This window comes from Pipistrellus kuhlii, unplaced genomic scaffold, assembly GCF_014108245.1.
Source record: "Pipistrellus kuhlii isolate mPipKuh1 unplaced genomic scaffold, mPipKuh1.p scaffold_m20_p_2, whole genome shotgun sequence".
Classification (NCBI taxonomy): Eukaryota; Metazoa; Chordata; class Mammalia; order Chiroptera; family Vespertilionidae; genus Pipistrellus; species Pipistrellus kuhlii.
Window position 1 is genome coordinate 68,208,242 of NW_023425515.1, and position 72,089 is coordinate 68,280,330.

A 72,089-nucleotide genomic window follows, 5' to 3' on the forward strand; every position below is an offset into this window, starting at 1 on the left:
CAATAAGTATGACAGTTAATTCTCCTTGTGTTATGTGTAAAAACCCATCCCTTTCATTCTTCATTTTAATTTTCTCATCTAATTCATACTAACAGTATAAAAGAACATAGGGTTACTGGAAAATGCTCAAAATTTCCCACACAACAGTTACTTAAATATTCTATAAAGTGGTTTCATTAATGAGTATGTTATTTGGAATTATTAGGTATTCTCTTCCAAGCAATATGATGGATTCAAGGCTTGTTTACACAACTCCTATGTTTTTTAGAATCACCTATTTCCCCTAAACATTCTTGTTTTGTTACTGTAGATAGGATATCATATATGTAAGTAAAAAAAGAACATTTTCAAAAGAACATGAGCAGAATTGAGAAAGCCAGCATTTTTGTCAGTGTTATGCTATTAGACGTAAAGAACATCTCATGATATAAGGTCCAGAAGCCTCTCTGACACAGAGTAAGCCAAATGCCCAAACATTGCATCAAGAAATAGCAAAGCTATTAGCAGTCTTCCTGTCATGCTAGGAAGCAAATCACAACTAGTATTCCAGACTTCAGAAAGGAGTATCTCTGAAAGCCTCCTGAATTTTATTAAATTGGAAATCTGATGGAGAAAATTGGAAAATAATTCTATCAATAATAAATGCAGAAGTTTCCTTAGGCCAAGTAGTGAGGGGTGAGATTGTGGGATCAGATGTCAAAGATATACATATAACATTGATGTGAGAGTGAAACTGCCTCCTACACATCTCCTATTGGGGATGGAGCCTGCAACCTGGCTGATATGCCCTGAGTGGAAGTCAAACTGGCAATCTTTCTGTGTGCAGGACAATGCTCAACCAACGGAGTCACACTGTTCAGGAACAAAGGCAATATTTTAAAAGGGTGCTAATCCAGTCTTCTTTCAGATTGTGTTACTGTGTTAGACTTTCAATTAACTGTTTGTAGTGTATGCACCATGATATCTCTTTGAAATTATACATTATATTTTAAAAGAAAGGGTGTGCACTCTTCCATTTCCTTATCTGAACAGAATCACATTTTACAAGCTAATATAACACTTTTTATTCTATCGTAATTGATATTCAATCTACAATGAACAGTAAGAAATCTAATGTTTAGTGCCTTTCCACCTTAGCCAAGATTATTTGGTCTCATTACTCAATATTTTACTTCCTAACTTTGTCCCTTTGGTAAATACACTGTTTTCAGTAGACTTTACTTCTGAAAATTAGTCTGCTGATATATTAAGTGTTGTATCCTTTCACTATTTATTTTGAAAAATATTGTACTTAATACCTTTCTTTGTCCTTGTGTATTTATATTTGCTTACTAAAGAAGTTATTTCTGTGTTAGCTATTTAATAGTCAGATAAATTTTTATAAGATATTCTTAAGGGTAAACTTAAATTAAATGAAACCATTTATTTGACCAAATAAAAAAATATTTAAACTCTTAAAGTTTATAGTTAGTTAATAAATCTATATGGTTTTTAAAGGTGAAGTGGAGATTAGTATTAGAATTTGTTATGTTTTAAATGCCTTTTGTCTCTCAGTTACTGCTATTTGCCCCTCGAAATTTTGCATTATTTATTCATTTCATGTATAAGTACATGACTTTGCAAGACCATTGCTTTTCAGTATCACTTTACTCATTTTTATTCCTTCATTGTGATTGTAAAAGTTACAACACAGTTATTTTTTTTTACTTTATACTTTAATAAGTGTCATAAAGTTTGATTTTCTCTCTTCTATCTATACACATTTTATAATATTTTTATCTGTATTCATCTATATAATCCTAAACCTGAGTGGAGGTTTGATGACTAAGGCAGCTGTATAACTCTTATGATAATCAATAAAAGACTCAGATGTCAAATCAGAATCATGGAGTTTCTGTACTGTAAATACCTCTGCCTCTAGACTAGTCATCTGCTCATTTTAAACATAAATTATACTTGAATGTATAATCTGTAAATATTTAATAATATTGTGACCCTAATAAATACTAAAATGCTAAAAATCTAGTCATTATATATTTTTTCCATATTGGTAAAATATTTTAAAGCTATGTTTAAATGGATTGAAGAATATACATTCAAAAATAAGTAAACAAAGTAATCCTCTTGAAGCAAAATCTTTGTAACTATTGAAATATTTTAGGCAAGTATTCAGACTCAGTGGTAACTTTCTCACATTTATTTATTATTCCAAAGAAAAGAATCCTGACATAGTGTTAATCACTAATAATAATAAAAATATTTGAATAATGTAATGCTATGTTATCCTCAAATGCTTAATTCACTTGAAAACTAAGATAATTCAACTAATTTCTTTACATCAGGTTTGGCATGATGGTGACATTTTTATTAGTGTTTCCTCAACTATAGCAATCATCCATACAGCAGCTCTTACCTACAATACAAAACTCCCTCCTGTAAGAGTTAAGGCAATTCTAAATTATAAAGTTGCTCTATCAGATGAATCTCAATAGTTAAATATGTGACTCTGTGTGACAGATAGTGACCCATATTTCTAATATAATTAGAATTCCCTCTATTTCTGCTTCTGATTTACCTATACTTATATGTTTCTATAATAGTAAAGTAATATGCATATATTGGAAAGCAAGTGTGGTTCATGGATACATTCACAATCATATGGGACAGGAATAGTTTCAGAACTATCAATATATGCAATAGTGTTTTGTAGTGGTGGATTTTCACCCAAGTGAAAAATAAAGAGGATGAAACTCTTTGTAGTTGAAAAATGGTTTCTATGTAGCAATTCAGAAAAGGATGCAGTGGAGACTGAAGCTGATATCTTCACCTAGATATCACTTCAGTTTTAAGATAACCAGGCAGGTGCAGAGCTTTTCTAAGACTGTCTCTTATTTCAACTAATTCCCTACTTGTTCTGTTTCTTGTCTATTCTTCATACTAATTCATTATGATAATCTTATCCTTTTCATAAGTCTCTAAGCTACTGTGTTTAACCTTTTTGTTGGGATGTTGGGATTATCTAAAATGGATTCATGCTGCCCTAACCAGTTTGGCTCAGAGGATAGAGTGTCAGCCTGCAGACTCAAGGGTCCCAGTTTAGATTCTGGTCAAGGGCATGTACCTTGGCTGCAGGTACATACATCCCCAGTAGGGGGTGTGCAGGAGGCAGCTGATCTATGTTTCTTTCTCATTGATGCTTCTAACTCTCTATCCCTCTCCTTTCCTCTCTGTAAAAAAAATCAATAAGATAGCCGAAACCAGTTTGGCTCAGTGGTACAGCGTTGGTCTGCGGACTGAAAGGTCCCAGGTTCGATTCCAGTCAAGGGCATGTACATTGGTTGCGGGCACATCCCCGGTAGGGGGTGTGCAAGAGGCAGCTGGTAGGTGTTTCTCTCTCATTGACATTTTTAGCTTTCTATCTCTCTCCCTTCCTTTCTGTAAAAAATCAATAAAAATATTTTTTAAAAAATCAATAAAATATATAAAAATAAAATGGATTCATGTTTTTCGAAAAGAAGTGTGTATGTGTGTGTGTGTGTGTGTGTGTGTGTGTGTGTGAGAGAGAGAGAGAGAGAGAGAGAGAGAGAGAGAGAGAGAGAGAGAGAGAGAGAGAGAGATGGAGCTATCTGGAATGAATATTTTCACAAATCTGTGAGTCTTAAGGCATAACAAGTTAGACTTTGAATCTTATTAAATGTTAGTCATAATTCTACAGACATGCCTATTCCATGATTCACAAAATCCAGAACTTATTTAATTTTATTTAATTGGATCTAATTTGGTGCTGATAGCAAGAAACCTTTGTTTGTCTCCCTGAATTCCAGCAGAATCTTGTCTAACTTTCTATGAAACAAAACCTCAGGGGGATGCAAAATTTTTCCTTTGTTAAACCTAGGTAGTCTCCTTTCAGTTTTTCTGAAAATCAAAAATCTTTAAAATCTTAGGGAAACTAAAAATATTTTTTATAGAAAATGAACTACCTGCCTATGAAATAGTTAAAGTTTAATGCAATTTAATTATATCCAGTATATACAAAACATGTTCTATAAGCAACACATTATATTAAGAATTATTGGGAATGGTATATTAAGGAAAATTTAATAGGGGAAATAAATCCAGTAGTGAAGACTGGTTAGTCTCAGCAACTCAATCTTTATAATGACAAAAAGGACTTTATTGTCAGAGAAAAGCAAAAGGAAAAATTAACTCTTATTTTTTTTATACTAGGTACATTTATTTGTTAAGTCAGTTTACTTAAGGTTATGTCAATTGAGCTTCAGAACAATTATTTGAAGTGTCGGGAAAAAAATTGAGTGTGCATGCATGAGAGAGAGAGAGAGAGAGAGAGTTGTAGGGAAAGTGTTTAGGGTCCAGAGGCTTAACAAAATTAAAGACAGGGATAAATGTATGTTTGGAAACAAGAGAACACAATGCAAATACCCTGAAATTGGAATTTATTGATAAGTATAATTAAAATACTAAGCCTAATTAAAATGGTATGTCATGTTCCTTATTGACATTAGTGTCTGTGTATTTATTATTTTATCACATCTGTCCATAATGCCAGGATGCAGCTCCCCCACCACCACACACACACACACACACCTAAAACTGTACTTCTGTGGAGGGTGCAACTTTGCGAAGGCTCTTTCTTTCTTCTTTACTGCTTTGAACAAATATTGAACCACATTCCACTCTGCTGTACTATGCATCTACTAATAATATGATCATTTGTTTTAAACAGAAGAGTTAATATAAAATATGATGTGGTTAGTAGAATATGATTTGGTTAGTAGTTCAAAATAGAAATCAAAAGTATAATAAAGTTTTGAGATGTATCCTGTAAAAATGGAAGAAAAAGTTGATAAAAATAGGAATATGTAGAGGATTTCTCAAAATAAGTATTGTAAGTGAAAAGAGATAAGAGGAATCTAACACCTGATATCTGACATTAAATAAATAAGTTAATTGTTAATAATGTTTTGAAAGCAAGATAAAATATTTTAGGCAAATTGCCTAAGGACATGCGGCTAGTATTTGATACAGAGCTAATTAAGTTTGGTTCTGATGAATTAATGTATGCTTCTGATATTTCCTTAATCCTTCTTATTTCTTTTCTGTTTTTCTATACATTTTAGTCATATATATATATATATATATATATATATATATATATATATATATATATTTACCTTCCTGTACATACTGGGCATTGTGCTAAACAATTATAGCCAGTTATTCTGGATCACTGCATCTATTTATTCCTGTTCTAATGGAACTTAGATTACTAAATTCCACCAAGGAGCACAGTGGGCTCAATAGACATTAAACTATAACACAAACTACAGATATTCTTTCTTTGATGTGTTAAATGCCTTGAAGAAAGCTAATTGCACTTAAGAGAGTGTACATTAAAAATTACATTTAGTTTGAAAGATCATAGAATACCTTCATAACAAAAAGACATTTACACTAACTATAAGAGGAAACCAAGGGCCTTCTCAGCTATTACTTTTTTATAAAAATAATATTTTTAACAAAATATCATATATCTTACACTGGATTAGTGCTTTTAAGAAAATATTACATACCTTAAACTGTAATAGTATAATGGTAAAAGCAATAAAATGAAACACTAAACCACAAACAAAATTTCTATACTCAGGTTTCTTATCTTCTAGTGGGGGCAAGGGAAATTAATGGACAAACCATATAAATAAATGTCACATTATAACTGGTTATATATATATATATATATATATATATATATATATATATATATACTGAGTGGCCAGATTATTATGACCACCTGACGTTTGTAGGCAAATTAGCCATACACTGCACCATATGGGATATGGAAGCTGAGGGCCTGTTTGAACACCTTTGCTGTCTGCAGTTACCAAGATAAAACATCTCCAGTTTATACAGGAACACAAGGATCGGACAGTAGAACATTGGAATAAAATCATGTGTTCTGATGAATCACGTTTCCAGTTGCATCATGCAGATGGCAGAGTGAGAATTTTGTGGAAACAGCAGGAAAGCATGCACCCCACGTGCATGAGTACAACCCTTCAAGCTGGTGAGGGCAGTGTTATGGTTTGGAGCATGTTTTTCTGGCATGATTTGGGCCCTTTAATTTGTGTGGAACAATGTCTGAATAGCACCCCATATCTAAGTATTGTTTCTGATCAAGTTCATCCTATCATGTTGATGGCATATTCCAATGAAGATGGCTTTTTCCAAGACAATGTGCCATTCCATGGTATTGTGCAGGAGTGGTTTCAAGAACATGAGGGAGACTTTACCTTGCTTAGGTGGCCCCCACAATCACCAGATCTCAATCCAATTGAACATTTGTGGGCAAAGTTAAAAGAGCCATTAGGCAGCTGGTTCCACAACCATCATATCTCACAGAACTGGACAATGTTATTCATCAGGCATGGTGTCAGATTCCTTGCATCACCTTTCAACATCTCATGGAGTCTATGCAAAGAAGAATTGCTGCAGTATTGCTGCTACCTAACAGAAGATTTAAATAACCAAAAAGGTGGATATTGAAAAATATTTAACATGTGGGGCAAAGGACCTGCCTACAGTACTCAGGAATATGTACCTTTACAAGAACTAAATGAGGCCCCATATGAATGGCCTGCAAAGATAGAGGTTTGGTAGAATGACTTATGAGATATTATGTAATCTAACAATGAGGTGTGTGTGTGTGTGTGTGTGTGTGTGTGTGTGTGTGTGAAAGTTAAAAAGTGATGAATGATGTTCATAATGATATTTGAATTGTATAAAAGCATCTCTGGCCAAAATACTAATAATAATATCCTACACACAGATCTTACTACTGTCACACACAAAAATAATTTAAAATGGGTCACAAGCCTAAATAAAAATGTAAAATTATAAAACTCCTAAAAGATAGTAGAATCTAGGTGACATTTCATTTGGCAATGATGTTTTAGAAACAATATCAGAAGAACAGTCTTTGAAAGAAAAATTGGTAAGTTTGATTTCATTAAAACTAAAACATTCTGCTCTTTGAAAAGCACTATTGAGAGAGAGAAAAGATAAGCTACAGAATTTGAGAAAATATTTGCAAAATACATTTCATAAAAGACTGCTAACCAAAATATACAAATATATCTTAAAACTCAATAATTAGAAAACAAATTACATCATTAAAAATTGGGCACATATTTGAACAGTCATCTTTCCAGAGAAGATATACAGTTGGCAGATGGGTATTTGAAAATATTACCAATGTCATGTTATCAGGAAATTGCAAATTAGATTTTAAGAAAGCAAAGTTTGTGATGTTTTATGGTGGACTCTTCCTATTCTCTTCCCCTATAGTTTTGTGGAAGGTTGAAAATCAACTACCTTGAAACCACTATCTATAAAATCCAGCAGGCCTACAGCAATGGGAGGAGCAAAATGAGTTAAGTTCCTCCAAAGTCCCATCCACAAAGCATTTTCACAAATTGACATATCTGGCAGCAACCTAAACATACCAGAATCACCAGGCTGGTCTTTCTGTGGCTGCCTTAGGATCTAGAAAAAACAAGCATATATAATCTCTAGAGGCCTGGTGCATGCAATTCATACACAGGGGTGTGTGTACCTCAGCTCAGCATGCACCCTCTCCAATCTGGAACCCCTTAAGAGATCAGGCCTAAACAGGCAGACATCCTGCTCACAATCCAGGACTGCTGACTTCCAACTGCTCGCTTGTTGACTGCCTGATTGCCCCTAAGCACTTCTTCCTACCAGCCTGATCACCTCCTAACCATTCCCCTGACAGCTTGATTGATACCTAACTGCTCCACTACCAGCCAATTACCCCAAACTGCCCTCCCCTGCTGTCCCGATTGCCACCAACTGCCTTCCCCTGCTGGCCTGTTTTCCCACAACTGCCCTCCCCTGATAGCCTGGTTTCTCCTAACTGCCCTCCCTGCTGCACTGATCACCCACAACTGCCCTCCCCTGCTGGCCATCTTGTGATGGCCATCTTGTAGTGTCCTTCTTGTGATGATGTGGTGGTGGCCATATTGTGACTACATGGAGGCAGCCATCTTGTGGTGGCTATCTTGTGATGATGTGTGACCTTCATCTTGGGATGATGTGGGGGTAGCCATTTTGTGATGACATGAGGGCACAAGGGCCATCCCTATACCTAATGTCTTTATTCTATTGCATGAAATGTAATTAATTGTAATGCAATCATTTTAATGTAAAATATAAAAAGTTATTTTTAAAGAAAACTTAAAAAGCTTTTCCAAGAAGACATCAACCAGGACACTAAAGTTGACACCATGTATTAAGCTTTCTTTGGTAGTTTCTATCTTAAAATAATCACTGATGTAATTCTTGCCTTAATACAAGTTTCTTTAGTTGCTATTCATGTACCTTTTCCTTCAACAACAAAAACAAAAAGTTATTACCCTTTTACAACTCACATTCTAACAGAGGAAGTGGCAGTTAAAGTCTATCATCAAGTAGAAGTTTCATAAAAAGAAATACAATTTTATTAGATAAAAGATAGAACTCTTACTTTATCATAAATTGACTAGTGTGATAAGAAGTGGGTTTAGAGCCAGAGCTGTAAGACCTTCCAGTCTATCCCTGATCATTGTAGAAGTTCTAAAGTGACTTTGTGGAGTTAGAATGACCTAGATTTGAATCTCAATACCATGGTAACTGGTGTATTACCTTGAAACACCCTTGATTAACCTCTGAGAACCTTAATTTCTTTTCCTATGAAGTATGATTGTCAGAAAATTACTTGTAGCATTGGGCTGATGCTTCAACAAAGCAAATCATATCAATTAGACTGACTACCAGACTGTCTTCCTTATATCAGAGACTTCAAAAGCATTTGCCCTTCTATAAATTATATTGGTGCTCAAAATCAGGTACATGTGAAGAAAATATAGATTTTTCTTCTGTAATGATGTGAAGTCTCTTTGAGTAAATTATAATTGGTGATGGGTACACATTTCATAAAATTTATTTTGGTCTTTTGTATATTAAATTCATCAATTCCTACTATTTCTGTCAGTCTTTTTAATACTCTTCTCAAAAATTCTCTGTGATAGATGAATAGCCAATATTTCTGACCTAGTAAAAGCAATAACTTTAGAGCTATTACATTTGGTGTTCATTCTAGGTCTGCCACTTACTTGCTGTGTGATTTGAATGGGGAAAAATCATTCAATATCTCTGTGCCTACATTTCCAAAACAGAAAAGGGAAACGGAGATGAAAATAGCACCTACATTATTAAGCTTTTGTAAATGTTAAACAATTCAATATATTTTAATATACTTAAAACAGTACCTGAAATATTAGAAGTTCAGAATCTCATGTGCAAGTTATTATTATTATGTAAAATTAAGTTTTGGAAAACAAGGACTAAAGACAAACTATGACAGTTCTTACATACATTTGCTTATAGAGAATAGAAAACTACAATGCATGTTAAATTAAGATATTATAAATGGCATTTTAATGGTTATAAAAGATTTTCATTCAAATTACTATATCATAATCACTCTCTCAGTTTTAAAAAGATTTTATAAAATATTTTGTTTTAACTTTGATAACATACATTGTAAATTACGTTATTCCCTAGTCTTACATTACATCACACATTCAATGCCTACATAAGAATTTAGAATGGACATGTACTTAAAAAACTATAGTGACGTGCATTCATATATTGTCTAACTTATAAAACCAAGAGAGAATTTTACAGTGTTTATTTTGTCTCTCCATTCTATTCTGGATTTTCTAATTAGTGATGCATGCCAGAGACTTTAAATAGTGGGCAGTGTGGGTAATGCTATAGGAACAGATATGAGAAATAGCATGCAACAATTATATAATGTCTATTACTTCTCAGTCAAGTCTTCATACCTCCTCTGCTCTAAGTGAAACTGACCAAATAGGAAAAAGAGATCAATTAAGAGTTCTTGTGCATTTACAAAGCAAAGACAGCAGCAGATAAAACAGGAACTCAAAACAAATAAAGTAAACCAATTTGCTTTAATTCCAAGGACACTAGGACGGACAACTTAAGTGATTTTTATAAAAATATATTCTGGCTCAACTATTTACTATATATTTTAATCCTCCCCCCATTATATATTTGACTCTTTTATGGACACAAAAATAGTAATATTTATACTCTATGACACTTAAGAATATACTATATTTATTCATTTATAGTGTTCAAATGAAGCATATGGGAAGGATTTCTCACAGCTCTATCAGTCCAGCTGCTTGGGTGGCAACTACATTAAGCTCTGGTTTTGACTCCCAAAGTTAGAAGACCCAGGCTGCTACACTTCAGAGAGCACAACTTATAGCTTCCAGGTAGCATCCAAGGACTTCTCAGTCCATTCAGACTCTATGACAAAACTCCGCTGGCTGCCGGCCAAGTGTTATGAGCAACAACTTATTTCTCACAGCTAAGCATTCTGGAAGTTGGAGATTAAGGTGCCAACATAGTTTTTTCTGGTGAGACATCTCTTCTAGGTTGTGGAATCCTTATGCTCTCGCATGGTGGAAGGGCCTAGAGAACTCTCTGGAGCCTCCTTACTGGGCGTTAATCCCATTTATGAAAGTTCCACAATCATAACTGAAGCACTTCCTAAAAATTCACTTCCTAATACTATCATTTTGGGGGATGGGATTCAACATGTGAATTTGGGAAGAACACAAATATTCAGACCATACATAATGCGGCTCTTCCTTGTATTAACTACAAGGAATAGGAAATAGCAAGAAGACCTCAATTATTTGGAGAAATGAAAACTTATACAGGTTGTTGGGTTTTTTTCATGGATATGCAAACAAAAGTATCTCATTCACATTTGAAGTCACATATATAAACAAATTAAATAGGAATTGAAAGAAGAAAAATAGTAAAAAAAAAAAACTGACAAAAATTAGAAAATTAAAAGGTGCTATATACTGACTTGGATGATTGTAGCTTGTGATAAATATATCTGAATGCTTTGGGTCTAGTAAATCTTCCAAATTCCTTTGGCTGTGGAAACACAGCTTAAAAGCATTTATTGAGCATTAGTTATGATAGAAAGCATTGAAAGCATTGGAAAGAGGTAGCCCTGAGTAAATATAAAAAAATAATCATTTATGTACATGTATAACTTCCATTAACGCTAATCAGAGCTTTGCATATAAATCTGAGCACATCAGAAAGATGGGAATATATATGAATATATACCCTTGAGCTTTCCCTGAGATTCATTTTAAGATGACGGTAAACAGGGCCTCTCTTGGGTCATTTATAATCTAAATACATTAATATTTTAGGACCTGTAGCACTTGAAAACTTTTCGGTAACTAATGCTTTAAATATCTGTGTTGAATAATTTGCAATCTGCTATAACTACAGATTTTTTTTATTTTTTTTTCTGCAGATAAAACTATGAGGATGAAACTTAAATGTTTGATAGAGGAATCTAATTCTCACTTTATCAGCAATTAGATTTACCCAAGCCCATGAGAAAGCAGGAGAAGGAGATGGGTGAGAAGCAGGAGAGAGATGTGGGGAATGAGAAAAAGAAAGAGGAGAAAGGAGAAAAGAAATGTGCAATAACAACCACTTAACATCAACCTAAGTAGATGTGAGATCCTTGAGAATGGGTACTTTTGTTTCCTTTTTTGAATCTCTATTACCTTGAGCAAAGCCAGGTACAATGCTGTGAAGAATGCATGCTTGTTAAACTAACTTGCTAAACCAATAAAGGATATGTTTTGAAATTTATTAGAGTTGAAAATTACCTTGAAATTATTTCAAGTAAAGGTGCTATTGTCTATGGAATAAAAGAAAAATTAATTATAATAATACTGAGAAAGATTTAGTTGACTTGGAGATTATAGATTTAGGATTGTCATGCTAGTAAATTTATAATTCCTTAAATGTTATGCAGACATTAATGTTTATATGTATATGTCATATTTCTGAGGCAAAATCACATGCAAGAATGACATCATTGGCTATCAGTAGTTGAACCTCAACCTATAAACCAGTGTCAGGGTTCAATACTAGTTCAGGGCACATGCCTTGGGTTTTGAGCTCAGTCCCCATTGGGGGAGCATGCAGAAGGCAACCAATCAATGATTCTCTTTCATCAGTGGTGGTTCTATCTCTCTTTCCCTCTCCCTTCTTCTATGAAATCAATGTATATAAATAATGACATAGTTGGTAAATTTAAATTTCTGTCGTTTGTGAATGTCAAGATAAGAAAAGTTCCCCTCTCTCTGCTTTACTCTCCCCCCTTCCACCCTCCTTCTGCCCTTCTTTCTTTCCTTGAAATGCACAATTAATGATGGGCTATGTGCCAGAAAGTGTGCTGTGCCTGGCCCTGGAATCTCTATTACAACACTGGCTATAATTATCTGATTATTTATCATCTCCTTCACTCCTTTAGAAAGAAACTTGCATCTATCTGATTTAAAAAAACAACAACATTTAACTAAATTTAATAAGTAATTATGAGGTTCTGCACCAAGAAGAAGGTATATTTTATAAGATTTAATGTGAAAAGATAAGCAAAGGTGAAAAGACAACATGGTCTCTGACCTCATGTAGCTTATCTTTTTGAAAAATGAGAGAGTCATTTTAATCAAAATATGCATAAAGAAGTTACAAATTGTGCTTGTTGTAATATAGTGAAACAATTCTACCCTGAATAATAGCAAATATATTAATTGATAAGACTTAAAGGAAAATTAAATAACTAATTTCTTTGTCATTTTTCATATAAATATCAATAGTTGGAAATTTTTTAAAAAAGAAAAGTTATGTTGTTTTTTGTTTGTTTGTTTGTTTGTTTGTTTTTTACCCTAAGCAGATTTCACAATGTAAGTATGGACATAAGATCTTACACAAGCAATCCTAACATAGAAAATATAGTACACAATATTTGAACACAATATAAAACAACAATTATGGGAATGTAGAAAAGTATAATCAAAATGCTATGAAACTGTAGAAAGAAAGATCTATTCCAGTAGAAGGAATAACTTGTAAACAAGCACATACTAATGGAAAACAAGAATTAGTACAAGAGTTAGAATAACAGGAGAGGCTTAGGTTTGATATCATAGTAAACTAACCTTGAATTAGGAATATCAGAGAAAGATGTGGCAATTCACATGTCAAGAAAAAAAATTTTTAAATATATTTTATTGATTTTACACAGAGAGGAATTGAGAGAGATAGAGAGCTAGAAACGTCGATGAGAGAGAAACATCGACCAGCTGCCTCTTGCAAATCCCCCACTGGGGATGTGCCCACAAGGAAAGTATGTGCCCTTGACCAGAATCGAACCCGGGACCCTTCAGTCCGCAGTCCGATGCTCCATCCACTGAGCCAAACCGGTTTCGACCAGATGTCAAAAATTTAAGCCTGCATCTTAATTTCCTCAATAACAATTTTTAAACAGAAATTTAAATCAATCACTTGATTCATTGTGTTTCTACATCAATTGACATCATATACATTATTTTATGATGACAATGTAAGTACAAAAACTGAAATTCTTTCTAACAATTTGCTAAAATTTGTTGAAAGATTCATGACAACTAGAATTTTCTAAGACCTACTTTAATAGAAATAAAGAACTAAATTTTGGAAAATATTTTAAATCTTTCCTGATATACAAGTAAATCTTAGACATATGCTCATAAAGAAGGAGCAATGTGAAAAATGTTCTATGGTCTTCATTGTATTACTATTGTTTAAGTGAAAGGACATGAAAACCAATTGCTGTACATGACATTTTCTTTTGGGATAGCTGCGAATATTAATGAATTTGTCCAAGGTGACTGAATTTTATTAGCTTGTTATTTACAAGTTAAATACCCTAGACATTTAGTCCCTTGTTGGCATGTTATCATCAATTTTCCTTTTACTTTTCTGTCAGGTTATTACTAACAGTTAAAACAATGCATGTAAAAATAATAGGCTCATAGTTACTTTATTTCAAATGTTCATTTTGTTCTCCAAATTGAAAATTAACATAATCTTTAATGGGATACTTTTCTTATTTTCCTTCCCTTTGAATTTTTTTCTATGATCTTAGCATTATTGATATTGTTGTATCACATATACTGAGCTTCTATTCTGAATTATATGTATTTTGACAGGGCCAATTTTCACCTGTGTGTGGCATATTTCTTATAGATCCCAATTATTTTCTGTAATATTCTTATTCTTCCTAAAGATACAATAATAATACTCTGCTACTGGGTCTATCTTGAAAGAGAATTGAGCATAAACTATTAATATTTAACAAAATAGGAAGAAAGGAGGAAGGAACAAGGCAACACAGTATATACTACTTTCAACAATAAAGAATTTAAAATTAAAAGGAACATATCCTCAGGTGAGGATTAGAGAAAGATAATAAAATTAAACAACAATGAATTTCGGCACAAAGTCTGGTAACTATAATAGCATTTCAAAATATATTATTTTCAAATAAAAATCAAATATAACAAATACTTGCTTTCATAATCTTTAGTTAAGGTTCAACCTAATTTGTTTCTATCCTTATGTTTAGCCTTATCAATGAGTAAGTATTCCATTCCCTGAACTGATTTATTGAAGATCCCAAAACAGAACTGATCCACTAACATGATACTTTTTATTACTATTCCGTCAAACAGATGGAATTCCCTGCTTTCTTCCTCTAGACTCATTATATCTATTCTTCAAAACTAGTAATTTATTAATAATTCTTTAAAAGTTTTTCATTGCTAATACAACTGGAACTGATCACTCAGACTTATGAGTTTTCATATCAAGGCCAGTTTCATATTTGGCATAAGCTCTATGCTCCAAGTAATATTTCTACAATTATTTTTCAGAACTTCTAAATAGATCAGTTTAAAAGGGTTGGGAGGACTATTAAATATTGCAAGCATTTTGTTTTAAATATATTTTTGTTGATATTATAGAGGAAGGAAGGGGAGAGGTATAAACATTAATGATGAGAGAAAAATCATTGATCAGTTTCCTCCAGCACACACGCCCCAGGGGATAAATCCTGCAACTTGAGCAGGTCCTGGACCAGGAATTGAATGGTGGCCTCCCGGTTCATAGATTGACACACAACCACTGAGCCACAATGGCCAGACCTGAAGTTTTCAAGTATTTATGTCATATCACTCTATGTAAGATTTTGAGACCATGGACCACACTGTATGTGTCATTTCCCCACAGAATACAAAACAAAATGCTGAGAATGTTGTTTTTAAACCTATGAAACCTAATCTGTGGTATAGCTCCATCTATGGAGAAACAAAAGGCTGTGAATTATTCCATTTATTTCTTCACTGGTTCTTCAGTATTTATTGAATACTTGCTAGGTGCAAGTCTCTGGGGAAACAAACACCAAATGTTGCTAATTCTTCCTTCAATGCATCAGGACAATAGACAGTTGTCCCTTTTCCCTCCTCTACATGACCAGGCTCCCAAGGACATTTGTGTACATTTGGTGGCTGTTAACCCCTTAGGTCTGATGATGAAACTAAAGTTACTATTGAGTATATTAATTTCCAGGTCTGTCTGGACAGCTCCATTGGAGCATCATCTCCTTTTGACAAGGTTGTGGATTAATGCATAAATAAGTGACACAACAAATCTCTCTCTCTCTCTTCCTCTCTCTAAAATCAATCAGTGAAGAAGAGTATATTTATTTCCATATTTAGTCTAACAAAAAAGATGTTTGGTTTCTAGAAATGTTGAATTTTTCTTTTATTATGTTCACTTACCCATATAACACTAAAAGTTTACCAGGAAAACTGAACAAAAGTATAAATATTATTCAATTAAATAACAAAGCAGTCATCATGTAAAAATGCTTGGTGGCATTTTGAGATAAGCCATTTTTTATTGTTTCCTAAAGCAAAAAGTATATATTTATTTCTAAAACATGAAGAATTGAGTTAATGACAAATTCACTTTAGGACAGATGAATCTATCATGTAAGGATGTTTTTTTCATAATTAAAATAGAGTAATTAATTCTAGCCATAGCTTAATTACATTAAAATTCAACCATTAAATTTTTTTAATTTTTAAAAAAAAAAAACAGACTCTTGGAATATGGTGGCCAACAGGACAGCAGGGAGGGAGAAAGTGTGACAAAGTAAAATAGTTAGAGGGATGTGTGTGGACATGTGTAGTGTGTGTGTGTGAATGAGGGACAGGTGGATAATTTAGGAGTCCCAGGGTCTGGCAGATTGGACTCTCCTAGAGGGGTGCGGGAGGCCCTGATACTGCCCCAGGCCAGCTCAGCTTTGGCTCGGAACCTATACCACCTTGTAGAAATGAATGCCAGGAATGCTGCCACACCAACATTTAGACCGACCTCAAATGCCATCCCCATACCAGTGCAGGGAGCCACTTGGCAACCATAACTCTCTTGGAACCACCACCATGCCTGGCAGTGATCAGCCTGGTACCACAATGCAGGTCCCAGAAGTCTGAAATGAGTGCACACCAGACAGACCTCCCAAGCTGTGCCTCCTAGGTAGTTCCCAATACCAGCATTGAGGGATCCTGCGCTTTAGGTCCCCACACTGTGAATGTAAGCCAGGGGTATCCTACACCCTGCTCCATCCCTGGACCTAGAACAGAGCCCTCACTCAGCCCACACCCTGCCACCAGCACAAACAGAGCCTTTGGCCAGTGTGTGCTATGCTCCCACGCCTGACAGAAGCAGAGCTTTGGTCAGTGCATGTCCCACCCGTGACACAGACAGTGTTATCACCTGGCATGTGCCCTACCCCTGACTCGGGACAGAGCTGCTGGTACAATCTGGTGTGCCCAGGCACAGTTCCCAGGACCAAACTGAAAGTGCACTGCCAGAGGGACCTACAGCACCATCCTGCCTTTGGTGCAGGGGCCACACAGTGGCTTGCATACCAGAGGGCTCTAGCCCTTCACAGGGAGTTTCAAGCCAGAGGAACTGTGCACACACCCCTGACAACCACAAATAAGGGACAACTGAGGAATCAGAACCTTGGGAGAAGAGAGTACAACTCAGAGCAGAGACAATAAAGGTGCAAATCTGAAGGAAGCTCCAGGTTATCAAGTCCTGGATCATTGGACTGCTAGAGGCTTCAACCCTTCGGATGCAAGCAGGAGCCCAGGGCCAGAAATACACAGAAATATATGGGAAGATAAAGAAAGAACCCCTAAAGCAAAGAAAAGAATCACTACAAAAGGAAATAAATTAAATGGAGTCAATCAGTATGTTAGAGAAAGAATTTAGAGTAAGGGTCATATAATTCCTAAACCAGCTAGATGAGAAAATCAACAACATATGTAACAATCAAGAGTAAATGAAAAATCATATGGCAACAATAAAGAACACAATGAAAGATTTCAACAGTACACTAGAAGAAGCAGAGGACAGAATCAGTGAGTTAGAGGACTGGATTAAAAAATGAAAACATCCAATCTGCACAGAAATCTGAGGGGAAAAAAATAGAAAGCAGGAGGAGTGATTAAGGCAACTTTGGGACAACATGAAACAAAGAAACATCTGTATAATAGAGGCACTAGGAGGGTAAGAAGAGGAGCAAGGATTTGAAAACCTATTTGAAGAAATAATGACAGAAACTTCCCTAATTTGGGAAAGAAAAAAGTCACATAAGCACAGAGTCCCAAGCAAGATGAACCCAAAAAAGACCCATACCAAGATATGTCTTAATTACAATGCCAAATGTTAATGGCAAAGAGAGAATCTTAAGGGCTGCAAGAGAGAAACAGAAAGTTACCTACAAGAGATCATCTATTAAATTACCAAATGATTTCTGAACAGAAACTTATCAGGCCAGAAGAGAATGGAATGAAATATAAAAAGAATGTGAAGCAAGAGAATGAATCCAAGAACACTCTATCCATAAAGGCTATTATTGAAAATTGAAGGGGTAATAAGAAACTTCCCAGACAAAAAAATGGCTGATAGAGTTGATCGCTATCAAAGAAATGTGAAAAGGACTGTTTTAAAAAGAAGAAACATAAAGGGAAGAAGGAACACAGGCATAAAGAATAAAATGGCTACAGATAACTACCTATCAATAATAGCCTTAAACATACGTGGATTAAATGCACAATCAAAAGACATTCAGTAGCTGAATGGATAAGAAAACATGTCCCATACATATGCTGTCTACAAGAAACTCACCTCAGAATAAGGGACTCACACGGACTGAAAGTGAAGGTGGGGGGAAATATTTTTTAGGTAAATGGAAATGAAAAAAAAAAAAGCTGGGGTACTTATATCTGACAAAATAAACCTCAAAGTGAAGACCTTACAAGGCATAAGGAAGGCCACATTGTAATACTAAAGGGATTGATGAAACAAGAGGATATAACTCTGATAAACATATATGTACCTAATTTAGGATCACACAAATAAAATCACTTCTGGAAAATATCTGGCACAGATCAACAGAAATATAATCATAGTATGAGACTTTAATACCCCACTGACACTACTGGATAAATTCTCTAAACAAAAAAATCAGCAAAGAAACTGCAATCCTAAATGACTCACTAGATCAGATGGACTTAATTGACATCTTCAGAACATTTCACCCCAAAGCTACAGAATATACATTCTTCTCAAGTGCACATGAGACATTTTTAAATATAGACTACATATTGAGAAACAGGCAAAGTCTCTTCAAATTCAAGAAGATTGAAATCATATCAAGCATGCATCTTCTCATATCACAATGGCATAAAATTAGAAATAAACTATAATAAAAACAATAAAAATTCAAACACTTGGAGACTAAATAGCATGTTATTAAACAATGATTGTGTTTTAAAGAAATCAAAGAAGAAATAAAAACATCTTGGAAAAAATGACAATGAAAACACAACAATCCAAAATTTATATGAAAGCAGTACTGAGAGGGAAGTTCATAGCATTACAAGGCTATCTAAAACAACAACAACAACAAACAAACAAACAAACAAAACAAAACAAAAAACATACACACAAAAAAAACAATAAAAAATAAATTAATTAATTAAAAAAACACATGGTAATAAGTTCTCTATCTCTATAACTTAAACAAATACAAAAGATTTCAAAAGCTGCTTCTTTGAAAGGATAGACAGGATTGATGAACATTTAGCCAGGTTCATCAAGAGGCAAAGAGAGAGGACCTGCCCCCCTGCCAAAAATAAAAAGTCAGATGAAAGAGGTGAAGTAACAACTGACCCACAGACAAACAAAGGATTGTAAAAAATACTACAAACAACTATACTCCAACACTGGACAACCTTGTTGAAATTGACACATTCCTAGAAAAATAAAAGCTTCCAAACTTGATTGGGAAGAATAAAAAACCTGAATAGGCCAATTAATACTGATGAAATTGAAAGGGTAATAAAAAAAATAAAAAAAATCTTCCAGCAAACAAAAGCCCTGGCCAGACTGCTTCACACAGGAGTTTCACCACACATTCAAAGTACTGAAACCTATCCTCAGACTATTAAAAAAAAAAAATGAAGAGGAAGGCACACTTCCAAGCTCTCTCTATGCATCCAGCATTACCCTAATCCCAAAACCAGATAATGAAACTGCAAAGAAAGAGAATTACAGGCCAATATCCCTGATGAACATAGATGCTAAAATCCTCAACAAAATTCTAGCAAATTGGATCCAGCATTACATTAAAAAGATAAGACACATGACCAAGTGGGACATATTCCAGGGATGCAAGGATGGTACAATATCTGCAAATCAATAAATGTGATATATCACAAAAACAAATTGAGCAACAAAAATAACATAAGCATATCAATTGCTGCAGAAAATCATTTGACAAAATCCAACACCCTTTCTTGACAAAAACTCTTAGCAGAATGGAAATAGAGGGCTCATACTTCAACAAAATAAAATCCTTATATGACAAACCTATAGCCTACATCATCACCATTTAGCAAAAACTAAAACCATTTCCCCTTAGAACAGGAACAAAACAGGGATGCACATGATATTGTATGTAGAAAACCCTAACCTAAAGTCTCCATCAAAAACGAATTGATTTAATAAATGTATTTGGCAATGTAGCAGGATACAAAATTAACACCAAGAAATATATGGCATTTTTATTCACCAAGAATGAATTCACAGAAAGAAAAACAAACAAACAAACAAACAAACAAAAATACCATTCACAATTTCAACAACAACAACAACAACAACAACAAAAATTAAGATACCTAGGAATAAACTTAACTAGGGAAGTAAAAGACCCATACTCAGAAACAACAGGGCATTGAAAAAAGAGATACAGGAAGATATAACAAATGAATGACTATACCATGCTCATGGATTAGTAGAATCATCATCAAAATGTCTATACTACTCTAAACAATCTATAGATTCAATGTAATCCCCATTAAAATTCCAACAGCATAGTTCATAGACCATAGCAAACTCTTCACAAATGTATCCTATATAATAAAGATGTAATATGCAAATAGTCCTTATGCCATGAAGGGTAACAACTGACTGTGTAAATGACCAGATCACAGATCAGCAGGAGGGTGTGGCAGCAAGCTACAAGCAGGCAGGCGGCAGAGAACTATAGGAGGCATCAGGACAGCATGCTATGAGGGGGTGCAGGGAGGTGGAGGGGCTACAGGAGGGCGGGGCAGCAGACAGAGAGCTACAGGAGGGTGGCAGCGAGCAATAGCTACAAGCCAGCAGCAGAGAGCTACAAGAGGGAGCAGAGCAGCAAACTATGAGGGGAGTGGGGGATAGGAGGGAGCTACAAGAGGATAGCACAGTAGGTAGGGAGCTACTGGAGGGTGGCAGCAAGATACTGGTGCATGGATTCATGCGCAGGACTATTAGTATATCTATAAAACCTAAGCAACCGTTAGGAATGATCAACAAAATGACTGAAATGACCAGTCGACACTATGATGTGCACTGACCACCAGGGGGCAGACATTCAATGCAGGAGTGATAGTCAGTGTGCTCCCGCAGCAGGAACACGACTCAGCTGACCGACCCTTCCGGGTGGCACACCAGCCTGGTTCAGCCACTCCCTCCCTCAGTAGTCCTGCAGGTCCAATCTCTGGAAAACGGGCCATGCACCAAAGGACTAGCACCTTTGGCAAGATTCCAGCAGCAGTGCTGGCCTCCTGGAAGTTGGCCTCAGGCATCGCATACACTTCCCCTCCCTAGATGCTCCACAAGAAAGAAAGGATATAAAAGCAGACACCAGGTAGCTCCCAACAACCAGTGCAAACATCAGCAGGACGGATCTAAATCCCAGTCTAGCAATGAAAGCCTACCAGGAGAGCCAATTGCTACTAGCATCCCAGGCTCCCCCACCCCTGGGGACCCCATCCATGCAAGAATTCATGCACTGGGCCACTAGTATAGAATAATAAAAACCAGAATAGCTGCAGCAATCTCGAGACAAAAGAACAAAGTCAGAGGGCTCACAATACCAGACATAAAGTTATATTACAGAGCCACTGTTCTCAAAACTGCCTGGTACTGGTGCAAGAACAGATAGACCAATGGAACAAAACAGAGAATCCAACAATAGGCCCACAATAGTATGCTCAATTGATATTTGACAAAGCATGCAAGATCATATAATGGAGTCAAGACAGTCTATTCAATAAATGATGTTGAGAAATTGGACTAATATTGGGGGAAGAAGAAGAAGAAGAAGAAGAGGAAGAAGAAGAAGAGGAGGAAGAAGAAGAAGAAGAAGAAGAAGAAGAAGAAGAAGAAGAAGAAGAAGAAGAAGAAGAAGAAGAAGAAGGAGAAGAGGAAGAAGAAGCAGGAGAAGAAGAAGAAGAAGAAGAAGAAGAAGAAGAAGAAGAAGAAGAAGAAGAAGAAGAAGAAGAAGAAGAAGAATTAACTGAACCACCAACTTACACCATATACAATAAACTCAAAATGTATAAAAGATTTAAATGTAAGATGGGAAACCATAAAAATCTTAGACTAATGCATAGGCAGCAAAATATGAGATATAGCTCATAGCAATATGTTTACTGACACATCTCCTAGGATAATGGAAATGAATGAAACAATAGACAAATAGGACTACATCAAAATAAAAAACTTCTGCACAGGAAAAGAAACCATCAACAAAACAAGAAAGTCCACTGTGTGGGAGAACATATTTTCTGATGTGAATCTGATAAGGGTTTAATCTCCAAAATTTACAGGAAATTCATACAGTTTTATAAAAGGAAGATAAACAATCCAATCAAAAAATGGCCAAAGGACCTAATTAGACATTTATATAAAGTGGACATACAGAAGGACATGAATCACTCTCTGAGAGATGCAAATCAAAATGACTGAGATACCATCTATACTTGTCAGAATGGCTATCATCAATAAATCAACAAATGACAAGTGTATGTGGAGAAAAGAACCCTTATACACTGCTGGTGGGAATGTAGACTGTAGCAGCCACTGTCTAAAACAATGTGGAATTTCCTCAAAAAAATTAAAAATGGAACACTCACTTGACCTAGTAATTCCACTTCTAGGAATATATACCAAGAAAACAGAAACAACAATCAGAAAGGATATATGCACCCCTATGTCCATAGCAGCTTAATTTACAATAGCTAATATTTAGAAACAGCCTAAATGCCCATCAGTAGATGAGTGGATTAAAAATAAGTGGTACATCTGCACAATGGAATACTATACTGCTATAAAAAAAAAATAAAGACCTCTTATCAATGGTACCAGCATGAATCAATATGGAGAACATTGTGCTAGGAGAAATAAGCCAGTTGGAGAAAGATAAATTTCACATGGTCTTACTTACTTGTGGAATATAAAGGACAATATAAACTGATGAGCAAAAACAGATCCAGAGACATGGAATAATTGAATAGTTAATCAAACCACAAAGAAAGGCAGGTGAGGGTGAGCATGTGGAGGGAGGTAGGAGGAAGCTGAGATAAGAGATCACCAAAGAACTTGTGGGCTTATAATCATAACTAATGAACACAGACAATATCAGGTGGTGTTGAAGACCACGGCTGGGGGGAAGTAGCAAGCTGGGATAGGAAAATGCAGGGAGGTGGGGAAAGGACATATGCAATGTTTTCAACAATAAAGAATTAAAAAAAAAAAATCTGGCATATACATGCCAAAATTCAAATTATACTTCTACTTTTGCTTGTTTGTGTTAATATCCTATCTAATAAAAATATAATATTCTAATAGACTATACCTCCACTACACCCACAAGCCATGCCCACCAGCCAATAAAGAGTGAGTATGCAAATTAAACCAACTAAGATGGCTGTGGACACAGAGCAAGCAGGAGGCTTGGGTTTCCCCTGTAATGGAGGAAGCCAAGCTTTCTGCACACCCTGGCTGGCATAGGCCTCCACTCAAGGCTAAAAAGTTTTAATTATAGAAGATAAATAAATTCCAGATACCTGGGCCTCCACTTGGGTTGCCAGGGGGCGTGGCTGGCCTAAAAACCATCACAGGCCACTCGCTCAGGCTGCCCCATGACCCAAGGGAACCCCCATCCTAATCCAGAACACCCTTCAGGGAAAACCAGCTGGCCCCCACCCATGTACCAGGCCTCTATTCTATCTAATAAAAGAGTAATATACAGATTGACCATCACTCCAACACACAAGATTGCTGCCCCCATGTTGTTAAATATGGCTGCTCCCATGTTGCACAAGATAGCCACCACAAGATCACCAAAGGGGAGGGAAGTTGGGGATAATCAAGCCTGAAGGAGAGGGCAGTTAGGGTGACCAGGCTGGCAGAGGAGGGAAGTTGGGGATGAGGAGACCTTCAGGGAAGGGTAGTTGGGGGACACAGGCCTGCAGGGGAGATCAGTTAGTGGGGGACCAGGCCTGCTTGGGATGGGAGTTAGGGGTGACCAGGCCTGCAGATGAGGAAAGTTGGGGGCAAACAGGCTGGCAGGGGAGCAGTTAAGCATCAATCAGGCTGTCAAGGAAGTGGTTAGGAGGTGATCAGGCTGATAGGCAGAAGTGGTTAGGGGCAATCAGGAAGGCAGGCAGGTGAGCAGTTGGGAGGCAGTAGTTCTGGGTTGTGAAAGGGATGTCTCATATTGAAGAGGGTGCAGGTTGGGCTGAGGGACACACACCCCATGCCCGAATTTCATGGACCTAGGCCTCTAGTATAAACACATCTCATTTTTTAATGCTTTTACATTTTGAAATTTTTATGTTTAGAAAGAAATTCCCTCTTACAGTGGATTATTCTTTGTTGAATTGATGTATAATAGAGGGCATGAATTATGAAATTAGATACAACTGGGTTTAAATTCTAGTTTTTCAATTTTGCAGAAGGATACAGCTTAGTTTTCTCAGCTTCAAAATTATCATAATAAAACATATTCATGACATGTTGTACACTTAAAATCATATGTTTATTATGATAATACTAGGGGCCCAGTGCATGAAGATTCCTGCATAGGGTTTGGGTCTCTCAGCCTGACCTGAACTCTCTCCAATCTGGGAACCTTCAGGTGAGCCCTCCCTAATCCAGGAGTTTCTGTCTGTCTTTGCAATCATATGAGCAAATTGTCTGAGACCCCAACCAAGTTTGGTTTGGTGCTCAGAATACTAGAGATCTGGTCTTTTTTTTTTTCTTTTTTTTTTTCCTTGACACGGTGACTTTACTTATGTCTCTAACCTTTGCTTTCCTTGTTTCCCCACCTGAAACAGTAACTTGCTCCACAATCATTTTGCTCTAGTGTCTAGGACACATGTGTCAAACACAAGGCCCGCGGGCCAAATCCGTTCCGCCAGGCCTTGCAATGTGACCCACACCACGCTGTCATCACTGCACTCCGCTGCGTTTCCATCACAATGACAGTTTATGACTGTTCAGTAAACCATTCGGCCCGTGATTTAGGCTGGATTTTAGATTTTGGCCCCTTCTCTGATTGAGTTCGACACCCCTAGTCTAGGAGATCCCGCAATGCATCTGCCACCAAAACTATGATTCCCAGATTCTTGGTCCTCCCCACACTCTTGGTTTCCACTTATGGTTCAGTGGCTGCAGGAATCCAGAGGACTGTGAACTCCAACTGCTCCCAGGCTGGGCTGACAGGACCAGACACTCTAGTGGCTTACCTGGGATCCCAGCCCTGTGTGCTGGCCACAGGCTCAAAGCAGGGAGGGTCCCAGGGACACCTACCAAGTCTTCCCAGCTATACAGAGGGCAGGTGGGCATCCCACTCCACCCCTGGCTGCTTAGCACCTCTGCACCTGCTCGCTTGCACGCTGCCCACAAGCCTGCCATCTTTGTCAGTCAATTTGCATACTCACTCTTGATTGGCTGTGGGTGTTGCAATGGTGCAGTCAATTTACATATTTATCTATTATTAGTATAGATTATGAATTTATACAGATAAATTCATATTGATAATCTATATGAATACTAATGGACAAAGGGTAATTCAGATAAAATGCTCATCTCTTGCTTTTTTATAAGAATGGGTGAGACTTTGAAAATTAATTTTTTCCTTAAGTGGATTGTTTTCATGTTTCTATTGTGGTAATATCTGCTTTAAACCATTACTTTGACCATTCTTTATGCTCCACAGTGTATATAAAGAAAGTCAAACATTATCTTTGTTGTGGGCCTTTTAAAGTATTTTAAAAGCTTACTATAAGTTGATTTAAGATGTAATATGCTAGACCTTGGTGCTGTCATTCAGTGATTGGAGCATTGGCCTGCACACTGAAGGTTTGTGGATTTGATTCGCGGTGAAGAGCACACACACTTGGATTGCAGGTTCAGTCCCCTACCCCAGTGGGTGCATGTGGGAGGCAACCCATCACTGTTTCTTTTTCCCTCTTCTTCCTTACCTCACTTCCACACTATAAAAATCAATGAAAAAAAAATATCCTCAGGTGAAGATTAACAACAACAAAAGATGCAGTATCTTAGAATAGAATATGTTAGGTATGGGAATAATAGTTGTCTGTTCTATCCTAGGGTCTTAAATGATTCAATCAGAATTTCAGAAGTTAAGGAATTTTATTTATATATTACTTTTAGTTATCTCTTATGAACTGCTTTTTCCCCCACACATAGCATTTTTTTATGCAATGCATTTAATGTGATTTTAACTGGTACAAAAACAAATAAATAGACATTGCAAGGAAGACCTGGGATATGCATTATGGTCACTGGATACTAATAGAAGCAGGGAAAGATGGTTACTGAAAAAAACAAATTATAATTTTTTAGACCTGCTCATTCTGTGATTTTAATTGTATATACAGCCATTGTTATGGTCAGAATAAAAACATATTCTTGAAACTGGATACATTTCTGGATTACTGAAAACACAGTTTGAATATGCCTATTCTTGCAAGGGATCTTGCCAGCTCTGTGAACCCAGCCCTTAGCTTTAGACCAGGAATGTGTGTTTATTTTTATTTATTCATGATGCAAATGAAACCCAGAAGCTGAAATAACTTGACAAATGCATTAATAGTTTCTTTCAACCACAGTAAGAATGGTCCCAAAGGAATGGAAAAAAAAAGTACAATACTTAAGTATTTGACTTTTTTTAGAATAATGGAAGACTTGATTAAATTTCATTGCTACATGAGCAGCAAACTTGAGAGTTTATATTTTTCAGACAGATTAAATCCTACAGCATTTCATTATCACTACAAAATCTAATGAAGATAGATCTGCACTAAAGAATAGAACATAGTTTAAAACCCGAACCTGTGCCTGATTGGTGTGGCTCAGTGGTTGAGCATTGACCAAGAATCAAAAGATCACAGGTTCAATTCCCATTCCAATCAAAGCACTTGCCCATATTGAGGCTCAATCTCCAATAGGCAGCATGCTGGAGACAGCTTATCTCTAATCAAAGTTTGTTTGTTTTTCTCTTCCTCTCCCATCCTTTATCTCTCAAAATCAATAAACATATTTTAAAAAAAATAAAAACTAACCTGAAATCTGCAATGCATACTGAATAACAGACCTAAATAACTACTTACATAGATAGCTGCTTTACAGAGTCTCATGAAACATTCCTCTCTTTCATATTAAGCTTTCTTGGGTTTTTACATGCACAATATCTCAGTGTTTTATCTGGGTGATGATAGTGTAAAGAGAAAAAGAAATCCTTACTAATCCCCTCTAATCTTTTTTCAAGATTTGAAATTTCAGAACATTTCAGTTATTAAAATGTCAGTCAAACTTTATATATAGGTTAACATTTAAATAATCTCCTCTGTCTAGAATATTTAAACAGTAAAATTTATTGGAAAATGAAAACTGTTTTAGTCACTTTTCAAGTGGAAGTTGGGACAAGTGTATCCAATGCTAAATTTCTGTTTTAGAAAACAACTTTATCTTTACCCAAAAAGCAAAAGAGAATCTTCAAGCTCAAGTAATGGTGTTAACCAGGAGTCTGAAAATACAAAAGCTCGTCATCATCAAAATATATTGTACCTAACTGGTGTACTCTGTGGTTTAAGAGAGGGTAGAGAGGCTGTTGCTATTTATTGACCATGCAGTCATTCTCATTTTGGTGACCCCCTGCCATCCTGAGTGTCTTACTCATGGAGAAAACCCTGTCATACTGAAGAGCTTTCATTTCTTTCATCACATGTAAAAGCTTAGTCATAATTTATTTAATATTTTAAATAACTTTTTACTGGCATCATATTTTCTCCTAGCTCTGTGGAAATATGGTCACAGTATCCTGTTACAAAGATCAGCATTAATATTAATTTTCTAATATCCTTTAATAATGGAAAGTATACAATAAAATTATGTTCATTAGGTACAAATATTAAATGTCACAGCATGATATTGGAGCAGTATTATTGTGGATTTTTGTTTTTGTTTTTATCTCTGCTGAATTATGTTAGCTTAGGAAATGCCTGGTTCTATGAAAATGCATAACAAGATATCACCAATACATGTACGTATGGCACCAGGAGGTAACACAAGCTGGTTCTGGGACACAACAAGTAGTTGGGATTGTGCTGAACTAGAAAGCACATATTCCTTTTACAGAAAATTGTGGCCATGGGGAAATATATGCTGAATGTTATCAAAGGACAGCTAGAAGTCCAGAGTGATTACATGTGATTGTGTGACATTAAATTTGAATTCATCCAAGTAAACACACACATACCCTCACACACAGAGTCTGTGATGGCCCAATTAAATGACTATTTGCAATAGAACAAACTATGGATATCTGTTAAGTGATTTAATGCTCAATATGTGTGCAAATGATCAATCATATTAAGCTCCTGTCTCATAATGTTAATTTAGTTTTAATTAGCTTCCACTAAAGACTTATTGTGTTTAAGATAGCTTTATAGGTATTGTGTCAACATAAACATTACTAGAGCATGGTCTTTTCTTCACAAGTCCATACATCCTACTAGGATGTTGGTAAATAATATTGAAGAAGAAAATCCATAAAAAAATATTTGCAGGAAAAAAATGAACAAAAGTAACAAAAATTTGTCTTGATTTACATCTCTACCACATATTACTAGTAAAAGAGTGACTTTAATAAAATCTATTTACATTTTTATTCTTTTTTCTTATCTGTTAAATACTACTTTATTGAAATTTAAGGTGAATAACTCTTATAAAACTCTTAATTAATAAATACTAAATGAAACCCCAAACAATAAAGAAACCTACCTCCCTTAGTAGAGTTGTATTAACAGAAATCCTATTTAATAAAGAGGGAATATCCTAATTGATTGCCATGCCCTCAAAGATAGCAGCACCCACAGTCAGAAGATGGTGGCACCCAGTCACCTCAGTCCTGTTGGGATGGTAGGTGCACAGAGCAGCTAGGCTCATCCCCAGGTGGACTGAGCCAATCCAGGTGTCTGGTCCAGAGTCTCCCAGTTCCCTTAGCCCTCTAGCTGCCTAGGGCCAGCCTGAGGCATAGGCAAGCCTCAGATGGTGGCTGCCCAGCTCCCAGGGCCACCTGAGGCTTGAGCTGCTGGCAGTGGCAGCAGCAGAGGTGTAATGGGGGCATCACCTTTCCCTGATTGTGGGGTCACCTCCCACCCTGAGGTTTCCTGAACTGTGAGAGGGGGCAGACTGCCCTCAGGGACCCCCCTTCAGTGCATTAATTTTCATGCACCAGGCCTCTTGTAATATAAATAAAGGGCCTACTTGGTATCGATATATGAACCTTTAAGTGCTCAGCTTATCAACTTGGGGAACTATTATGCTATCCGTATTTTGTAACATGTGGATGAAGCTTTCTAATCAAAATAATCCTATCATCTAGACTATTTGTCATTTTTAAATATCTTGAACATATAAGAAATATAAACTTCTAGAAGGATAATATATAATAATATAAGATCAGCCAATTATTAATTCCCAAACTGGATAGTGTCACTGTATATAAGTGTCTATGTTATTGCAAATAAAAAAAAAAAATGCTTGGCAAGTTAAATATAATACATTAGAGGTTCAGTGTGTGAAATTCCATGCACTGGAGCTGGGGTCTCTCAGCCCAGCCTGCCCCCTCTCACAGTCTGGGAGCCCTCAGGGGTGGAAGGCGACCCCACAATCAGGAAAAGTGATGCCCCCATCACATTCTGCTGCTGCCACTGCCAGCATGAAAACCTCAGCTGGCCCTAGTTACCTGAGACTCAGGTGGCCCTGGGTAACTGGGTAGCCACCATCTGAGGCTTGCCTGTGCCTCAGGCTGGCCCTGGACAAGTGGGGGTCTGAAGAGACAGGAGGACTCAGTAGGCAGACATGTGGAGTAGCTGGATCTGCCTTGGGGTGGGCCCAGCTGTGTTGTGCTGAGAATCTGCTGTCCTGGCGGAACTGAGAGGACTGGGTGCTGTCATATTGTGGCTTCAGGCACCACCATATTTGAGGGCGTGGCAGTTAATTAGCATATTCCCTCCTTATTGGCTGTGGGTGCTGGCATCTTTGTGATGGTGTGATGGTCAGTTAGCATATTCCCTCTTTATTAGATAGGGTACTTTAATAAAAGTATTTTATTTCTGGAAAAATTTTTTATAAAGAAAGATAACATTTCAGAACCTCATTCAAATAGACCAGAATCTTACTAAATTCAAAATAAATTTATGAAAATACTAATTATTTTACTATATATATCACATTGATGAAATAAACTCATTTTAAACACAGATTGTCCAAAATATTTATCAAATTAATTGTATTGTATAGCTCTTAATAAATACACATTTTGGGTGTCCAGTTTAGAAAGAGAAAAAAAGAAAACTTTAGGCTTAGAAAACTGTTCTAACAAATTCCCTGGTCTAATAGAGACCAATACATGAAATAGACCCATATATCATGAATCCCTGACCACCAGTAAATTAAGCCTGTGTACGCCTGGCATGGAAAGGGAATAGCAAAGCCAAGGGCCCTTTCTAAAAACTGCTTTTCATGGTCTGGGTCTTAAATCTTGAAATCATTAGCAAGAGTGCTATGGATAATCAAAATTGCCCCCAGGTTGCATCGAGTTTTATTTATTGTATCATTTTCTACATTGAATTTTAATTCTCAGGAAGATTTTTCACAATCTGATTTTCAGACATTCAGGGAACAGTAAAGTATAGGATCAAATTAAGATCAGTCTACACAAGGATGAACCAGTCATGCCTCATGGAATACCTGATGCAGCCTTTGCTTCACCAAATCACAAGTACCATTTCACAGCTCCTTACGATGCCCTGAGACTAGGACCACATTTGTCAATTGCTAATGATAAGTCACTGGGTGTCTCTGTTTGTATGCATCTGTGTGCACATGTGTATCACATCTCCATGGTTTACACAGGCTTACTGTAATTAGCAGGATAAGTGAGAGCAAGTGTACTTATGACATCATCATTGGAAAGTGATACATGGATTTTAGTCCAGAATAGCGGCTTGGCACTAGCTAGTCAGCAGACACAGGATGCTTGAGGAAACACATGTCTCTGGAGGTTGCACCATCTGCACATGCATTCCAGCCTTCATCTCTGAGAGTTCACTCTTCAATTCTGTACTTAAAAATAAACACAGATGATCAGATCCAGAGACAGTAAGGACTGCTACTTCCAAAGTCAAATGATTCAGAACCTATGAATTATTTTGTTTTTATTTAATTGTCTATATCTTTTATTAATATATTTTATTGATTTTTTTTACAGAAAGGAAGGGAGAGAGATAGCGAATTGAAAACATCAATGAGAGAGAAACATTGATCATGTGCTTCCTGCACATCTCTTACTGGGAATGTGCCTGAAACCAAGGCACATGCCCTTGACCGGAATTAAACCTGGAACCCTTCAGTATGCAGGCCAATGCCCTAGCCACTGAGCCAAATTGGTTAGGACTAATTGTCTATATCTTTTTTTTTTAAATGTCTGAAATATAAAAGTTATGCTTATACACTGAAAACTTTTGAAAATTTAAAAAAAAAACACTTCCAAAGTGAACATTGGTTTCTTCTAGATTTTTTAATCTATATTTCATTTACAAACATGGAATGTAATTAATATACTATTTATAGCTCCTTTTATCATGTCATAAAAGAGGATAATAGACTTCCATAACATAAATGGTTTCCTAAAACTTGTTTTTGATGACAACATAGTAATTTCAAAATTCTATAATATAGATATGTTCATATATTATTTTACCAAACCCTATGTTACCTCACTTCTATCACAGTAAGCAAACAAAAGGTTGGAAATTAGGCTACATTATTTTTTAAAAAATCAGTTTTTTGTCCAAAATAAAACTGTGATCACACTAGATTTTTCTAAGTAGAGAGGACCTGTGACCTAGAAAAAAAATGTACTATCAAAAAGAACCAATAATGACAATGACTAATGTAATTGATAGATAAAATGAGACCAGATATTCCTTATTACAAAATAACATTATCAGTTACTAACCTATTAAGAAAAAGTGTTAAAGTGATTTAATGTTTAGCATTCTTAATAACATGCTGGCATATTTGGACAAGTAGTAGCATACAAAAGCAAATCATGCCGAAACCGGTTTGGCTCAGTGGGTAGAGTATTAGTATGTAAACGGAAAGGTCCCAGGTTCAATCTGGTCAAGGCATGTATCGATACATTGGTTACAGGTACATTCCCAGTAGGGGTATGCAGGAGGCAGCTGATCGATGTCTCTCTCTCATCGACATTTCTAGCTCTCAATCCCTGTCTGGAAAAAAATCAATAAAATACATATATTTTTAAAAAGCAAATCATGTGATGATGATCAGAGAGACTTGTAACAGAGAAGATTTTACCAAAATAGGGAGCAAACACGTGCCATTCTCATATTATCTCCACCCTCCCTCAGCCACTCTCCTCTGCCTCCTTCTGTCCCTTCTCTCTCTATATTTCTTTTTCATTTTCTCTCTCAATCTCTGTCTGTAATTGAAGGTTTAACTATTAAATTCTTAATGGACACTTATTCTTTTTTTAACTTAAAAAGAGTAATTTATAGATTATTAATTAAATCTTTTATGGGAGATCTTTTTTCTATTAACACTTAAAAAATAAACCGAAAAATTAATATGAACAATAAAATTTCATGCCATGAATAATAATGAGGCCTTGCCAGCTTTAGCAAGGGAACTTCAGAGTGGTGATTTGATGCATGGAATTGTAACAATCTACAAATAGAAAAATACACATATCAAAATATGTGATGCCATGTGCTAAAGACAGCAGGTCAGAAAATAGAGTGATAAATTTTGGCTCCAGCTAATGAAACAGGCATAAGATTGGTTCTACTGAACCTTGTTAAACAAGATTTGGGAAAGATAAGGCAATGGGGATTCATTTTGAGACATGATCTAAGTGAGCAGGAAAGACTTCACAAACATAAACTATATAGCATCATTTTCTCATCTGCCTGGGACTCCATGTATACTTTTGTTTTCTAAATGATGAATTTTCTGCCTTCTCTGACAACTATTTTATAGATGAGGAATAGGAGTCTAAAGCTACTATATTGAAATTTCTTGGCAGAACAAGAGGCAAAGTTAATTTGACTCTTCTAAAAGCATTTGCATGATAATAAATTTCATTACACCTAAAAAGATAATAATGTGAACCTGAAGAAAATTATTCTAAATTCTGAAACCATTTAGCAAAACTCCATAATTTCAGAACTTTTCTAAACTCAATAAGCTGTGATATAAGACATTGATTCTAGACAGAATTATATAACACATTGATCTTAAAATGGCTAATATTTCAAAGCTCTTTCATTTTAATTCTTTCATTTCACTTCTTCTCTTACAAGTATTCTAATTTTAATTAATTGTAATTTATGATTCATTAATATGATGACATTTTAAAACTGTTTATTAAAAGCATCTTTTTGCAAAACATTTAATTTCATGGGAAATATCTACTCTCTAATTTTGAAATTAAAGAAGAATTACATGGTATGTATACTAGGGTCTCAACTTTCCTTCAGATTATAAACAAGCATATTTTTCAATCTTTAAAAACAAAGAAAAACCTACTGAGCTTCGCATCACCTATAACTAGACTATAGCTTTATCTCACACATTTTGAATGAAGAGTCTTCTCACATACCATTATTCACTCTCTCACACACACACCCTTTTTTTTTTAACATATTTTATTGATTTTTTACAGAGAGAAAGAGAGAGAGATAGAGAGCTAGAAACGTCGATGATGAGAGAGAAACAACAACCAGCTGCCTCTTGCACACCCCCCACCGGGGATGTGCCCGCAACCAAGGTACATGCCCTTGACGGGAATCCAACCTGGAACCTTTCAGTCCTCAGACCGACGCTCTACCGCTGAGCCAAACCGGTTTCGGCTCTCACACCCCTTATTAACAATATGCTTTAGGCAAAGACTCCACTGAAATAATCAGTTTATCATCCAACTCTCTACTGTTAAAGTGAATACTTTATATCTAACTGGACTTAGTGTGCTTCAACTCTGCATTCTTCTTGAAGCTTTCCCTTGACCTTCCCTCATTGATACCATGTCTGCTTGGTTACTATCCTTCTTCTCTGGTTGATTTTGATCTTAGTCACCTTTGTATGGTCCTATTTTTTTTCATGGTCTGTCCTAATGTGTTAGTGTTTATCAGAGACACTTTTTTGGCTTTCTGATATTATTATAGATACATCACATTTACTCCTGTACCTTTAATTATTATTCATATTTGATGTGTCAAAAATCTATATTTATATCAAATTCTTTATTCTGTCTTGTCCTACACAGAAATATATAACTTGTATCTTTCAAATTCTTTATTCTGTCTTGTCCTACACATAAATATATAACTTGTATCTTTAGCTTTATCTTCTTTTCATATGTATTACCTTTTCCTGAGTTCCAGAATCATTATTCAAAGAAACTTTAACAGAGAATACAAAAATGCAAACAAAAAAAGTACAGTGAAAAAATAAAATGCAATTATATTTAAAAACTAAAAAAATAATATTAATTTAAACTCTATATATCTCACTAAATTATCCATTTATATTTAACTAAAGCTATAGATGCTCATTTTGCTAGATATTTTGATACATCTTTTAGTGCATAGTGGCTCAGGAAATGCTGACTAGCAACAAATGCAAAAGACAGACTGCATATTTCTACTCTCATCTATTTTCAAAATGATATGCAAAATCTCTTCTACTAAATATTGCTCAAATTGATGATGCAGTATCCACGTTGAATTTTGTAGGATTTCTACTTATCACAGCAAAATCAAATTTTAATCTTTGGTTTAGAAAAACTTTTTAAAAGCACTCAGTTAATCAACATCCTATTGGCTAAATATTTGACGAGGCTTAATCACCTGAATTTTTCCATTAGTGCCTGTTTATGACTTTGATTTTAGAAGTATAATCAAAATCTATCTAATTGGGTATATAGCACACAGAAATACTAACAAGTTTACTTGATTTAGTGTGGATCAAACACATTAAAGCTCTTGCACTATTGATGTAAATATCAGAAGAAAAGAAGGTCTGTGCATTTTGGAAAATGAATAATTCACACACCAAATTTAAAAATTGAAAAAGCTAATTTTAAATACTACAAGTAAAAGTGGAAAGTTTCAGCCTACATTTAAAAGGCAGGTCAGAGTGCAGTATAGGTGTTATTGAAATTCTGAATATTAGAAAAATAATATGAACCAATATAGGTAATAGTAAGTCTTTCTACAAAATAAATATTGCCTAAGCTAAAAGATATTCTACACTCAGGAACTAGTATCATAATGCAGTTTATCAGGAGTGATTTTCTCTATAAAATCCCAATACACATTCTTTAAGAAGCTGAATAAAAGCAAGTTTTATACAAAAGATGTTTTTATGGTTTTGGTTTTGGTTTTCTTATCACAAATAGTTGTTGAAAATTCATAAATAAAAGAGTTTATAAGGAGATAATTTGCAATCCTAATTTTAATTGTTATTAAAATGAACTAAATATGGAAAATATATAACGTTTCTTTGAAATGACCTTTTGAACATCAATTGTTTCTCTGTCAACCCCACCTTATTATTTATGTATTTGTGTCTACATAATTATAGTAATTTTATGGCCACTAAGAATATTAAAACCTTCTATTTAGTATACAAAGTCAGAATGCTCTTAATGAATCCTTAAGTCCTGAGTTTTGAGATCTATTTTGCTACATCTCTGGAGTTGACATTGTGATTATATTGATCTATAGAATATGACACAAGAGGCCTTTTACTAGGTGCCTCTATGAAGTGAAGAGCGTAAAAGGTTTACCATGAAGACAGAAGGAAGGATACTCCAGAGATAATAAACTGTACCAAGAGACTGAAGTATTCAGCAGTGTTTGGTAAATTCAGGAATGCAGAACTAGTTCCTATTGGTTGTATAAGGAGGAAGAGGCAACACTGCCACTGAATAGGTAGATCTAAAGCCCAGTACCTGATGACTTTGGACTTTATTTGATACTAGCGGCCGGGTGTACAAAATTTGTGCACTCGGGTTGAGGGAGGTCCTCCAGCCTGGCCTGTGCCCTGTCACAGGGCAGAAGCCCCACAATCCATCATCCCAAATAGGTGGGCCCTGTCCACCCATCTGGGACTCCTCTATGGATTGCCTCAAAGAGGTAGGCCAGAGCCAGGGGAGGCCTGAGGATCCTCGGGCTGGGCCACGGTGGAGGCCTGCAGACCTCTGCACACCTGCAGACCCCACAGCAGAGGGCTCTATCCACAGGCCTGTGAACCCCAGCCAGGGCAGGGGTGGAGAGGCCTCTTCACCGAAACCCTGCTCCTATCCCCAACACTGCAAGTCCCTGCCCACCCACGCCTGCTGCTCACACAGCCTGCTGATCAGTCATTACTGTGACGGCAGCCCAACCAATTTGCATATTACCCTATTATTAGTATAGATGTTTTAGAGAGCTGATGAAGAATTTTAATTAAATACCTAGATTGCCAGCATATTTAATTTTTTAAAAATAGGGAACATTATTTACATTGGACTTCTGAAGTACTAATGGAAGCCATAAAAGAGACATAGAAAATATCCAAAGGAAAAAAATTAAAAATAAAGGCAGCAGGACTGTGTAGAAAGAGAAAGTTGCAGATTCTAAAAATGGTTTAAAAGTATAAATAACAGGACTTAATAATTTATTGTATATTTGATAGATAAATAATTTCTAAATTTAATTTGCTCAGATTATCATATTACTCTGACATCCTAAATGCCAATGTGGAAGAAAGTTAAAACAGTTCTCCAACATGTCTAAGAAAATTGGAAACTGCCTGAGAGCATGAGAAAACAATTTTGTTAGATTGGTTAGAAATTGCTTTTTCTCTTGATACTGGTGCAATTTTTAGGGATTTTTTTTTTTTTTTTTTTTTTGTATCCTGTCTATTGATGTTTGGCTCCTGTGGCTTTACATAATGATAAAAATCTATACAGGACTGAACATTCTCCAGTCTTGAGGGGTAAGAGTGTTATGTATTCTGCTGTAGAAAACATTAGCTGGATATTCTCATCCCGATGTATTTTCAAGAGAGTTTAAAATCATGACTGACTCAGGGGATAATAAAAATCATCTGGAGCCCAATACCATAAATCTCACAAATCATGTATGCATTTCATTTTGTATCTAATTCTCTGATCCCAGTTATGATTCAAAAAATCTAAAAATAAACTGGAGACAAGCAGTTGAGATAATGAAAGGATAGAGATTAGACAGAAGAATAAGAACAAATGCTGCAAATTCCAGGGGGGGGGGGGGGGAACAATCCTAAAGGAAGATATATCACATTGATATTTCACATGCAGGGAAGTGCTTAGCATTTCCATGAAGATATGACTAAATGTAATTTGGTAAGAAATAAAAATATATAATTTTTATACTGCTAACTTGGTATGTCTATAATATGAGTCTAAAACACTGGCTCTCAATGTATAGTTTTCAGACAATCAGTAGTAGCATAATCTGAAAACTTATTTGAAATGCAAATTCTCAGAGCCCAAATCAAGACTTAATGAATTAGAAATGCTTGGGGTGGAGCTGAAAATTCTGTGTTTTAACATGCCCTGTACATGATTCTGATGCACAGTGCATATGAGAACTACTGACTGGTAAAGCAGAGAGTATGTGGTTCTATCAGATAGACTCCTGTGATCAAACAAATTATCCATATCACTTTGAGCATGCATCTTAAAATTTCTGGTTTCAGTTACTTTATAAAGTAAAAAGTTGGATTAGCTTATCATTAAAGTTCTTCCAACACATATATGTCCTAATGATTTACCAAGTATAGCCACTTGAATATTTGTAAGACCTTCTTTGATCAACCTTCTCTCCACCAATCATGTCACCTCTCTGAACACACCTCTTAGTATTTTTTTATTTCCAAGTGTCTTCCTTGCCACTTTAACGTGTCTGTATATTCCCACCTAAGGGACTTCACAAAACATTTCTCAAATTAACAAAATTAATTAATTAATTAATTAATTAGTTAGTTAGTTAGTTAATGTGGATAGCCATAATAACATGTAATATTTATATAATTCAAAATTATGTAAATTTTTATAATGTTTGTTAATGTAGATATATTTAGGCTTTTAAACTGGCCACTTATGGTGAATTATTTAATCCAACTCTATCTTAGTCTCTGAGATAGTTATTTATGCAGTAGTTAATTAATGAAGCATTAACACTCATTAAATTTTTCATTGCTTTCAGGGGTATAGGATGATATATTAAATGCTTGGATAATGCTAAATAAATGTTGCTAAATCACAAAGAATTACTAGGTTGCTCATATTTACCCACTTCCTTCCTTCTTACCTTTCTTCCTTCAGTCCTTCCTTTCTTTGCTCCTTTTATTCTGTGCAAAATATTTGAGGTCCTTTTGTGCTATGCCCATAATTGTTCTATATGATATTAATGGAAGAGTAATCAAACAGATGTATACCCTGCCCAAATGCAACTACAATCCATACATGTGTTTTGCCAGAACAGATTACATGCTGAGAGTTCCAAATTTTAATTTATTTCTATTTACTGAATACCTCCACTTAGTTGTCTGATAGATGTTTTACACAAACTTTGCCCAAAATTAAAATTTTAAAATACATTCACAGACCCATGTCCACTTACCTGTTCTCTTGGTCCTAATCTTTGGATTCCCTCTTGATGCTTTTCTTTTTGTCATACTCTACATACAATCAGATAGTAAATCTGTTATTTAGAAGCATTAACTCAAACTCTACCTTCATTTTCACATGATTTTTTTATGTGTGCATACTTATGTCCAAATTCCCCCTCTTATAAGGACACCAGTTATATTTGATGGGAGTCCATGCTTCTCCAGTAGGACCTCCTCTTAACTAATTATATCTGCAGCAAACTTGCTTTAAATAGAGGCTAATATTCTGTGATATTGGAGCTTAAGACTTGGACGTATGACGTTTTAGTGGGGCACGATTAAACCCATAAAAGAAGACAGAAATTAATTTGCCTGTTTATAATTGAGACCCAGTTTAAGTTTCTCCTGAACTTATCAGTATATCTGGACCCCAGCAAGAGGGATCCCTGCACTGAACTTTGTGCTTTTGCAGGCCTTAATATGGCCCTTTCCTGGCCTTATCTTTCCCTACAGTATAAGAAAACTATGTAGCAAAGAGGATATGTCCTCCTACCATCCCTTTTTACCATGCTCTGTGTACCTGGCACTCTGGATTTCTCTAGTCATGTGGTCCCAGTCCTGCTCCAGAAATTGCAGGAGTTTCATTTCCAAGTTTGATCCTACTGTGAGCAAACCACAGTCCGCTGGGCATGAGTGATAGAGAACCTTTGTTCTTCAATGAAACAGGGAGGGAGTGAGAAATGAAAGAAGATGGGACAGACAATTCCTCTCTCTGCTATTATTTCAGATGTGGAACTTAAAGTAGGCCAAAAAGATTCTAAATTAGGATTTATCTTCAATATGTTTGCGAAGCTATATTTTTCAGGATAGATGGAAAGTTATTTATTTAACAGGTTTGTCTTTTTTTATGTGAAAATTGCTGTTTATGATGGGTGATATTGATATTTTGGTGCACTTAAAAATAACTCAATAAAAGGAGAAGCTTATCATTTAAGGTTCGTCAAAAAACTATTACCCATGGGCCACATTTAGTCCCCATCAGTTTTTGGAAATAAACTTTTATTGTAACTCAGCCAAACTAATTAATTTACTTACATCATGTGGCACATCTGAATAGCTGCAATAGAAGTCATGTGGCTCACAATTCTAAAATATTTACTATCTGGCCCTTTATAACAAAACAAAACAAAACAAAAACAGAACAGCTAGATGACTTTTCATTTATAAGACAGAGGAAATAACCAAAAAGCAAATCCCATGAGAAAACATGAAAGGGGGTCTGAAAATGCATATGAAGTGATAAGTCCATCACTCAAAATAGGAAGTATGATAAAGAGTTGGCTGAGATAGACATGTACATTTGGTGGTGGAAAAATAGTCATACACACACACACACACACACACACACACACACCAACATCCATCTTGACTGCTCTGGCCCATGTGATCCAGGGGTTGGAGGGTGGGCCCATATACTAAGGGCTTGATTCCTGGTCAAGGGCATGTGCCTGGAAGAGAAACGGGAATGAGAACGATTAATTTTTATGCCACTTTAATTTATTTTCTTTAACCTCACACACTCTTCCCAAAGATTCTTAACATTATTACATCCATCTGTACAATTAATCATTAAACTTTCTCAGGTAGCAAAATAGCATGATCATTAACATCTAATCTTGATATCCAATATACTTATGGACATTATTTATATACATATTTATATACTTATTTAACACAATTATAAAAATTTATACATAATACAAATTTATTAGTTGTTTATAAGATCTTTTATGAATTTTTACTTTGGTAAATGAATTCATATGACAAGTCTCTTATAGCATTTATCTTCCAATATTGTGTTATTGTTCTATTTTTTTTTTTATTCTAGGTACTAGACAATAAATTCCATCAGGCAGAAGCCCTGATCATAATTACCTCTATTTCTACAACATTTTTCAGGTAATGGGTGTTCAATAAATGCTCATTGTTTAATTAATAATGTGTAGGCAAATAAATGAAAATGCCTCAAAGGTATAATAGGCTTTAAACCCACTGCAGCTTTTTTCAAAATTGCCAAAATACATTTTTTATGACATTTACTATACTGGCAGTTCTTTTTTTAAAATAAAATATGTTTCTATAGATTTTAGAGAAAGAGAGAGATAGAAAGAGAGAAAAACATTGATGAGAGACACATCAGCTGCCCCCTGCACACACCCACTTGGGATCGAGCTCGTAGGTATTTTCCCTGACAGGGCAATAGAACATGTGACCTCTAGGTACACAGGATGACACTCAACCAACTGAGCCAGACCAGCCAGGGCCACTAGCACTCTTCATATATTATCCTACCAACAAGATTTGAAACTTTTGAGTCTGTTGCATTAGTAAAGAATTTAGATTTAATATAATTTTATTCTTGCATCTCTAGTTTTTTGAAAGATGACAAATAAAAATCTGTGGATTGTCTGTCAAGAGATAAAATAGACAAAAAGGCAGAAGAATTTGTAGTCCAATTTATTTTCTCCTTAGTTTCCATACAACCCTAGGAGTTGTATTGGTAAAGATATTGCTATGATAAATGTCTGCTAATTTGCCATCCATGGATTCTTCTAGGATTTTTATAGTTTCCCATCTTACATTTAAGTCCTTTAGCCATTTTGAGTTTATTTTTGTGTATGGTGTAAGTTGGTGGTCTAGTTTCATTTTTTTGCATGTATCTGTCTAATTTTCCCAGCAACATTTATTGAAGAAACTGTCTTGACTCCATTGTATGCTCTAACCTCCTTTGTAAAATATTGAGTGTAATGGCTTGTGTCAACCTCTGGGTTCGCTGTCCTGTTCTACTGGCCTATATATCTGTTCTTGTACCAGTACCAGGCAGTTTGAGAACAGTGCCTTTGCAGTATGGCTGAATACTTGGTATATTGATTTCTCCAACTTTGTTCTTTCTCAAGATTGCTGAAGCTATCCAAGGTCTTTATTTATTTCAGAGAACATATTTCTAATGTTATCTCAGGTTTAATCTCCAAAATTTATAAGGGAACTCATGTAATTTAACAAAAGGAAGATAAATAATCCAATCAAAAAATGAACAAATGACCTAAATAGACACTTTTCCAAAGAAGACATACAGAAGGCCAAGAGGCATATGAAAACAGGCTCAAAGTCACTAATTATCAGAAATATGCAAATCTAAATGATAATGAGGTCCCATTTCCTACCTGTCAGAGTGGCTATTTTCAACAAATCAAGAAAGGACAAGTGCTGGCAAGGATGCTGAGAAAAAGAAACTCCCTTGCTCTGCTGGTGGGAATGCAGCTGGTGCAGCCACTGTGGAGAACAGTATGATGTTTCCTCAAAATATTAAAAATGGAAGTTCCATTTGACCCAAGAATCTCACTTCTAGGAATATATCCCAAGAAAACAGAAACACCAATCAGAAAGGATACATGCATTCCTATGTTCCTAGAAGCACAATTTACAATAGCTAAGATTTAGGAACAGCCTAAGTGCCTATCAGCAGATGAGTGGTTTAGACAACGGTGGTACATCTGCAGAATGGAATACTACACTGCTATAAAAAAGAAGGAATTCTTATCATTTGCAACAGCATGGATGGAGATGGAGAGCATTATGCTAAGTGAAATTAGTCAGTCAGAGAAAGATAAATATCACATGATCTTACTCATTTGTGGAATATATTGAACAACATAAACAAAAATAGTACCAGAGCCATAGAAGCATCGAACAGACTGTCCAATCTACAAGAAAAGGTGGAGGATGAGGGAGTAAGAGATCAACATACTGTTTAAAAATTTATTAAGAAAACCCAGTGTTATTACAGCAAATGCCTTAAGATTATATTCATTTATATTAAAATATCCTTTTGATAGTCTATTGATTTTCTGTATGAACGTTTTCTTTTAGATTCTTGTTTTGAAACTTTCTCCTTTTGATCATAACACAATTTTACCTCTATATGCTGGCAGTGTGAATTTTACTAAATTTACTTCTAAAATTTACATAGTATGTTTCAGTTTATGAAAATTGCTCACATTTACTGATTCATTTAAACTCACAAATGAGGAGAGTGGCTTAGAAGGTAAGTAATCAAAGCAGCATCAAACAAAAACAGACAGCTATTAAATTGTGATTCTGTATGAGACAGTCTCCCATCCTTCAGTTTCATGGATCCTTTCAGAACAATAATGGCTTCCAAAAACTTGGAAGATAGTGTCTGTTTTAATTTTTAAAATGTTTGGTCATGTTCTTATTTTTCCTAATTTTTATTTATGTATTGATACTCAAGTTTATATTTGTTTTTTCCATCTATTGTCAGGATGGTGAAAGCACGTATATGCATATTATATTACAAAAAAGTAATTCAGGCACTAAACTGGGTGATAAAGAAGTAGATAAGTATCAAGAATATTTTGAACAATAATTATATCTGGGATACAATTAATATGGGAAAATTGGTCTCTTTTAAGATTACTAGTATAATATTTACTTTCAGGTCAAAGCATCTGAAAATAGTTTATGAATACATATATTCATTATACATTTTTAAAATAACATATTGTATATAGTGGCTTAAAAAAACACTAGAAATGGCCTGAATGTCAAGGTAATTTAAGATTTAGTTTAAACTTGAAAAATACCTTAATTTTAACATTTGATTCAAATTTATTAGATTGTTTTGTTTGTTTGTTTAATTATACATTAAACTCTATGAGTTAACTTAATAATACTTAATTTTGCCCAAGAGTTCTGGAAAGATTACTAAAACATAAAGCCTTATAACTAAATTGTAATTGATACATTAAAATCTGAAACATAAAGGATATTTTCAGATATTTCTGAAATTTTATTATTGGACTTTATTTCATTTTGCCAAATCAAATCTTAATAAAGACAGTAATGTGTGATCTCACTTTTTTTGTTTAAATATTTTGTCTCAATTTAAAAAATAAAAAAATCATGACTCATTATATGAAATATTATTCAGGCTAAGTAATCCATGAAACTTAATATTTGAATAGTACATTCCAAATAATTTCCACAGTTTAATTAATGGGATCTGCATACAGGCCTTCTGCCCAGGGTATTATATACTTTCAAAGATAAAGAGAATGACCTTTAGAGATACTATGTGACTAATCTAGAAAATATAATTACAACTAACATTGGCATGCCCAGTGACAATGCTATAAATCATATGAATCAAATGGCATCCTAGACTTCACATACTTTTCAGGCATCAAATATGTATGAAGACTTTATTTTCCCCTCTATGATCTCTGGATTTTAGTAGAGACAAGCAATCTATTCAAGCAATAAGGATCTGAAGGAAATGTCAGTAAACACTGAACAATACACTCCTCAGGAAAACTCAATACCGACCTTCATTAAATTAGCCGATGGCAAGTTACTTTATTTTTCCAGCCCTAACTTTCTTCATTTGCAAATTATCTGAGGCTTGAGAAGGATCAATGATTTTACGTTTTCTTGATTTGGCAAACTTACAGGAAACTCAGATACATCAAATCAGTAATACCTTTTTCTGCTCTAGTAGGGCTAAAGGCTTGTCTCACACCCCTGTTAAGCACCAATGCACACCTTCCCAAATCCATCTCTCTCTTGATGTAGTCGTGCTGGGGCTGGTTTTACATAGTTCCCACAATGCTCATGCAGGCATATTTGACAAAACCTTTCCTCACCTTCATTCTCTAATTTTCTTGGCTCCAGATCTTGGCTTTCTTTGAACACCAAGTTATGAACAAACTTGTGGTAAAACATCGGCCAGTTAAATAGGATAGGGATACATCCTTCTCCTTTCTTCCCTCGGAGTTACTGTCCATTCTGCAGTCATCTAAACAGCCTCTTAGAAATCATTTCATGAGAGGGAGAAATCAATTCCCTTTGATACCACAATATAGCCTATAAAGCAATATACCCCATATTTGGTCTCTCCTTCCTCAATTCACTCTGCTATTCTCTCACTGCTGCTTACAAGAATTACTAGTTTGCCCTCTAAGAGAATAGTGCACGTAATAAAATTTTGCTTTGGACTTTATTTTTAGGGGAATCAAAACTAAGGAAAAATGCTGAGCGATTTTGCAAGTCCAAGTTATTCCTCTCTAACAACACCTGTGGGAGGGTTCAACTCCTAATTATCGATACACATTTACTCAAATTCCCTAATTAACAACATACTAGCAAAAAACCTAATATATCATTAACATAAGTCTCTTTAATTTTAGTCTTTATCCCTTCACTCAGAGATAAATTCTATGAAGCCAGATAATTTGGTTAGTTTAGTTTACTGCTATGCACTCAGTGCCATTAACCATTCTACTTCTCCTATGTTTGCTGCATATTTGGTAGATTCAATGAGAACATAATATACATTCTTCTGCTATTAACTCCATGACTAAATATATGATTTAATCAAGAGAAACCCAAGTGCAAATGTTGGGTATCACAGACATCTATGTCAGTGAGTTAAAAATGATTAAAATATGTCTTCAGAACTGGTCACCTCCAAGCTGATTACTAAATGTTATTTTAAACACTTCATTATTTTCAATCCGGAGGGAGAAATTTTTTTTTCTTTATTTCTAAATTAAAACATAAAAAATGAAAAATGTTTAAAGTTACAAATAAATTTTCATTGTGCTGTCAAGCAATAGACTCAATATGCTGTAGTTATAATAGGGTTTGTGAAAAATAAATTAGCTTAACTGAATACGCTCCTGTTTCTAAAATAGTAATTTTATGTGTGCAGGTCATAATACAAGATAATATGTTTTAAACATATCTGCGAAGTTAGAATAATTTAGAATCCAAAATACTTTTTGGATTTCATAGCAAAGTATTTTAAAGGCACTTAATTCATTGTGAACTGTTTGGAATTGTATGATTAATTCCAGTGGAGTATGTTATCTGCGGGGGGGGTGGGGGGGGAATGCTGTATATAAAATGAAACTAAATCAAATGTTTCACTTTGACCTCATCCAATTTTTTTTTAGGTGTCCAATTAAGAGTTTTACTTGGTGCTTTTGTTATCTAAATCTTCAATTATACTGCCCTTATTAGAAATGTGTTGACTGACAGAGTTATTCAGGTAATTCTTCATGGAATCCCTACTATGTGTCCTGTATTGGATCTCTTGCTTCAAGAACCCAATCTGGAAAAGCAGAAGGCTTCAGCTAATGCTTATCCAACACAGGAGGGCTATGAAATGAAAAAGTACATATACAGGTAAAAGGTTTTCACTACTGCTCAAATACTCCAGTGTATCATCTCCTTGAATGTATTTCACTAGCTTATTCAGAATAAAATCCAACGTTCTTTGAAGGCTCACGTATGGCTATACCATCTGGTTCTTCTTTACTTCTTGGATTTTTCTTACAATCAGTTACCTTGTTTATTCTGATCTGGTAACACCAATATTTAGTGATCTTCAAACATTACAGGCCTTCTCCCACCCGAAAGGCTTTGAAGGCCTTCCCCTGAAGAGCCACATTTACTGGCACTCATCTCTGCAAGCATTCTCTGAAATGTTAGCCTTTCAGGGTGCCTATCCCAACCGACTTTTGAAAAACTAAACCAAACCTTATACACTTTCTGTTACACTCTTGCCCTCTAACGTATCATATACTTTTATATATTTTACTTATTGTATTATCTTTTATCCCCTGTAGAATTTGAACTTTATAAACCAGGGGATTTTGTCTCCTGATATATATCTATTGTTTTGAAATGTTTATGGCACACACACAAAAAAAGAGTATTTAATGGAAGGTCATTGAATAAATAAATTTGGAATGTAAATAATGTAACTTCCAGAATTTTGACCGAATAATGAATAAAAGAACACAAAGGTTTCTGAGCTGGATTTGAAGTAAGAGTTTTCTCATAGCAGAGAAAATAAAAAGCGTGGGTGAAATCGGGAGGTAAGGAGAACTTGGATAAATAGTTGCCTTTACAAATAAAAAATAGCCATCTTGCCAAGACCGGTTTGGCTCAGTGGATAGAGCGTCAGCCTGAGGACTGAAAGGTCCCAGGTTCGATTCCAGTCAAGGGCATGTACTTTGGTTATGGGCACACCCCCCAGTAGGGGGTGTGCAGGAGGCAGCTGATTGATGATTCTCTCTCATCGATGTTTCTAACTCTCTATCCCTCCTCCCTTCCTCTCTGTTAAAAATCAATAAAATATATATTAAGAGAAGAAGAAGAAGAAGAAGAAGAAGAAGAAGAAGAAGAAGAAGAAGAAGAAGAAGAAGAAGAAGAAGGAGAAGAAGAAGAAATAGCCATCCTAATGAAGTGGGAGGGTTAAAGTTCAGGTCTTTGCTTTTAACGTTGCTGCAATATAGAGGATGATTCTGAAGGGAGGAAGTTAAGAGATAGGAAGACCAAATACATCAAGGAATCTGGCATGAGATCCTGAAACAATGCCGGAGCAGAAAGGAAGATTTGAACATTTTTGCAGAATAACTGACAATTGAAATGGTCTGTGCAAAGCCATGATCGCAGACACTTTACCTTGACAGAACTTGATTCCTTTTTGTAGCCCATGCAGAACTCTATGTGGAAAGCTAGACTTCTTTATAAAAAAATAATAATCCTGGAATAGGCAGATTCTGATATATTGTTCAAAATGGAAAATTCAGGGGCTTGAATAGAGTCCACACCGGGGAAGAATGTCTTTATATACTGAATGATTACCAGTGAAGACGGGTTCCTTTTTCTTTCAATACTGAGGAAACTTTGCAAAGAAAGATGAGAGATATTGTAGAGTCCTAACACATAACCTCACCCAGTCAAACTTTTACCTTCTTTCAGAATCAGAGAGAGAGAGCATATGACAATCAATACAAATCCAAGACATAAACAAATAGTCTTGTGGGTCTTTATTTTGCCATTTCTCTTTCTGAGGGTTGGACCTATGGTGACTGCAAGCCTGCAAAATAAAATACCTTATATTTCTATTTTATTTAGAAACTGTCATAATATAGCCAATATGTTGAGGGCTCTTTCTAGTGTGTAGATATCATTGGGAGGGGGGGGAATATATATATAGTGATTGGATGTTTTCAGCTATAATTTAAAAGTAAGAGAGGCTAAAACAGAATATCTTTTTAAAAATATATTTTATTGATTTTTACAGAGAAGAAAGGAGAGGGAAAGAGAGCCAGAAACATCAATGAGAGAGAAACATCGATCAGCTGCCTCCTGCAGATCTCCCACTGGGAATGTGCCCACAACCAAGGTACATGCCCTTGACTGGAATTAAAGCTGGGAACTTTCAGTCCGCAGGCAGACGCTTTATCCACTGAGCCAAACCAGTTAGGCTAAAACAGAATATCTTAATAAATTTTAGAATAAGAAATTGAAGTTGCTAAACTTTCTGTATCTACAAAATCCAGGAAGACAATAGGTCTGAGACATCCAGATATCCTGAGCCCCTTGGAGTTTCACAAATGACTCTATGCCTATTTGAATCCCAGCAAATCATTTATTGAACACACTATTTAAATGGGTTCTATAGTCAACTATGTTAAATAAATAAATAAATAAGTAAGTAAATAAATAAACCCACACGTGCTCCATTTCTCTCTGGAGATTTATAACATACATTAAACATTAAAATTTCTGAGACAATCATAGAAGAAAAGTAGAACAAAGAAAAATAAACTTTAGCCTCATTATATTATTTTTAAAGTTTTCCAAATGTGCTTAACAATGGAGCCCCTTTGTCATATAACTTGTCATTCCAAGAAACCTGTGGGTAAATTATGCCCTGGATGATTATCTAGAACCAGTGTCTTCTTTATTTTTGCATTTGTAACATTGTCATTCAGGGCTGGGGAACCTTCTTTCTGCTAAGAGCCATTTGGATATTTATAAAATCATCCGCGGGCAATACAAAACTATCAACTTAAAAATTAGCTGTATTTGATCAAACATTTAATTAACTCTTTCCTAATTCCTCAGCAGGGCCAGACCAAATGATTTTGCACCCATAATAAGGCCAGATATCCCCAATCCCAACTTGAATTTCTATAAACTGGGTGCCTTCTAAGTAACAGATATTTCTTTCTCACGGTTCTGGAGCTGGGAAACAGAAGATCAGGGTGCCAGCAAGATTAGGTGAGGGCCCAATTCTGAGTTACAGATTTCTCATTATATGTCAGGGTGAGGGAGCTCTCTGGATCTTCTTTATAAGGAAGCTAATCCAACTCTCAAAGGCCCCACCTCCTACCTAACATCTCTTTGGGTAGTAGGTTTTCAACATATGAATTTGAGGTAACACAAACATTCTGACTCTAGCAAGTATCTTTCACACATGTGTCATGGATACCTACTTTCTCAATTATCTCATATAAAATTGGTTATTTGTGCAATGTGTAATAGACAAGTATTTTCTCTCAAAACATTTTCAGTTGTTGGTTGTTGTTTTTTTCTTTTTCTTTCTTTTTCATATTCTATTTCTTTCTTCTTGTTATTGCCATTATGTGCTTTTTTTATGGCTACCAATTTTTGAGAATGCTTGTTTAAAAAAATGATCAGTTTGTGTTTCATAGGTAGAGTTAGGAAGAATTTAGGATTAAAGACATAGAGAAATGCCATAACTTAGAAATAGTATTATAGAGTATCAATGCTGAGTAAGATAAATAAGTGCCCTCTTAGTATTTCAGATTAAATAATAATAGTATATAATAATATAGTTTTTATACAAATATATACATATATAAAAATAGGAATACAAATATAGAGAATTTTTACTAAGCCTAAATTTATTTACATAAATTGTCAGATTTAATTATCAATAAACTATAAAAGGTATCCTGTTTTCCAAATTATTAAACCACGATTTGAGAGGTTAAATTAATATAAGGCTATTGCCCAAAAAGTCCAAGTTTACCCCTTATTTCCTGTTATAATAATCAGCATAACTTCTTTTTCTTGTTGAAATGCTCAGTTTAGACATCAATTCATATAATCAAGCTGTGGATAACAAACATCCAGTGGAGTATAGGAGAATTATTACATATAGCAATGAGAACATACTTTAAAACTCCAGAAAGATTATTTTTTTTTATCCTCTCAGGACCTAAGGAAGCATGCTATGTCCTCATTTAAAAAAAAAAAATCTATACTAGAGAACCTTGGGGCTCTCTAGTTCAATGCTGCCTAATTTAGAAGTCATTTTAACTCTTAATATTTCTGTAGAGACTGTTTGTGTGTGTGAGTGCGCATGCTTGTCACATAAAGTTCCCCTTCAAGGCATATCTGAAGCATTTTATTACCAGGAAGCAATCCAATGATTTTAGCCTTCCCTCCTGAGAAGATATTACTACCAGCAAAGCAATATGATTTTCTTGTAAATAATAACTAAATTTCTGATATATTTTGTATATTTAATTAAGATGAAATGTAAGTTACTTCTATATATTAGAGCAGTGATTTTCAACATTTTCATATCATGGCACACATCAATTAATCACTAAAATTCCACAGCACACCAAAATATATATTATATTTTTTGCCAATCTGACAAAACAATAGAATTAATTTAGATTCATTCACACCAGACAGCTACTGTTGTGTTGGCTGTTGTCATTTTTTTAATTAACAATCTAAGAGTAAATAAGCCAGTGACCTTGATTACACACATTACATAGGTGTGCATGTTTCTTGTGAGAGACCAGTTGAGAAGTCACTGTCTTAGAGCATAGGAAATAAATGTTTTTGAATGATGCACTGCACTAAAATATTCTGTGAATATTTATTTTATAGTAAAACTTTCTCAGGACAGTATTAATTCATACCTAACTAGTAAAAAGTGAGAGGTTTTTAATTTATCTAAAATTTTTATTTTTTTTATTTTTAGAGAATGTTGAAGGATAACATAGTTTATTAAGATTTCCAACCTAAAAGTGGAAATAGGTGTCCCTGTGAGTCATAACCAGGTTTTGTGCACTTGAAGTCAGATGTTGGCAACCTGCTCAAATGTGCTAGTTGGAAAGTGGGAAGTAAAAATTTTAATAGGGCAAATGAATAGGTACATGGAAATTGTAGAAGTGGCTCTGAACAGGTCATCTCCCTCAAGTAGCTATCTTACCTAAACCCTCTCTTCTATAAACACACACCCTGAAAGTATAGTGAATTCTGCAACCATTTCCTTGCCTTTGAAGATGCCAGTGACATTCACATCATTACATTTTTCAGGAGTATATTAATTCCCATATGACTTTTAAGTCTCTGTAGCTTTCAGAATAAACATTTACTTCTTTAAACACTCCCTTTTCTGTGATATATAATATTTTCTTATCTCCTTTTTGCTCTGGTGGTCCCTCTATCTTTTGTGCTTCTTGGTTGATATTCCTTTATCCAGGCTTATATTGTTAACATCTTTCTTAGATCATTTCATAAGAATACTCCAAGGCTTCAAATACCATTAAGAAACAAATGACTCTCAGTTTTACCTATCTAGTTTATTTTTTAACTCATCACATATTTATTTAAATACCTGCTACTTTCCAGGTATACAGTGGTGATTTAGAGAGTATGACTGTTGCCTTTGTACTCCAGTGATAAAAACACATCCTATCTAATAAAAGGATAATATGCAAATTAGCCATCACTCCATCACAAAGATGGCGGCGCCCATAGCCACAAGATGGCAGTGCCCAGTCCTCTCAGCCCAGCCAGAGTCCCTCAGTCCAGGTGGGGTGGCCACTGAAAGCAGGAAGTGTGAGCGGCCTGGCAGAATGCTTGTTTTGTCCCCAGGCCTTGGCTCAGGCCAGCCCCAGAGCCAGAGCAGACAGGGACAGGGACAGGAGGGCCAGCAGAGGTGGCCCAGTGCAGGCGGGGAGAGGAGACAGCGGGCCTGCCTCCCACTGAAGCAGTGTGAGTCCCTCCAACCTCCCATGGAAGCAGGCGGCTCCCTCCTGGCTCCCACAGGCTTCAGCAGCTCATTTCCTCCTCCCACAGAAGCCTCATGGATCCCATGGAAGTAGCAGGGCTCCTGAGGGCGCACTGTGGTTCCAACCTGCTTCCACAGAAGCAGTGGGCGGCCTACTACATGTGATATCATGCAATTGGCTACTAGTTATCAATAAAAGTGTACAATCAAAATTATACCTATAATTATCACAAGGTTATTTTAGAACCTGAAAGCCAAACTGTTCCTTTAAGTTTGAAAGCTAAACTGCTCCTTTAAATTTGATTTGGCAGATGGGCTAATGGGGACTTTAACGAAGATATTCTTAAAATGGACAGTGCTTATTAGATGTCCATGCACATTATTCACTGTTAAGAGCACAGTGAAACTATCTTTTGTGCTCATTTGTTTTGTAAGAACTGATGAAAAGTATTGTAATGGGACACACAGCAAAAAAAGCCAATTAAGGAGGGGAAAGATAGTACTGAGTCTGATTTCTCAGAGAAAATACTGACAAAAGCAGAATCTATTACAAGAAAAAGCTTCAGAATAGAACCCATAAAAGTATCTAAGGAAACAATGATCGGTGAGGGAGAACTGAAACAGTTGGGCATTCCTTGGGGCTCATGAAAAATTCACAAAGCTGATTCTTACAGAAAACAGGACAATTTGTTTCTTGCAAAGTCCTACAGTGCTCTTTTCCATTTCAACCTGATCACGTGTAACAATTAAACAATTGATGAAGAAGCCTATATGCATTTTCTAAAAACCCATGAATAATGAAAACTGTAACTTGTTCTTATTAAAACTGCATTTACACTCATTTAATAAAGCTCTCTGGGAAGAATATAATTGCAGAACTGATTTTTTAAATATCTTTGAGATGTTAACCAGAGATCATAGCCAGTAAGATACAAACATTTTTGATGGAAGATAAATTAAATGTGTGTATATGTGTTTGCCTAGTCTCCTAACATCTGTGCTCATATAATATGTTAGAACAACTGCAAAAAAAAAAAAAAAAAAAAAAAAAAATTGACAGTTTCTAGTTTGAACAGTTTCTTTGAGGATGTGATCTGCCTTAAGTAGCATTGTGGTACTTAGGAATGTTCTACTAACCTTTTAAAGGAAAAGCTCACTGCCCAGCTCTGTAGTGAGGTCAGAGGTCAGTGTGTGGCTGTCTGGCTCAGCAGCAGAGAGCTGACTGTGCAAGGGTAACCTACACCTGGTAACTGAGTAAGACCAAGGAACAGAGGAGGAGTTTGCAAGATTTTTCTGTAAAGGGACAGGAAGTAAATGTTCTAGGCTACACAGGCTATAGAGCTGCTATCAAAACCACTGAGCTTTACTGTTGTCACTCAAAAGCAGGCAAAGGTAATACATAATGGATGACAGTGGTTGTATTCAAATAAAGCTGCATTTGTGGACATTGAAATCGGAATTTATAATTTTATTTTGCTTTTATAATTTATATTTTAACAATTAATTAGTCTTTATTACTACATTAATTCACAAGTGTTAGAAAAATTAACTTTTACTATTTAAATGCAGATAGCTTGCTATATACAGTTTAGAAATTGCTGCTTACTCACATTAACTGTTTAGATTTTATTTGGAGGTTAACAGAACGAGAAGGCTTGCACTTAAGCTAATGATTAACACGATGTAATATTTTAAACAAGAAATTTTTAAAACTTTCAAACCTCTATAAAGACTTACATATTTAACAAAATATTATCCTTCTTTCGAATTTTCTCAACCATTTCAAAATGTAAGAAACAAAACAAACAGACAAACAGAAAACGTGCTTAGCTCACAGGATGATGGGTAGCATGGCAGGCTGGTCAAAGTTCACTGACCTCTGGCATAAAAGCCCCATCCCTGTCAGCCTAATGGACATAATCCCCTGAGCAATGTTTGTTCCAAAGCCCTCACCCAATTCTCTGAGGGTTTGCTGGTCCTGTGACACCCTTTCATTCCCCCCTCTTCGTAATCTTCCTGCTCCCTGCCCTTTGCAGTGCTGATCCCTGACAAACACCTTGCTTTCTAAATTATGTCTCAACTTTTTCTCCAGAACCCAAAACCAGAAATGCATGAGGTGATTCTCTGAAGTATTTTCTCCTCTTGAGATGGGCATTTAATATCCTGTTTCTCGTGACCATGATTTCATCACATAGAAATCAAGGAGGAAAGAATCAGGAACCGAGCAACTCTGTGTCCAGGATTGTAGTGGGGCTGAGAAGCTCCAACTCCTAGGCCACTTTTTGTATATTGACCTGTATTTGTTTCAATGTAGCCTCATATTCATTATAGATTCATTTTGTGGGATCCCTAGATAGTTGACTATCTCCCACCATACTGCCCTTTGCATTCTATTTCTACTAACTTCCCACTCCTAGTCACCTTTTATCAGACTAAGCACTCTGTTACTGCCAGCACTGATAAAGTTTATTTTCCATCTACAAAACCGCCTGCCCCTTCTGTTATGCTCAGCTATGCAGTGTGGTTCCATCCTATTCCCTGCATGTTCCCTCCATCCTACCTTCAGTGTAACACAGAAGCTCTGCTGGATCTCTCCACGTGGCCTCTCTCAAAGTGTATCCACATTGAATCCTCATTCCCCAAGTCACTTCTTGCTCTTGGCTCTCTACCACTTGGAATGTCCCTGATATGTTTTATTAATGTATTAAATTAGGACAATAGTTTTATATTTGCTCTCCTCCTTGTATTAGCTTTTAAATACTTTATTCCATAGGAAAGAATCTCCACTAATAGAATATCAGACTCTTTGGCAGCTACAAAGACGGATCATTTTGAGTGTGGAAAGCTACCTGGTAACTCTCAATCAGACCGCATGGAGACTTGCCAACAAGAAAGAATAGCCCTGGCAGCACACAGTACTTACTCATAAATTAATTGACTCTGAATTATGGATATGACAATGATTTTATTGGAAGCTATAAATCAGACAAATACCTGAAAATGTGGAGAAATGGGACACATTGTCAGTACCCAAAAATAATTTAATCAAAGAAGGAAACACAATTTAAATTGATCATTATGTTCATATTACTCTTCTTCGTTTATTAGGATTCTAAAAAATGGTCCAGCTAGTGTTGCTCAGTAGTTGAGCATCAACCCATGGACCAAGAGGTCAGAATTTGATTTCAAGTCAGGGCACATACTTGGGTTGTGGGCTCCATCCCTAGTAGGGTGAATGTAAGAGGGAACCAATCAATGATTCTCTCTCATCATTGAAGTTTCTGTCTCTCTCTCATCCTTCTTCTCTCTAAAGTCAATAAAAACATATTTTTAAAAAAGACTCTACAAGTGAATATATATGATTGCCAAAGTATTGTTTACTTATGTTATCATAACTCATCTATCTATACTAATATAAAAGGATGATATGTTACTTAGAGCGGGAGACCTTGCAGACAAAGCCATGGCTGAGGCAGAGGTGGTTAGGGATGAGCAGGACAGCAGGGGTGGGAAGTTGAGGGGAGCAGGCTAGCAGGGGGAACAGTTGGGGGTTACCAGGTTAGTGTCAGGGGCAGGGCAGTTGGGGGTGAGAAGACCAGCAGAGGAGTAGTTGGGGGCAATCAGGTTGGCAAAGGGGCGGGGGGCGGGGGGGCAGCTAGGGGTGAGAAGTCCAGCAGACAGAGTGGTTAGGGCCAATCAGGCAGGCAAACAAGTGAATAGTTAGGAGCCAGCAGTCCCAGATTGTGAGAGGGTGCAGGCCACGGTAAGGGACAACCCACCCCCTGCACAAATTTTATGCACCAGGCCACTAATGTGTGTGTGTGTGTGGAGGGGGTACACATACATACATATATATCACCCTAATATGCAAATAGACCGAATGGCAGAACATATGAACAACCGAATAATCAGTCACTATGAAGTGCGCTGACCACCAGGGTGTGCATGCAGAACATGGCAGGTGTCGGCAGCAAGCAGCAGAGCATGGAACATGGCAGGCATTGGGGGCAGCAGGATGGTGGAGCAGGTGAGTGGGTGTGCCAGACCAAGGCAGGGCACTGGTTGCTGTCATCAGCAAGTCTCTGGTAGTTACTGAAAATTCTTTACTCCATGCATTCTTACCCAGTGCTTGCATCTGTTGTCAGCGCCAACCACGCTCACACCCACTGCTGGAGCTGGATTCACCACTCACACCCACTGCCAACACCTGACCCAGATTGTTTGGCACCATCAGCAGCTGCCAACCCTGATCACCCCTGAGGGCTTCTCCATCTCTCCCTGTTTCTGAGGGACAATCAGGGCTGGCAGTCACCTCTTGTACCCACTGATGGCACAGGCTCCACTCACACCTGCTGCTGGCACTGGCCCCAAATGCTCCATGCAATTAGTAGGTGCAAGTGGGGGTAGAGCCATAGTGGATGGGAGCAGAAGTGGCAGGGATGGGGCTGCTAACAGACAGAGGACCAGGGGCTGCGGCAGGAGGGGCCAAGTGAGGGTGCTGGGATAGGCCAAGATCTGCCCCTGTGCCCACTGCAGCCTCGCAGCCCACAGTTTCTTTCAAGGTGCACAATTTCATGCACTGGGCCCCTAGTTAGTATAATAAAGATTGTATAACTCCTTTGCTCTGTGGTACTTGTTGATTAAGCATGTTCATTTCTTCTTCAGGCCTGTACTTATTTTAGGTAAAAGTCCCCTTCTTAAGAAAGTAACTTTATACAGAAAAGTTCAATCAACAAGTATGACAGAAACCCATTTTCTTAGTCAAACAGAGAAAGCAAAAAGTGAGAAACAACATTCTGCTGTCTCCTCAGTCTCTGCTTTTCCCCGCTGACGTGTACATGTGAACATCACTGTTAAATCCTAGCAAGATTTACCTGTGGCATAATCTATGATATTCTGCCTCAGTACCAACATAAATGCTAACAATATTCACAACACTCCTATAATAGGATATTTTGAGAAACATTTGCTAAATATTATAAGGAAAACTTAGAATTTTAATAGCACTTATTTAATTTGCTAAAATGTAATATTTATTGCATAAATTGAAGCCAGGATAAAGTACAAAGAAAAAAACAAAAACAAAAAAATCATAACTTCATAATAAAATGAATATTTTATGAACATGCGTGTGTGTGTGTGTGTGTGTGTGTGTGTGTGTGTGTGTACACATGTATTTAGATTTATATATACTCTATGGAAATTACTTATGATGTTAATTTTTTTCAGATTAGCATCTGGTCTATTCTGAGAAATTGAATGACTAACTTATCTGTATGCTGTATCTTGGCAACCAAATTGAATATTATAAACATCAAGAAATTAGGAAAAGAGGTGATTTTATTTATTGGGTGAGAAGATTCTTCATAATACTTTTATTTATTTTTTATTTTTTTACTTTTCATGGATCTGTATTAACCAATCATAATATGTGTATCATCTGTTTTCTTTGGCTAGAGAGCTGCTCCATTGTGGCAAGGTAAGCAATGTATGAGATCACCAAGTTTTCCCAAGAATGCTAGGTACAAATCAGATGGTCAGTGAATATTTGTGGGGAATTATGCATCAGTGATTGTGATATATAATCAGCTCCTTGGTGTACCATGGTTATACAGGTTTTGAAGATCTTTGAACTTATACTAATAGGGATCCTTTTAAGAAATATAAATAAATAAATAAATACATATTTACATAATAAAGGTACAAATACAGAATTACAAAACATGTTCCAAGCCCTAGAAGAAGACTTCTGGAAAGGGTGAACCCTGAACCTTAAGCTGTATTGCTCCTTGGTTAGTTCATCCTTATCTCCATTATACTTAGTATACCATATTTAAATATTTTTGTCTTGACACAATCTGTCCTATTTTTCTATCACTGCATTTTTCTAAATGTTGATGTAATGTTCTATTGCTCCTTTTTGTTTCTGAATGCAAAGCTTATATTTCATCAGACATTTATTTGGTTCTTCTGCATGATCCCTTCCTTTGAATTTTTATGTTTCATGATTACTTTCTGTATTCTGATTATTATAAAGGCAATTCTACACTCATACATAACTATAAATTAAAGTTAAATATGCCAGAAATTCTGTTGCTTAGTGTCTAGAATCTTTAACACACATTACTTTGCCAACACCCTATAATTACTTGGTTTTTCTATCACTGGGCATCTGGAACTATCTTAAATGCAATGTCCTTCTTCTATGCTTCTATGACATTGCTATCCTGTCAAGAGCTAATCAGAATCCTGGCATTATTTTTCCCTCCATTTTCCAGAAAACCACCATCTAATAGGAATATAATGTGAGCACAAAGGAGGGGTCATACATGTAATTTTGAATTGCTTATAGTTACTTTTTAAAAAGTAAACACAAACAGTTGAAATTTTAATAATGTATTTTTTTCTAACCCAATACAGCCAAAGTGCTATTATTTTAAAATGTAATTGATGTAAAGATTAGTAATGAGATGTTTTAAACTATTTTTAGATGAAGGCATCACTCAGTATCAGCAGAGGATTGTTTTCAGGACTCCTAAAAACAATGGATTCTCAAGTGACTTATATAACATGAAGTACTTGCGTATAACCTACCTACACCTTCCTATACTCGGAAAATTATCTCTGTATTGCTTCTGATAATACAATGCAAATGCTATGTAAATAGCTGTCATATTATATTGTTTTGGAATTAATGAAAAGGAAAAAGTATGTACATGTTCAGTACAGATGCAACCAACATAAGGCTAACTGAACGAAGTCGGTCACAAAAACGTAGTATTTTTATCTAAAATTTTCTATCTTTTTTTATTTCCAACTGGGGCCCAGTGCATGAATTTGTCCACCTTGAAAGGAACTGTGGGCCATGAGACTGCAGTAGGCACAGGGACTGGTCTTGGCTCATCCTCTGAGCCCCTGCCCATCCCCTCTCACCAAGCCTTTGGTTTGCCGGCAGTCCTGCTCCCAACATCACTGCTCCCACACACTGACAGCACCAGCCCCACTTGCACCTGCTAATGGCGCAGAGCAATTAGGGCTGGCGCTAGCAGGGGGTGTGAGTAGCAGCTGCTGCCCTTATCACACCTCAGGAGCAGGGGAAGGTAGAGAAGCCCTCAGTGGCAATTGAGACCTGCAGCCACTACTCACACCTGCTGATGACACCAAGTGTTCAAGACCAGCGCCAAGCACCAGCAACAGATGCAAGTGGCAGATCTGGTGCCAGCTGCTGGTGTGAGTGGGGCCAGCGCTGGCAATTGGTGTGAGTGGGGCCAGCACTGGCAACAGGTGCGAGAGCTAGGTGGGACTACAGTGCCTGGGAGCAAAGAATTTTCAATAACCACCAGAGGCTCACCCTGATGACAGTGACCAGTGCCCTGCCTTGGTCTGATGCCCCCACTCACCTGCTCCACCATCCCACAGCAGCCAGTGCCTGCCATGTCCTGCACCTGCCCCCAGGTAGTCAGCACACATCATAACAAGCAGTTCTCCCTTTGTTCAGTTGTGCTGGTTGTTCCACCATTTGGTCCATTTGTATATTAGCCTTTTATCATATAGGAGAATATCTGGATGGATTTTTTAAAGTTTAACACTTGCACTCAATTCTTATCCAGTAAATTATTTGAGTTTACTTCAGAAATTCAAAAAGATAATTTGAGTATATTATAGAATAAAATATTTTTTCTTGAAAATTCACTATTTATTATGAAACCAAGTGACACTAGATAAAAATAAGCAACATGTTCTAAGCTGGAAGACTATAGTATTGAGAAAAGCAACAGGTAAAAAAAGATAGTAATTCATATTATTTTTAAAAATGCAAATACTTTTCATTTGACAATGTAAACATTTCTAGATTCCATAACCAGCTTGAAAAGTTACCTTTATTATACATTTTAACTGTTCTCTTATATAATAATTTTAAGACCTATAGCATAATACTTTTCTTCAAAACTTATAGTGTGTGTGTGTGTGTGTGTGTGTGTTTCACAATATTGAAAAAGCTATACTCACTAACCCACTTTGAAAAAAAATGCAGTTTGGTGCTTAGAAAATACATTTGAAATTATTGGATACTTCTGTCCAATAATATAATCAAAATTTTCCCAGTCTAGTAGAAAAATGTGTTGGATTGCTACACATTTATAAAATATGAATATTATTTTTTAAATATATTTTATTGATTTTTTTTTATAGAGAATAAGAGGGAGGGATAGAGACTTAGAAACATCAATGAGAGAGAATTGCCTCCTGCACTACCCCACTGGGGATGTCCTTACAACCAAGTTACATGCCCTTGACTAGAATCAAACCTAGGACCCCTCAGTCCACAGGCCAACATTCTGTCCACTGAGCCAAACCAGTTTTGGCAAATATGAATATTATTGATTGGTTTATATTTTATTAGAATTTACATGGTTCCTATTAAGTGTCTAAAATAGTGTAGAAATCATCATGTGCAATTTGCACATTAGTGGTTTGATTTAGGTATCTGTATTTTATAATGAAATTGAAGATTAAATACCTTGTTCAAAAACACAAAGCTCATTAAGTGTTTCACTTGTGCATAACAGCCCAGGGTTCATTATAATGCTCATTATGTTATGAGTTTGCATTTTTTTTTCTTTCTTTGTTTTGAATAGTTGCAAAGATAACAGAAAAAAATGACACAAACTATCTTTCATTGCTCTTCTTTACAAACTGGCTGAAATTATAGTTTGGAAAAAGGTTAAAATGGAGCATGATTAAAAGGAAGAAAAACACATTTAGCTGGCAATAGGAAGCATATTTATAATATTAAATACAAAACAATGAATTTATGTTACTTCTTATATTTGTATATACCAGTGGTCAGCAAACTCATTAGTTAATAGAGCCAAATATCAATAATACAATGGTTGAAATTTCTTTTGAGAGCCGAAAACCAACTTCTGCCCATGGGCCATGAAGTTTCAATTGCACTGTATCTGCACACCCGCACATGGTATTTTGTGGACGAGCCACACCCAAAGGGCCAAAGAGCTGCATGTGCCTTGCGAGCCACAGTTTGCCAACCACTGGAAAAGGCTTATAAAGTATCTCTATATATAAAAAGCCAGTGACTGGAACTCTGTGATGACCAGAATGACTGGTCACTATGACGCCCACTGCTACCAGCAAACCACTAGATTGGGGGGTGATGCTGGCCAATCAACCTCCTGTGGCCACTCCCTCAAGCTGGCTCCACCTCTGATCAGCCTCTCCCACACCTAATACCTTCCCCCAGGCTGACCCCTTCTCCAATCACCTGTCCCACCTCATTAGGGGGTGGGGATGGCTGAAAAACCTTCTGAAGCCCGTCCTCCTGGCCAGCCCTGCCCTCATGGGCCCCCACCACCCTGCAGCCCCTCTTCCAGCCCAGCCCCACACCAGATCAGGTCCCCCACCCCAATCAGGGGCAGGGCTGGCTGGCTGGCCAACTGCCTGTGGCCCCTCACCCCAGATGGCCCCACCTTCAATGGGCCCCCACTAATCCAGTTGGCACACGGCCCCTCCCTCCAGACAGCTTTGCCTGCTATTGGACCCCCACCCCAACTGAGGGTGATGCCCTCTGGCCAATCACCTGTGGTCCTCTCCCCCAGCCAGCCTGGCCCTATTGGGCCCCAATTGAGGCGGGCCAACTGGCTAATCTCCCGCCATCTCCTTACAGACCCAGCTGGACTCCACCCATGCATAAATTTGTGAACTGGGCCTCTAGGTTTTACATAAAAACCCTTTTAGAGAAAGAAGAATCTTGATTTTAAAAGATAGGTATTTTTAAAGCAGATTAGAATTTTATGGTAATGTGGTTTAGAATTCTATGCCACCATTTTCTTCCTTTGTGTCCATTTTATGTTTAACATATATATTATTCACTTGAAGGTCAAGGTTTACTAACATATCCTTGATTTTTATCCATAAGGCAGATTTAATATAGTAGCACATTTTATGAACCTCCCACTGATATTACTTGAAATGTAAAAACTTGGGTGGGGGACAAAACTGGAAATAATAAAGGAATCTATAATAATAAAAGATTGGAAGTCTTCTGGATGGCATTTTGGACATCCTTCCTAATGAAGCCAGGGTTGGAGGGAAGCCAGCCCAGGTCCTAGGGCCTGCGGGCAGCCCCAGGAGGGAAGCAGCCCAGGTCCCATTGCCAGAGAGAAGCTGGTGCTGGCAGCTGGGGGAAGGAAGGCCTACTCTTGCAATCATTTCCATGCATCAGGCCTCTGGTTAGAAAATAAGGAGGTTGAGAAGAATAAAGAGTGGTGAAGAAATACAAAATGATTGGACCTGATAATAATGGAATTGAAAATAACCCAACCTCTGAAATTTGCTAAAGTGTAACTTTTCCATTTTCGTCTGAAGATATCACCATTGTTGCAGGGGGACTTACTTTGCCTTCCAATTATAGTGTGTATTCAGGCTCCTATCTTTTACCACTTTAATTTTACAAGTCAGTGGGTTAACAATTGTTTAGCTGCTTTAGTACAGATCATTCCTGATGCCCTCAGTGTTACTCATGAGTAATACTTAAGCTGATGAAGAGTCTTCCATTTGTTTCATTTGCTGATATTGACACAAGGATTACCCGCCAAGGCTGCTGAACTGGCCTCTTCAATCCTCACAAAGATTAAAGTGATCACAATAGTCAATTTTTTTTAAGGTAACTATTGGCATACGGTACTATAGACAACCTGTCATTAAACTTTTCAGTAAGAATCCAGCAGAAGTTTTATTTTTTGTAGCATAACAAAGCGGTAGTTTTAAATCACCAGTTGCCTCTTTGTACCTCAAAATGTTATCAGAATTGTATTTTTGACACAAAAATTTCCTCAGTTTATAGTTGAATAACAGCACCAGTCTTTAACAGAAAGGTTTGGAAACACTTAATGACATTTGGGCACTAATCTATAGACTAAACTCTGAAGAAATTCTTTTGGAATTAAAAATTACAGCCACATTAATGTTTTTCTCTGGAGTTGTGAACAATAAATGGCAAGTGTCTTTCTCCCCCCCCCACACACACTTAATGATTAATCCCTTTTTGTTTTTTGTTTTATATATATATATATATATATATATATTTTACTGATTTTTTACAGAGAGGAAGGGAGAAAGATAGAGAGCTAGAAACGTCAATGAGAGAGAAACATCGACCAGCTGCCTTTTGCACATCCCCTACTGGGGTTGTGCCGGCAACCAAGGTACATGCCCTTGACCAGAATCGAACCTGGGACCTTTCAGTCCACAGACCGACGCTCTACCACTGAGCCAAACCGGTTTCGGTGATTAATCCCTTTTTGGAAACTACTGTCATTTACCTCATGTACATTTCTTGTTTTGTAGACCAGATGTGACTAACAGCACTAGGTGGTTGGCTCTTGTGAATAGAATTAGAAAGTACTAATTATAAGACTAACATACCACCATCATGCCTGATTTATGTAAATCCCTTGAGGCAAGATGAGTGAATTCTGTGCAGCAAACTGAGATGGCAGCAATAGCATTTATACCTTTTGTCTGTTTACTTTTTTGTAGGATAGGATTAAAGGCAAGGAATAAGAATTTTCTGACTATATAATCTTTAAAAAAGATTTTGTTTCAGTCATATAAATATAATTTAGACTTTTCTTATACCTTAACATTGGTTTTTAATTTAATATACTATTTTATTAGTTCCTGGAAGAACAGTCAGTGTGGATGATTAGAAAGGTTACCTCTATCACAATTTTATCTCACATCCTTTTTTAAGGTCATAATACTAAAAAAGATTAGTGTTTTTTGTTATAATTAACAATATCTATTCCAGAAATTAAGTATTTCTGAATAGAATATAAAATAAAAATGTTATTTTTTTGTTTTAATTTTAATAATTATATAATGACATTAACTATAAAAAAGATCTAAGAGAATGAAAGATAAATGTTCCAAATTGTAGTTCCATCAATTTTGTTTTGTTAATTTTAAGATCAAACAAAGATTAAGATGGGAGTTGCAATTGTAAACAAATTATCTAAAGCCTAATAGATGTAAGAAATTAAAAATATGCTTTATTTAAAAGAAGTGAAGATGCATTTCTGTGTATTGTAACATTAGAATAAGCACATAGAACTATAGCACTGAGCATGGACATATGCCAAACAATATTTAAAAAGCAATAAAAAGGAAGCTGAACAGATGGCCAAGCAAATATTCAATGTGAAACCCCCCCAAATTAACATTTAAATAACATGATAAAGATGATCTTTAGTAATTTTCAAACAAATTGCTAAAAATAATATTTCAGCCAGATCACATAGATATCATGAAAACAGAACACATAGACATGAGCGTGTGTGTGTGTACACACACACACACACACACACACACACACACACAGATTTATAGTATATTTTCCTGTAGCACTTATTGTTTTTTGGGAAAAGAATTCAACTCCTTTGGAATTCTTTTCAAGATGAACAATTATACAATGTGATGTCTGAAAAACAAACAAAACAAAACAAAAAAAAAACAACTACTACAACAGTGTTATAATGGAAATAATTTTAAAACAATATTCTTAGTCTTAAAGACTGTCAACAGGTCATTTTGCTTAAGATTTACCACAAAAACAGTTGGCCACATAAAATAATTATTTTTAGAAATTACATGAGACTTAGTTGTTAGGAGAAATATTTCAAAAACTTATTCATTTACTCAGTACACATTAAATCGGGGCCTGGTGCATATTAGGCACTATGCTGGCATTAAAATTTGCTAGATAATTTGAGCTAATGACTAAAAGGTTACCAATAGGTTACCACTTTAACTTACATACCTGGAGACAATGAATGCCATATCCTTATACTCTAATTCAAAGAAATAAATCTGTTGGAAAATTTTAATTCAAGAACTAATCCTAATATGTAAAAACCCTGGGTCATAAGGATCAGTAACTATTCCCTGAACTATAATAGAAGTCAGTTCTGCAGTCAACATAGGTTGCTGTGGCAACCCAGAGCTGACTGCTTCAGCTGTAGGCACGGGTGCCCCAGTACTAATTGCTGAGGGGACTGTGACTCAGGGCCAGAGAGAGGCCTTGAAGAGAGAAGCAGGAACTAATCTGTTGCCACTGTAGCAGCTTTTGATTAGCACTTGCCTCTTTCTTTCTTTCCCACTCTGGCCCGCAGCTGCACCTCCATTCTCTTCAGGCCTCTACCTGGCTGCCGATCACCTTGCCTGTCTGATGAGGCCCCATTGATAGGCCCAGATATATTGACTGTCATAGAAACTGACCAATCAGAACCAAATGTGGGTGTTATGGGGAGCCAATGGCTGCCTAGGAGGTGAAGCTTTTGACACTGACTGGCATAAAAATCATCCAATCAGAACCAAATTGGCCAGAAGAGGAGGGCTGTTGTGGGCAACTATGCTGAGAGGGGACTTTACTTGGAGGTGAGATTAGGCAAGCACGGGAAGGCCATTAGGACAAGATCAGGCCAGCAGGGTAGAGAAGTTAGGGCCAATCAGGGAGTCAGGCAGAGGCAGTTAGAGGCGACTAGGCAGGCAGGCAGGTGAACAATTAGGAGCCAACAACACCAGATTGTGATCCCCAATTGGAAAGGATGCAGGCTGGGCTGAAGGAACCCCCCTCCATGCATGAATTTCATGCCTTCAGTTAAGTCATAATCACAACAGATAAAATGCATTAGGTATCAAATATCTACTTGTCATTATGTTAAGAACTTTATATATTTATTTCATAAAAGTAATATATCTTCATAATAATTGTGTATGTAGTAGATATAATTATGATCAGAGTGCAGATAGGGAATTTAAGACTTGGAGAAATTAAATAACTTTCCCAAAATAGATATCAAGAAATTGCATGATAGGAATTTATTGGTCCAGAAACTCATTTCATAGTTCCAAGACAGAAAAGGCTAGCAAATAGAATGTCTAGGCAAACCTACTGGAAGTACAGTTATAAATTTAAGGTATATCTAGAACATAATTTAATTCTATGGAAATTAAGCTCCTTGAAACAGTACCATGAATAGAAAGATAAATTTTAATCTGAATAATTTTTTTAGCCCACCAGAGGAACTAGCACCTTTAAGTGATGTAGTGCCTCAGGAATCTTATCCTTTGGTGGTTTGCAGAAAGTCAATCCAGTTTCTAAGGAATAATCAAACACAGGTCTTAGTAGTTTCTCAATAGTTGGTGTGAAAGTTCTAAGTTCCTTCTGAGATGGAGAAGGAAGGACAAAGGATTATTGAGTCTAGGTCATATAAAAGGAGGGTTTTTGCCCCTTCTTAAAACCACCAGCCAGCTTGCCACAGAATCACTGTACTGTTATCTTCATCATTTTCTATATAATGAAAGCTTAATGTGTAAATTGTCCCCTCAACTGGGAGTTTGACCAAGAGTTCAACTGGGAGATTGGGAGATTGACCAGGGGTTGAGGCCAGCCGGATAACTGCCCATGGCCCTTTCCCCTGGCCAACCCTGCCCTGGATCGTGCTCCCCCCCCCTCCCCATCAGTGCCAGGGCTGACCAGCCAACCACCTGCAGCCCCTACCCCCAGCTGGCCTGGCCCAATTGACCCTGATCTGGGCAGGCTGGCCAGATCCCACCCATGCACAAATTTGTGCACCAGGTCTCTAGTATATCATATTACTAAACTGACCCACTCTAGTTCATTCCTTAGGCATCCTGGAATTTGAGTAGCAATATAATATATTACTGACATTCTATCTTCTTCACATTGCTATAAACACCTTCTCTTTATATCTGGCCTCACATTTTCAACAAATTCATTCCTTTGAGTTATGGCATAAGGATAGGGCATTCGTTGCCTCAAGATATGTAGGTTAAAGTGGTAGCCTATTGGTAACCTTTTACTTATTAGCTCAAATTACCTAGCAAATTTTAAACTAAAAAAAAAAAAGTAAAAATAGCCTGGTCAGTGTGGCTCAGTGGTTGAACATCAACCTATGAACCAGGAGGTCATAGTTCAATCCTGGTCAGGTCACATGCCCCAATGCAGGTTTGATCCCCAGTGTGAGGCATGCAGGAGGGAGCCAATTAATGTTTCTCTCATAATTGATGTTTTTATCTCTATCTCCCTCTCCTTACCTCTCTAAAATAAATAAATTAAAAAAATTAAAAACAAATAAAATGACAAAATATTATTTAATTATTATTTTATTTTGTATTGTTTAAAGTGTTACAAATAGTAGTGCATATGTCTCCTTCCCCCCCATATTTTCTTAATAACATTTTTCTATATTTCCAAATGAAATGATATGAGGTGATCTCAATGTATTTTAGAATTAATATAGCAAGAATCTATGCAGCTTGTTAGTAAACTAAAAGGAGCCAGCACTTGCCATGTATTCACTAAGAATTAATTAAGGCAGATTCCCTTTATTATTTTTCAAGGGAACGTAGTACAAACGTTAATAAATGTATCCTGGGTGGTTTTATTGCTCCAAAATAGGGGGAAATAAAGCAAAAAGATTTTTGTTTTTTATAAATTTCTGACAAAAGATAAAACAGAAAACAGTGGAATCTTTTGTAGAATATTCAAGAATGTGTTTGCTGCTTCTCTAAATGAGGTAATAGAGTTTTTATCCATCCATTTATAAGACATAAGTAGCTTTGGGGTGTCCTGTTCTATCAGAAAGATAAAACTACTGAACATTATGGACAGTAAAGTTTTCTCATTTTCCCTACAAAAATTCTAGAATGCTTATTAGTGAATAGCATAGAAATTTAAATGGATAGAATTGTACCCACAATTTGGACTCAAATGTCTCTTTTTGTATAGGTTCTGTCATGGTCCTTGTAGAAATTCAGACTACAGCAAAAATTACCACCTTTTTATAGTTGTTTTGGGTTTACTTCTTTTGGAAATATGGCAGTATTTAGTTTTGATTTCTTTTAACCAGATCTTTTGTTCAATTTCTATTATTCACATCCTGAAAATGTGCTTATTCCATTTCTTCCCTCTTTATTTTTTTTCTTCATGTCTGTTTCTGCTTCTACCTCCTTCTTTATTTTGACAAATAGAACTGATTATGTAGCCATGAATAACTCATATTTAGAAGTAGAGCTAAATAAACTTTTTAAACAGACTTAAGTTACATCAGTGGTTGGCAAATTCATTAGTCAACAGAGCCAAATATCAATAGTATAACAATTGAAATTTCTTTTTAAAATTAGGGCATTCTTTACATACAGCAAAATATACTTATTTTTAGTGTATATTTCTGTGAGTACTGACAAATATAATGTTTGTGATTACTATCATAATAAAACTGTTGTATCAACTTCAAAATTCTGTTACCACCTTATCCTCAATCATTCATCCCATCCCCAGCCTTAGAAACTGCAGATACCTATCATTTTGACTTCACAGAATGTCATATAAAAAGAATCATACATTATGTAACTTTTTAAATTTAGCTTTTTACACTTAGCATGATTAAATTTAATTCATGCTTTTGTTCAAAATAATAGATTACTACTTTTTAAATTGCTGAGTATAATTCTTTATATGAATGTACCACAGTTTACTTTTCCTTAATAAGGAACATTTGGGTTTTCCCAGTTTAGGACAATTATGAATAAAACCTCTATAAATATTTGCATATGAGCATTTGAACAATATATGTTTTCATTTTTGATTTCTGTGAATGAGATGGCAGTTCGTATGACGTGTTTGTTTAATGTTACCTAAGTGTCTATTTCAATTTGCATTGTATGAAAGTTCTAGTTGCTCTGCATTCTTAAGACTTGGTGTTACCAACCTATTTTGATTTGAGCTGTTTAATCTATATGGAATGGTATCTCACTGTGCTTTTATTTTTATTTCCCCAATAAGCGTTTTGTGTGGAGACTCTATTCTGATAGTTTGCCCATTTAGAAATGAGATTACTCATTTTCTTATTGTTAATTTCTTACTTCTCTGTTCTATTCCACTGATCTATGCATCTGTCCTTTTTCTAAAACCACCCTGCTTATTACTGGAACTTTATAGTAGATCTTTAAATTTTGTAGTGTAAGTTTCCAACTTTATTCTTCAGAATTGTCTTAGCAATCCTACTTTTTTGATAGGATAAAATCAAATAGGAATTCTGGGTCTTCAGCTCTCTGGGCAATTCCAGAAAACTGCATTTTTCGATTATCTGGAATATTTTCTTTGTCATGTGGTTGTGAGTAAAGTTTCTATCGTGTTTTTTGTTGTTGTTTTGTTTTGTTTTTGTTTTTACCTCAAATGAAGCTAAAAGTCCTTTATTTAATTTAATTGCTATGTAATTAGAATAGAAACACTTTGTTTTATATTCTTTACAGGCCACTGGACATTCTCTCCTGAAATGTTGATATAATTGAAATAAATATCTTTGTTTTATTTCCTTTTTCACCTTAAAGTAAGATTTGTACTTACAAGATAATCTTGCTGTCAATCATATGCATTCCCAATACTTGTTATTACTAGTAAGATCTGATAAGTTTACTGGTAAAAGAAACTTGCATTCTGTTTTCACTTACTTTTTTTATTTTATTTAAATGCACTCAATAGTGTTTTGAGGTAGATATTCTCATTTACTTTTTAAGAAGCATTTCAAGATTACATCTCCCTCTTTTATACATGGGATACCTTCTACGAACCCCAGTGACTGCCTAAAACTGTGGATAGTACTGACCCTACATATACTATATTTCTTCCCTATATGCATAGCTATGATACAGTTTACTTTATAAATTAGGCACAGTGGGTGATTAACAATAATAAATAATAATAAAATAAAAATATTTATAATGTATTATAATAAAAGTTATGTGAATGTAGTCTCTCAAAATATTGTACTGTAGTATACTTATCTTTCTTGTGATGATGTAAGACAGTACAATGCCTACTTTATGAGATGAAATGAAGTGAGTGATGTAAGCATTGTGACATAGCCTTAGGCTACTATAAGATTTACATGAACATAATCGTGGTATTGTAATTCTGTGATGGTTGATCTGGAAAACAAGGCAACTACTAGGTGACTAAAGGGTGGGCAATTTATACAGTGTTTATATACTGTGTAAGGGATGATTCACATCTTGGGTAGGATGAAGTGAGATGGTGCAAGATTTCATCACACTGATGAGGCACAATTTAAATCTTAACGAGGGACAACTGTATATAAATTTGCAAAAGACCTTATCATATTATAACCAAAGTTAACCAAATGTTCTTACTCCATCATTCATGGGGCATACATCTAAAATGAATTACTAATAATGAGCATGATTATAAATTGCTGCGAAGTTTTAAAGTTGAATCACATAAGTGCTAGTAATGAAGTTTTCAAATAATGATCTAGAAAACACCAATTATTTTTAATATTACAAATTGAAAGATTATGCAATGCCTTTGTATTTTATGGTTCTGGTACTTAGAATCACTGTTGCACAGTGATTATGAAAGTAACTAGAAGTTAGAAGGACAGTTGAAAATTAAAGATATTTTCAACTTGCTTTGGGAAACTTCCAATATTAGTCCTCACAGACAGGAGCTATTTAATTTAAATCCATTGCATATAATTTAAATATTCATTTTCCAGCACGTATCTTTCAACATTCAGTGGCTGTTTCCCTATGTCCAGAAAAATGAGTGGTCTTATTTATTCTCATAGCTCTAAATTCCCCGCCAACAAATTACAAACAAATAATAAGTTCTATTTTCTTTATTTATGTGGTATAGATTTCTGAAAATATGCTTAGATAGCATATTTTTGGGGGCTTCAAATTTTTAAATTAGTTTTACCATAAGTGAATTATACTGAAATTTCCTTCATATGTGAATATTAATATAATGTCTGTTTGACTCCTTACATAGATAGATATAGAGATACATATATAGAGATATTAGATCATTTATAATATATACATAATTGGTTTATGTTTTCAAATTTCTGCCTCTGAGATTTCAGAATAATCACTAATAATGTAAAACTTATCCAATTATATTATAATTAATTAGAGGTCCAGGGCACAAAAATTTGTGCACTTAGGGAGAGGTCCCTCAGCCCGGTCTGCACCCTCTTAAAATCCCAAGACTCCTCCGGTGAGCCTGAGATCAGGGCCTATCAGGGCTTTCCCTCCCCCAGCTACAGGCAACTGGCCCCACCCCTGCTGCTGCCACTGCTTGCCATCTGTGCAGCCTACCCCCATCCCCTGGCACCAGTGGCTTTTCTCTGCAGGTGACAGGCTGGGGTGTGATGGCTTGGCTGGCTTGGGCCTCCCTCTTTCTTTGCTGAAGAGTGGGGCCATCCCTCTAAGGGGCTGTCTACCCACCTGATCACCCCTAACCATTCTGCTTGCCTATTTGACTGCCCCTAACCACTTGCTTGTGGGGGGAAGCCAGCCCAGTGAGGGGCTGTCTGCCTGCCTGATTTCCCCTAACTGCTGGCCTATCTACTTGATTATCCATAACCACTCTACCTGCCTGATTGCCCCTAACAGCTTTCTTGGGGGCAGGGCCAGCCCACGATGGGCCATGGTGGTCTGATCTCTGGTTGTTTCTATTGTGAGGCCTCTGGCCTTTTATTATATAGTTATGTTGTTGGTAATATTGGATTTATTAAAATCACCCTTAGGAAGATTAAAAGAATTCTTGCCTTTTGTTATTTCCATCAAATAACTGGGCAGATAATGATAAAGGGCAAAGGAAGTATTTCAGTTCTAAGCATGGGAAGGTGCAAACATATACTACACTGAGTACCAATCTAATGCATTTAGAACCATTTATTTGTCTTTTGTTCCCTTCCACAAGTTCAGACCCACCCACATATAAACATGGCAGCTCCCAGTATCTGTTCATGAAGAAAAGCAGCAGCATCACAACTACCAGAACTTCTTTACATCCTATATTAAACCTATATTACCTTAGACTAAGTTGCTTATAGTGCTACAAGAGAATGTTAAGATAAAATTCATCCTGTATCTCATTTCTGTTTTCCTACATAAATGAACAAAGTGTAAGGGGTATCCTTTCCATGAACTGGTAAGCATTTTCTGCTCTATTTTTATCTACATTGTTATATACCTTTCATGATACTAACCTAACCCCTATTTCTTTCCTTTTCTCCCCAACTCCACCACTCTGCTGGTCAAAATCTTATCCTATGGTTAACCCCACCACTTATATCCTTGACATCTCTCAGGTAATTCCTCCATGTTTTTGTTATAAATAAAATTATATCTATCGCAAAGACTATTTGTCAGATAGCTCTATAGAAATAGGATCAGTAATATTTTTTTTTTATCCTCATGATTCAGAGCTGAGTCTTGTGACTTAATTGTTCCCTCGTGCTACATTGAAGTCACTGTTCCATCAAATTATGAACAAATTCTTTGACTTCACAATTTTTACCACCACCTCAATTTCTCTCTT